The sequence below is a fragment of the Rhipicephalus sanguineus genome, chromosome 5 (assembly GCF_013339695.2).
Source record: "Rhipicephalus sanguineus isolate Rsan-2018 chromosome 5, BIME_Rsan_1.4, whole genome shotgun sequence".
Lineage (NCBI taxonomy): Eukaryota > Metazoa > Arthropoda > Arachnida > Ixodida > Ixodidae > Rhipicephalus > Rhipicephalus sanguineus.
The window spans coordinates 177,976,744-178,037,818 of NC_051180.1; the positions used below are offsets into that span (position 1 = coordinate 177,976,744).

Sequence of the window (61,075 nt, forward strand, 5' to 3'; positions counted from 1 at the left end):
TAGAAATATATAGAAAATATATAGAAGGATCGAAAAAAACGGAGGGAGGGGGAGGGGCACAAGGCCTATGTTTTACACTTTTGCCTTGATGCACAACAAAAAGTGTGCAACTTAAAAGAAAACAGATTATATATTTGAAATCAACGTAAAGATTTCTACAAATGGTTACAAGTTTCGATGTTGTAGGGTGAATAATAAAAAAAGTAGCTTCGAGTAGCATCTCCATTAACACCAGTAACACGAAGGCACACGTGGAGCCGAATAAATGCGAAAAAAGAATTACCCGTATTCAACGGGTGAGCGTGGAAAACACGGCTTTTTGTTTGCTGAGTGTGTTTTTGTTCCGATAGCGTTTTATAGTGCCTTTAGTAAGATGGCGGAGTAAGGTGGCTTCACGTTCGAGACGTAATTTTCGCTCCATAATTCTCTATAAAGCCTTCGGCGTGATTTCGTTCTTTATTATCATTATCATCATTATTATACCACTGGCGCCTAGTCGCGAGCACTAGAGCGCGTGAAGTTGTGCGCATGCCGTACGTGAGCACGCGCCACGCCTTCGTCGTTCATCGAACGTCGGGTTCGGCCAGGCGTGTCCAGCTGTCGGGGCACTTGAGGACCCGCAACTGGTCGAGCTGACCGAAGACCGGGCGCGCCTCTCCGACGCCGGGCCACGCCTGAACACGTGGCGCTGGACACGAGAGTAGCGTCTTCCACACTGCGAATCGCACTACCGGATCCTCAGATCCATTCTCAACTTTGTCAAGGTGCTCCAGCCATGTAAGAGGTAAGCATCGTCTACGTTTACACTGCCGCGAATATTCTGTATCGCGCAATAACCTTTCATAAATCGAGCGCGCTTTGCGTTCTGCTACAGCGTAGAATGATTAAATATCAGTGACGGGAGCAGCAAAATCTTGAGACGCGGAGTCCTTGTTAGCTAGCTTACCAATTACGTGCATCAGGCGTTATCCGTGTTTTAAAGCGAGGGTGTCCGGCAGAAAGCAGCCGGCAGAAGGCAGCTTAGTGCAGCGAGTGGAGCCAACGCGACCTAAAAAAATTCTAGGGGGCCCTAGTTGAGCCTGGTAGAGAAAGGGTAGCGACGTGGAGAGGGTGAAGCTGGGTATAGAGAAGGAGTGCAAAGGCGAAGCTATGGTGGGCGCGGAACAGGCGGTGTGCAGAGGAAAGAGCAGGTGTGCGGGCGGAACGGCTGTGCCGGTAGCAGTAGTTGATCAATAGTATCGCGCTTTCGAGGCTCCGAGTCGGCGAAGTCGAGCGTCCCAGAGGTTCCAACCGCGTCTTTGCGTCCGACGTCAACTGTAATTACTTGTCCTGCTTCGAACGCGGAAAGCGTTGGAATTGCGTGTGCCCTCCTTCTCCAAGCCAGCAAAGTTTTCAAGCGTTCCAGAGGTTCCAAAGGCGTCTTTGCCTTCGACGTGAAATGGGATTAATTGTCCTACTTCGGACGCAGAAAGCGTTAGAAATGCGCAGCTGCTTACCCAAGCCTCGCATTCGTTCTGGAACTTCTGCCTCGCATTCCAGTCGAATTATAACAAAGAGGGAACTCCAACGTACACATAATCTAAAAAAAAGGTTATGCGCAGCTTCAACTAACTTAACTTCGCCAAAGCTCATTAAACAGTGCATAACTGTGCATCAATTCAAAAGATAGTGAAGAGACGGTCAGAGAAATCGACATAGCTAAGCAATGAAGGCAGATAGTTAAACTAAGAAGGTGTTGTAGCTAAGCAGTATAATAGCCAAGCAATAGTAGAGAGATACCAAGAGGGAATGAGGCACAGCTAAATCAGATAGCCGAGCTAAAATTTGATGCCACCAGCTCCGCTGTTCAGCCTTCGCGACAGTTGAAGTTGCGATTAACTTTGTTCTACGATTGACCTGTAAATAAAATACCAGTAAAGACGCTAAAATTGTCAATTAGATTTTTTAATATATTTGACTTTATTTAATTTTTGAAATAAAGCAACGCAATAATGCTTTTGTCTGACAGGAGCAATCCATATATATAGAAGTCAGTCCTTTTAGGCAACATTAAGGAGCAGGCTAAAGCCTATGCACTGAGTCACCTTGACAATCTCAGTCAATAGTAAAAAAATATTAATTCTTTTAGGGGGGAGGGGTTGCTGGGGGAGAATGAAGCCGCATAACACCCATACACAATGGCTAAGCCCTTGGTGCTTTCGAGAGATATATACAGCGCCAGCTCGCATAAGAAGAGCAGTTTCGGCTTGTGCTTGTCACATTTCCATTGACATCATGGCATCGGCACTCGCTCATGCATGCTACCGTCTTCGGTCGTCTTCTCTTCTTGTGTAAGCGTCCGTCAGCTGGTTTTTTTTTTCGTTTCTTCATCATATATACCACTGGGGTGAGCTGCGTCTTGTCTGAAAGAGCTACATAATGGAAATAAAGGTATATCTAACGCAGAAAATATGAACACAATTGTGGGACTACATTCGTAAGCAGTAGGATACGCTCGATTTGGGTCTGCAGCATTCGCTTCATTGCCAAGAAAAGTTGTCCGCTAGAATAGACACCAAAATCGCACGGTAGGCTGACATGAAACTGAACACAGCATGAACTATGCGTGCTTTCAGGGAATGCTGAAAGCAGACGACTTAAAGTAACCTTTATTTGGACTCTAGAAAGGAACCGTTGGTCCTTTTTCCGGACTCATCACTTTAACCGTCAGCGAAAACGTCAAAATGCTGCGAAAGGTGTAAGGTTGGAGTTTACGGCGAATATGACGGCATCCACGTGTTGCATGATTCATGCAACACATGATGCGACGGGATCAGCAACGAAATGGTTTTCTACCGCCACTTGATCGCATCCATGAGGACGGTCATGGCCCGACGCTGACAGCCACGCTGATAGCCGTGGCTGGGAGGATCTCTACCAAAGTTCGTAGGCATAACATGACTGTATGGCGAACATAAATGACAGGCAATGACATGAAAACCATAACATGAATGTCATGAACGACATGTTTTACATGCAATGGTATTGGTCCTAACTTGATATTACCAAAATTGGTATAGCATCACAAGAGTGTATGACAAACATAAGTGACAGGTCCTATCGCACAAGTCATGACACGCATGTCGTGTACAGCATGATGATATGGTGTCGGCGCGCTCGCGGACGCTTAATTGCATGGATATATACCAAAATTGGCACGACGACACATTTCTCTATGGCGAACATAAATGACGGGTGGTAACATGAAAATCACGACATGCATGTCATGCACGCCATGACATAACACATGCCCCGCTCATGGTGCGCTTGCCGCCGTTTCGATATCGTGACATGTCCCCAAATTTTGTATTGCATGACGTGACTGTACTAAGAAAACAAATAACAAGTGGTAACACGAAACTCATGATATGAATGTCATGTACATCATGATTTACATGCCACGCTCATGGTGCGCCAGCGGCCGTTTCGCTAGCTTCATATACACCAAAGTTGGTATTGCGTGACGTGACTGTACGACGAACATAAATGAGGTGGTAACAAGGAAATCATGACACGCATTTCATGTACAGCATGATTTACATGCCTCGCTCATGGTGCGCTTGTGGCCGTTTCGCTATCTTATATACACCAAAATTGGTATTGCGTGACGTGACTGCACGACGAACATAAAGAACAGGTGGTAACATGATAATCATGACATGTATGTCGTGTGGGGCATGACTCACATGCCACGCTTATGGTGCGCTCTCGGCCGTTTCGCTAGCCTGACATACACCAATATTGGTATTGCGCGACACGACTGTATGATGAACACTAATGGCAGGTGGTGACATTACAATCATGACATGCATTTCATTTAAAGCATGGTTTACATGCCACGCCCATGGTGCGCTCGCGGCCGTTTCCCTAGCTAGGTATTCACCAAAACTGGTATTGCGCGACGTGACTGAATGACGAACAATGACAGGCCCGAACACGCGACATAACATGCATGTCATGCACGGCATGATTTACATGACACTGTCTTGGTGCGCTTCCGGCCGTTTTGTTAACTGGATACACACCAAAATTGGTATGGCATGACATGAGCGCGTCGCGAACATAAATAACAGGTCGTGCATTGTAATACTAGAATATATGTTTCATTATATAAAAGATTGTACATGCATGCATGACAAACCTGGGATAAATAGTGAACTAGATTTCATGACACGAGGGTAGCGATGCGTGCTTGTTGGTCTGTCATGGTACTTGAATGTGGGCGCAAAAAGACAAGGACGAAGGGAAGAAGACACACACACTGGCGCCAGCGTGTGTGTCTTCTTCCCTTCGTCCTTGACTTTTTGCGCCCACATCCAAGATTCATGACACGAATGACTTCATTTTTCTCAAAGAGAAACAAGGCGATGTATGCAGCCCTCTGCTAGCTGCTTCGCATTACATGCATTGCCACAGTGCGTGGGATCTGTCGGATTTTTCTTTCCTGTACATGAACATAACTGAAAACAAATTTCCACTGTATTTCTAGCCTGAGATTTCATTCTGTCTATGCAAACACATGACCGGCTTCATAATAAATAGATATTTAACTACAAAGTAATTGGAAGTGGTTACTCTAACACACATAAATTAACGTATTACGACATTATTTTTGTTGCAATACAATATCGAGTGCTTTGATATAACGCTGTGCCGATTTGACGCATTTGCAGGCAGTTCTTCATAAGTGGAGTCTGAAAAGGTTAATGTGCTTTTGCTGTCACTTAATCGCTCAGTTGTGCCGTAGCACAGACATTTTTTTACCTCTTGGCGGGAGTTTTTTAAGGCGTCATCTGAAGCTTTCGGTGTCTCAACTTCTTCAGGAAAGGGTAGACGTCAAAATCGGCGATGAAAACTGTGAAAGACTCTTGCTTAGAGGCACAAAACCTCCGAGTGGCGACGAAAACAAGCATCGCGTGACGGCTACATCACCCGGAGTGCCAAAGCGATGACGTTTGCAAACAGATGTGCCGTGTGCTGCATTTCACACATGCGCATCCGTTCTGCGGCAGCAGTCCCACTGAAACGCGCGGCTGCGTCTTCCGGAAGCGATACCACGTCGTCGTCGCTATCGGCGTTGGGCGAATCTGACGATGAGCGTTCTCATGGACGCGAGCAAGTGAAGGTGGAAAACAATTTTCTTTTTGATCTCTGGACATCGGACGCTGAAATGTTTTGGTACTGCATGCGGTCGCGGTGGTTCGGCAGTTACATTGCCTTAAAAACGTAACGTAATTAGCCGAAACACTGTCATGCGTTTTGCAGCTCTCCTCTGACGTTTTGCTGATGGTTATCGCGACTAGTCTAAAAAAAAGAGCCACGCTTCGTTCCTAGTTGTGAAAATGAAAATAAAATAGCCCTAAGTCGCCTCTTTTCTCTCAACATTCGTCACGGCATTTCTTGCAAGCTCGCGAAGTTCATGCTGCAGCCAGTTTACGCGTAACGTTGCCGTCTCATTTTGGCGTCTACACTCCTTTAGTCTAAGCATGTTCCTTGATCAGAATCACGTCGTTGCTGGGCTTTTGAAACCGAAGTTTTTTCATAAACCTCTACGGGTTGCTTACCGTGATGGCAAACTAAAACTTATGGCCTCTACCTCACTCGTTGTGTTTGGGTCAACAGAAAGGGGTTCTTAGGACAATACTAAAGTTGCAAAACATCCAAAAGTATGGTTCCTGCACTACGAAACTTCATGCACAATGGCGGCGCGTTCCGTCACTGATACAACTGTTGCGTGCAGTGTAGCGTTTCGCTTTGTTGGCGAACGCAGAGGCGCGACGGGCGCGAAGGAAAGTGTCGCGCCTTCCTTCGCGCGCGTCGCGTCTGCCCTCTAGTACGGACATGCCCAAACCAAGTACAAAGACGCAAAATGCTACACTGCACGCAACTATTGTAGGGAGGGTGGACGCATCGCCATTGTGCATCAATTCTGGCAGTGCAGGAAAGCTTTGTAGTTTTTGCAACTCGTCCATTTTTAAATATTATTCAGACACCGAAGTAGGCGTTCAACCGTGATATAGTATCTTAAAACGGGATTAATTATGATATCCTGTTCGCTTAACAAACAAGTTCGTAAGGAATTACGTTCTCAAAGTACCTTTCGGTCTGCGAACAATATGCCCACTTAGCAAGACTTGTGTTTGGGCAAGTTGGTTCATACTTGATGCGGAACAAACGAGCGCTATGGAACGGGGACAGAGACAAGAGGCGCCTGTCCTGTGTGACTCTTGTCTATGTCCCCGTTCCATAGCGTTCCGCATCAGGTATGCCCACTTTTAACCGCTAGTGGATGACATGTTGCTATCATACTTTTTTAGGTTACACATTCGGGCCTTAAGGGCCCCTAAACAAATCCGAATGCACTAAGAACGAGCGCCTTATTCTCTCCTGCCGTTTTCGTTTTTTCGGCACAATTCGTGACGCCAGGAGCGCAAATGTTAGGTCATGAGGAAAAAATCCGGCATATTACACGCACTACAGGGATCGACGTAATGCGTAGCAGCCAGCAGACAGCTGCATACATCGCCTTGCTTCTCTTTGAGGAAAATAAAGCAATTCATGTCATGACATTTAGTTCACTATATATTCCCATGTTTGTCATGCGTGAATGCACGTGCAATCATTTACATAATGAAACGTATATTCTGGTAAATACAATTCATAACCTGTCATTTATGTTCGTCATGCACTCATGCCCTGCCATATCAATTTTGGCGTATATCCAGTTAGCAAAACGGCCGGAAGCGCACCAATGCAGCGTCATGTAAATTATGCCGTACATGAGATGCATGTTATGATTTGCGTGTTAGGACCTGCCATTAATGTTCGTCATACGGCCACGTCACGCAACACCACGTTTGGTGTAAATCAAGCTAGGGTAACGGCTGCGAGCGCACCATGAGCGCGGCATCTAAATCATGCTTTACATGAAATGCATGTCATGATTGTGATGTCGACACCTGCCATTAGTGTTCATCATGCAGTCGCGTCGCGCAATATCATTAATCGTGTACGTCAAGCTAGCAAAACAGCCGCGAGCCGATCATGAGCGTGGCATCTATATCTAGCCCTACATGACATGAATGTCATGATTTTCATGCCACCAACTGTCATTTATGTTCGTCGTACGCGTTCACGTCACGAAATACCAATTTCGTGGTATACGAAGCTAGAGAAACGGCCGCAAGCGCATCATGAGCTTGGCATGTAAATCATGCTGTACACGAAATGCATGTCGTGATTCTCATGCTAACACCGTTTAATTATGTTCGTCATGCAGTCACGTCACGTAATGCCAGTTTTGGTCTACATCAAGCTGGGGAACCGGCCGCGAGCGCACGATGAGCGTGGCATGCAAATCATGCCCGACACGGCATGCATAGCATGATTGTCATGTTAACAACTGTCATTTATGTTCGCCATGCAGTCACGTCACGCAGTGCCAGTTTTGGTCTATATCTAGCTAGTGAAACGAACGCGAGTGCACCATTAGTCGTTTACAACATAACAATAAATGTAAGCTCAGCCCGCTGGCGTCGCTGTGCCATCGACAGAAAATTGGCATACATGCCCTATGCAATCCCATTTGCCTACTTTCGCGAAGTCAAGCACTTCTATCGTATTTCATGTACGTAATTTTTTCATACGGACAAATGTTCCTGTCGCAGGTTTTCGGTTGAAAACTTGAGAACTTCCTGCCCAATTTCAGCAAAGGTTCCGACATAACGGCTCAGGGAAGCGTAATATTTTATATAAGGACGACGAACTTTTCGGGGCGAAATCCAAATATAATCCGTGTACTTATATAGAGGATGTCACAGCTAATTCTGACCAGAATTTTAAAATATGTAGATGCATTCTATACGGTAGCGACCGAATGTGTGTTGCTTACTATAGCATGAAGTGGCTGAGAGAACAAATACAGAGAGAGAGAGAGAAAGAAAGAAAAGAAAGAGAGGGAAGAAGAGAGATAGAAGCAGAGAGAAAGAAATGGATATAGAAAGACCGAAATAAATAAAGACAGCAGATAGAAAAAAAAAACTAGGAGAAAGAGACAGGCAGAGAGGAAAAAATAAAAATAAACAAAAACAAGGAAGGCCAGCCATCTCCGCTGTTCCTTTAGGCCTGGCTCAACTTGTGCGAAGCTGCCTTCATTTTTTTTTCTTAATTACGCGGGCATATGTGGTGAACAGAAATACACTAATACTTCAGCGATATAAAGTTGGAAACTGTCTAGTCGGACATTTTGCTCAGTGATCTAAAACTTACTCATTGAAATCTTGTGTCCGGATTGGTTGCTTTTGAAGTTAATAAATTTTTGCTTAAGCAGAATACAAAAATTAGTGTGACTCACTCCATGTTGTATTCAGTAACATGCTTTCTGTCGCGACCTTATGGAGTGCGTCTGCGTATTTTTAAACTATGGCTAGAATTAACTGGGGCACTCTGTATGTAAGTACAAGGGTGTTCTTTGCATTTCACCCCCATCGAAAGGCGGCCGCTGTGGCCGCGAATCGAACCTGTGCCCTCGAGTTCAGCAACGCGGGACCTATGCCTGCTACCTCACCCTACCACAACGGGTTGATACTATCCTGATAAAAAGGGAAAAAATGTCCAAAGCGTTCGCATGAATTACAAAAGGTATCACGCTATATAAATATTTCTTTCACAACTTACAGGCCGGCAGAAGTCGCTTCAGTTTCTCGCCATTCATCGCCTAAAACGCCACAGTTTTCCGCGTCATGTTTCTCCGCATGTCACTTGCCGAGAAGTCTTCGCTAATGCAGTCCCACATGGATGCTTTCACTGCGCGAGGAACTGCTTTTTGCAAGGTTTTCTGCGACCGGTTGCGTAGGCGTAAACTATAGACAGCAGTTACGCCTCTATACCTGGTCAATGCGCTCACAGAGTGGTTTTTCACACTTTGTGAAGTGCCAGGAACGATTTATTAATTGTTGGCGTTTAACGTCCCAAAACCACGATATGATTAGGAGAGACGTCGTAGTGGAGGGTTCCGTATATTTTGACCTCCTGGGCTTCTTTAACGTGCACCTGAATCTAAAACACGGACATCAATCATTCTTGCCGCCAGTCGAGCGCCATAATCACCAGACCACCGTGGCGGCCGTTAGGGACGACTTTGACTTCCACTTCTTCGAATCGGTACCACGTCACAAATATTTCTAGCGGTGCCACGGCCTAGAAAAGGGATCCTTTCAGGACGTCACACCCAAATAAGCGCTATAGTAAACTTCGGCGATGTGCATACCACGACGAATGATTGTCAACACATTTCGTTGCCGAGACTTGCAGCACCATACACTTGGACTTTCTGGCATTGCGTAGTCAGTTTTGTTTCACTTTGTGAACATCTAGTGCAGACGCTGTGCACTTCTGGCTATTTACCGTTGTTCGCAGCGCTTGGGCGATGGCTTCATCTGGGCGCGATTGGCTCGGCAACCTTCCTCTTCAAACAATGGCCGCGTCGAGTTCTAGCCGGAGCGCGACCCGGCGTGCCGAAATGCCGACTGACCTGGCCGTGTACTCCGTGGAGAACTTCGAGCCCAGGCCTCCACAAGAGCTCGTGTGCACCGTGTGTCGCGGTGTGTACCGTGAGCCTGTGGAGTGCCCCTGCCGCCATGTCTTCTGCTCCATCTGCATCCACGGCTGGCTGGCTTACAGTGCGAGTCCTGGTTCGGGAAGCTGCCCCTTGTGTCGCAGAGAGATGACCGTGTCCCAAGTGGTGCCTGTGGTTCCTTTAGTCAACAACATGATCGCCCACCTGACCGTGCGCTGTCCGAACAGAGAGGCAGGCTGCATCGCAAAGGTGCGCCACTGCATTTAAATTATCTACTCATTTGCGAGTACGTGGGTACCGCATACAGCGATCCAGCCAATTTATCAGTATTAATGTAAAAGGGACACTTTTTTTTTTAAAAACCAGAACTTAGGGACACGTTATTTGCAAACTAAGCAATCCTCCCTTGCAATAAGGGCACAACATACGGATTAGTGCATCATTCTTTGGCGTCTTTCTCTTCCTGCTTTGTTTCACAGCAAGAATACGGGTATTTATACGCGCGCGGCCATTAACGAGATTCCTAATAACTTCGCTCTTGCATCACCAATGGCAAGCCATGGTGCGTTTGTAGAATAATTGCTTAGTCAATTTTAGCATTCAAGTGGCGGTGCTGCTATCGACAGCGCAGGAATTTGGTACCAAGACTTCTTGATTTACGTTCACATTATTCAGGAAAGCCTCATGTAGAGGCCGCGCCTTCTGCGTTAATATAATTAAGAGGATACAAAAGACGAAGTGCTGCCGACTGGTTAGCAGGCCAGCATATTATTTATGTTTGTAGTAGTATTGTAAATGCTTCATGGAAGTCGTTGTACACGGACTCCCTTATTACGATACGTAGCTTAAGTGGAACACTGTGATATGTGGCGCGCTTCGTTTGAAAAAGCAGAATTTTTTTTATTATCTGGGGTTTAACGTCCCAAAACCACGATATGATTATGAGAGACGCCGTAGTGGAGGGCTCCGGAAATTTCGACCACCTGGGGTTACTGCCCTTTACTTAAAGGGTTATTAACGTGCACCTAAAGCTAAATACACGGGTCTCAAACATTTTCACCTCCATCGAAAATGCAGCCGCCGCGGCCGGGATTCGATCCCGGAAAAAGCAGAAGAATGAAGCTGTTGAGGTGTCGGCAATAGTGGAAGCAGAATACAGAAAAATTGTATAAGCTTGCACATTATAGAAGCATTGCGTCTAAAGCATATCAGTGTGGTAATTCGAAAGAAAAAATTCACACTGATTACGATACTGCCCAATGCGATTCTGAGTGCAGCTTCTTGTTGAGGCAAACCCAACTGTGTTTGAAGTTTTGGCATCCGCAAGGTATCGACTACGCCATAAATAACAACTTTTGTGAAGTAGGACAGGACTCATTGCGCCATTATTCGTATTTCTGCGGATAAGCGAGGTACCCACTGCACATCTCTAGGGTATGTGGTCGTTGTTGATGCTCAATGTGGCTGATGACGATGAATAATTATGGCTGAACATTTTGCAGTGGGTGGGAAGCATTAAAACGCACATTCGTTGCGCAATTAGCATTGTGTGATGACTGGTTGTTACTTTACACTTCTGCCACGCTATATTACAAAGGTTAAGGCGATTCCTTGCCCGACATGGCGCCTGTATAGGGTCCTTTTGCAAATGAGTTTCACGCGCCAGCGTGGATTTGTGGTAGAATACTCGACTGCCCCACGGAGGGCCCGGGTTCAAATCCCATTCGATCGTGGGTATTTTTTGCTCATTTATTTTTTCAAGTCCATCTGTTACAGTTTCATGTCTATTGGTTACACCACCGACGGCAACGGCGATGGCGTTGCCGCTCAACGCAGAAAAGGGCGCCTAAGGGCTGCGCTCTAAAAAAACGCCAGGCCTGCGCGGAAAGCGCAGCACAGTCACGGCGAAAGCTCGAAGAGCGGCATTTCTAGAGGTCGTTATAAAATCTCTTGTGGCTACTAATACAACTACACTAGCAACGTACCCACTACGCCACAAACGATCATTTTCGTGAAGTTGGAAGCACCCACCACAACATTACTCGTCATTCTGCGGAGAAGTGAGGTGGCATCTGTAAATCATTATGTGCAGTTTCTTGATGCGACGACTGATGACGATGAAGAATTATGACTGAGCTTTTTGTAATGGGTTGGAAGCTTTAAATGACCCAGTAGTTACGTACTTCGCATTGTGTGACGCCCGTTCGTTATGTCATTCTCCCACCACGCTTTTTAACACACGCTAACTTGAGAAAGAGATAGAGAGAGGGAATTTAGACCCTGAGGAAAAGGATCATGGTAGCCTTATGGGCTTCCTTGGCAACTAATAGAAGTGCACTTGCGCGCAACCCACTACGCTATAAATCATAATTTTTGTGAAGGAAGGAAGCCGTCACTACGCAATTTTTCGTCATTCTGCGCAGAACCGTGGTACCCGCTAACCACCTCTAAGGCCTTATGTGCACTTTGTTGATGCTGTGGCTGATGATGATGAAGAATTATGGCAGAGCCCTTTGTAATGGGTATGAAGCATTCAACAACTCACTCGTTGCGCAATTCGCATTGTGTGACGCCTGGTTACAGAATTCGCATTGTGTGACACTTGGTTGTTATTTTACTCTTCTACCACACGACATTACATATGTTAATGTGGTTCCTTCCCGGCATGAAGAGTGTATAGGGTCTTTTTGCAAGGCAGTTTCAAGCACCGGCATGGCTCAGAGGTTCAATACTGGGCCCCAACGTAGAGGGCCCAGGTTCGAACCTCGTTCCATCCTGGAATTTTTTTTATTTCGTTTTTTTTTCTTATTTCGAGCGATAGTAGTTACGGACACCGGCGGCGGCGGCGGCGGCGGCGGTGGCGGCGGCGGACAACTACGGCGCCAAAAACGGCCGGTGAAATGATCTCATAACAGCTTTCGCTGTAAAACAATTAGTAATCAGCTTCATCATGATAACCAAAGCGACAACGCTAGGCAATTTATAGTACACGGGAGCTTGTTCAGCGCTATGTCGAAGGTATTCGGTACAACGGCTACGCATTTTTATCTACGGTTATTCTTTTCCTTTAACATATTTAACGCCATTGTTGCCACCGAGCGCAACAGACTCGATAGCCTGCGGACCTCAGCTTGGTTACTTCCTCATGTCCGCTTGGTCACTTCCTCATGGAAACCAAGCTGCATGGAATGCGCGCAGCTCTTTAAAATATTAGTGAGACGAAAAGAAACACTACCTTTATTCACAAGATTCAAGGGGAAGTAGCGCCGTCTTTTTTTTAACTCGGTGTGTAATTACGTGACCATCCCCATTTAACGCGTACCACTAGGTCGAGAAGCCGGATCGAGTAATTGTTGCAGTTCGTAAGTGAACCTCAGCTCCTCAGAGCACGATGCCAAATAAAATTTATCCAGCAAGAGGACATTTATTTCCAATAGTGTGTAAAGCACTCAAAATCAGCAGGCTCCAAAACATGGACAACCCTTTCACCCCATAGCCTGCTGTTCAAAATACTACAAAATAATGAAAGGCAAGAAATTATAGATCCCTCATCGAGCCTAAATGTTAAGACGACTGCGTCATCCGCTGCGTTGAACGGAAAGCAGAGAAACGGTCCGTAGTTTGAAGCGGCTGTAAAATAATTCACTGTTTAGTCTTAAAGGAGTCCAGACCACTGCTCTCCACTAGAAAAGCTGGACAGCGCATCCCGCTACCAGAGCAGCGAGCTTGTGAAGCCACCGGAAGCTCCCCCGCTTATCCCAGAAGCGGCCGTCTGCTGCGCTTTTCTGTGCGCGCAAGCCTGCTTTTGTGACCGTATTCCTTCGCGTCTGTAAGGCGAAGGCCATAGATGCCTAATCAAGCACAAAAATTGACCGGCGGCGTCGGCGGGTAAATTTTTACAGTAGCGTTGTTCAGGTCGAGTTTGGCCGAGTGTCCTAGATAGAAAAATATCATCATCAAACGGCACTCGCCATCTTCGTCCTAATCTACATTAACAACCCTGCTGTAAAGATACCACGTGGTTACGTCACCAATGACGTCATGATGACGTCACAGATCGCATAAACTTGTGACGAATGACCTATCATGACGTCATGACACGATATCGTCGCTTCGCACTGCCTCCGTGATCGGAGGGACGATCACAGGGGTAGTGCATAACCAGGTGAGGTGCAGAAAGCTTGCAATGCCTCCGATCCTGGAGGCAGTGCAAAACCACGGTAGGTGCAGAAACATTTTAAAGGGGACGTGGGAGGATCGTTACATCGACTGACAAGAAAAAGATGAAGATGGCTTTCGCCCTCCAGTTTGAGTTTTGAATGTGAATTTTCTTGTGGTCGCACAGAGCAAGGCAAGGGAGTATGCGGCAGCCACAGATGCAAAGGAATTTTGGCTAAATGCAGTTTTTAATAAGAAAATATATTGACATAAGTCTGATGCCTTTCTCGAAGTGCGCCTTTCTGTCACAGTCACTTACACTTGACGTGGCGGTTTTGCGCTCTGATTACGTTTCAACGCAGTAGTGTTTCGCAGAAATTTCGGTGCCGGCGTCGTTGGCTGTGAGCGAAGAATCAGCGTTGTTCGTGACCGAAAAACACGAGAAAGAAGCAAATAAAACAAATAATAGGTACCTTTGGTTCCAATGAGAATCGAACCCATGCTTCCTGCGGGACAAGCAGGTGTTCGACCACAAAGCGACGACATTGCTTGAAACAGCTCCGAAAAACACATATTTGAATGTCTTGTAGTGGGACGAGTCTGCCTAATGCATGTAATATTGCGTAGCGCTAGCGTAGAGTCCCGCCAGGTGTCAAAACATGTGAATTGCGAAACGAGTGGGTATTTTAAGGCCCACCCATTACAAATGGCTGAAATATTTATTCATTATCACCGGCAAATGCATCAACCAAGTGAGCAGCTGCGTAGGTGTTCGCGTGTTGCCTTACGGACGTGTAGGGGGCCCTTCGCTTATTCGCAAAAACAAGAATTATGGCGTAGTCGGCCTTTAAAAACTGCACTTGCAGTAGGCATTCTAGGGTAGTTTGAAACGGCCAATGTTATGCGCACAGACGTTCGTTTCCTTGCGCCACGGTTCAGGCATCCACCGAGAACTAATTCTAGGCCAGCAGTTGAGAAGGGGATGCGCACGAGGACCGTTTACGCTATCGCATTTTACTCTTGAAGACGAAGCTCAAGCGTCCGCCAACTATTTTTTTGTTTGCAATATGCGCAGTCATCGAATGTTTACGACGCCTAGATTTGTCTATCGCTTTGTATTTCGCTAGTGGTGCACTTTGTGCCATTTCATTATTGCCTACGGTGGAAAGGTTTCAGAAATGCCACCTTGTCTGTGTCCAAGCGCACATGCCTGTGTGAAGTAAATGAAACATAAAAAGTTAGATGCATTGCGAGAACATAAGAGCAATAGAAAAAAACACGTAGACAAAGAAACAAAAGGACAGGCAGAACAGGAGGACGACGACAGAACTCTTATTCAAAACCGATGACTATGGTTTCCTCAGTCGCACGGGAGGCGACGACGTTTAGTCGGCCAGGAGCCCCCTGCTCCTTGGCGGCTGCCTCTGCGCGCCCCGTGGTTCATACCTGCTCGTCAGAGTCGGATCTGAGCAGTGCGGCCTGCCACTGCTGCGTGGTGGTAATTTGCAAGCCCTTTGGGCTACCATGCATACGTGTACTGGGACATCGCCAAAGTATGTGAAAGGGGTCGGTCCGGGGGGGGGGGGGCTCGGCACAGCTTGCACTGAAGTGTAAATGTGGTGGGATAGATGTAAAAGTACAGAAGTGGTGTTGGAAAGGAGCCCATCTGGAGTTTCCTCCGCACGAGCTCCTGCCGTTTAGATAGAGATACGTGCCCGGCCAATCTATAATGTTGCTTAATTTCGTCATACTTCACCATACGGTCGCGTGTCGACCGCCTAATCTCCTCTATCGTATTGTCCCTTCCGACCGGGGTTGGGCCATAAGCTCGGGAAGCGAAAGCTCGAGCCTGATAGTGGGCGGCCTCATTACCAGGGAGTAAGTCGGGAACTGGTGTCCAAATAATTTGGACAGTGCGATGATTAGTATTCTGATTCAGAATTTCATTAACCCGTTATTGTAATTACTAATAGCGGATTTAGGATCACTGATTATGTATAATTCCGCAGCGTTGGCTATGGCCAAGGCAACGGCCGCCTCTTCTGCCTCCTCTGGATTAGTTGTTTTGATCGATCCTTCCGATACGACTTGCCCTGCAAAGTTCAGCACGGTGACCGAAAAAACCAGGCGTCCGTGGATCTCGGCCGCGTCAACATAACGTACGCCGTTTTTTATTGGTTTGAAAGCGGGTGTGCTATTGCTTGCCTCGTTCCATCCGCCTTTCAGTGTGATAGGCCGGGTTAATAATCCGAGGTATTGGGAGAATTCTGAGATGTGCTCTCTGAACAGTGGATATATTGGTTTTCGGAAATAAGGTAACGGATGCCGACTTCTGCAAGAGTATAGACCTTATGGAAAATTGCTCCCGTCTGTCGGAGGTTTGACGAAGCTACCGATTCAGCACCATGTTGAAAGCTTGTGTCTGAATCCTGTTGCTGTCGCTGCTATGACTTCTTGATTGCATCTCCTTTGGGGCATAAAAATCGGGGCATAAAAATGTCAGACGATTGTGTAAGGACTTGCACAAGTTACCGGCATTTCCTAGTTATTACGTTGACAGTTATTTCATGTAAAGAATTGCCTCACAGCGAGAAGAAGGTACAAGTTTGCCACCCAGCCACAAGTAGGCCTGCCACCGTTGAAAACGAAGTTTTGCTCTATAGGCTATAAATCTTGTCTACCTGTTTTCAGTGTAATAAAGTGTTGTTAGCTATCTGAATACCATGCTTGTAGTGTAGGATGGTTGGAAGGAGATTTTAGCGCGCTACACGGCTAGGGACAGCGATGACTGCATAAAAATGCTGTTGACCAATTTGAAAGCGTATTTCATAAGGAACAGCCTACTTCAACCAGATGTATTGTGAATTTAATTTTAAATAGAGCCTTGTCCTCTTATTATGCTTCAAGCAAAAAATATTTCGCTGCTGTAGTCACCGAAGTATGTTATGTAGAAAATTACTGCATGATTAAAATGTAAAAAATTCGGCAGATCCACGTACCGTGGGAGTAGATGTTATGCGAAGCATGCGGCGGGTAGGTGACTGTGGCGTAACTTTTTTTACTGAGCGACACGTTACAAAATGACGCTAAAGATTTGTATAAATTTTATACGCACACATATATATGTTGAAGAGACGGATATGTGTTATATAACCAGTTGTTTACGGTTGGGTAACGCTGCCAATGGCAACGTGGGTATTACCAACACCAGAAGCGGTAAGCTGATATGTAGTGCTTATACGTGTCTCGAGAACGCACGCACGTTTCACGAACCCGTCTGCATTTGTGCAAGAAGTTCTTGACAGTTCTTGAACAAGGGCATCATCACCGTGATCAGTGAGCACCAGCAGCTGGTCATGACTTGTTAGAGGATCCGGTCTTGATCATGGTGACGAGGGGTCCATGTGTATTGAAGTATGTGGTATAGTAGAGCTGTTGGAATTCGTGGATGCCCTGGCAATTTCACTGTAGAAACAGCGCTAAAAGACGGGACGAACGAGGAAAGGACACAAACAACGGCGCTGACTAACAACCAAATGTGTTTTATTCTTCCAGTCTGCATTTATATACTCCGCCACAATCTCAACAAAGCAAAAGGCAAAGAAACATAGAAAAAGATGATTAGCCTGCGCAGAGGCCAAAAAATCTTCAAACAGACAGAAACGTTAACTCCTTCGGAAGGAGGGAGATCGAGGGGAGGCTGACACATGCCTCTCCGCCATTATAGATATGATACGCTTCAGAAATGACACGCGCCCGTTCATCATGGTACTTCGACAGGAAAATGGAATCTTTAAAAGATGGCTGGCAACCACATTCATTACAGTGAAGCGACAATTGACTATCTCTGGCTTGTTTACGGACGTTGTTTTGCATGCTCGCGCATGCGGTCATTAGCGCACCGCCCCGTTTGGCCGACATAGTAACGGCCGCAAGAAAGAGGTATCTTATACACAACACTATCACAACATTCAACATACTTCTGGCGATGCTTTTTGCTGCATCTTTTCGTCTTGGTCTCTCGATTTACTTGCTGACACAGGCTACCAAGCTTATTTTTGGCAGAAAACAACAGTCTAACGCCTGCCCTGCTGACCACTTTCTTCAGATTATGTGCCACCTTGTGCACATAAGGAATAACCACTACTTTCTTCAGCGGGTGTGTCACTGATTGAACAGCAGGTGAGCACTTGCTTTTAAAACCAGACACGAGGCTTTCTGCGATACTGGTCAAAAGCGTTCCTGGAAAACCTGCAAGCTTCAGGCGTGCTACTTGAGAACAAAAGCTCGCTTCGACTTGGTGGTCACAGGACCTCTCAAGCGCCGCCTTCATGCAAGCCCTTGCAATACCGCGCTTGACAATTTTTGAATGCGCAGAGGAAAAGGGAAGAAGGCTCTTTGAGACCTAGGCGCATAACACCAACATACATGGCTGTTTGAGAACGAAAGTTCCAAGTCCAAGAAGCGTAGCCTATTGTCTGAGGGATGCTCAGTTGTCAATTCAAATGGACTTAATTCCGCGAGGAACACGTCAAAAATTTTCGCAGCAGGCTGCACGTCATGAGAGTTAGTGCTATAAAAAATTAAAAAGTCGTCCACGTATCGCATCACCTTTACCGTGCTAGTCTGTCTGAGCTTGCTCTCGAGGTTACGGTCATAGCTGGCTAGTAGAATGTCACTGAGAACAGGGGCGATGCATGAGCCTATGCAGACTCCTTTCCGTTGAATAAAAGCTTATCGTCGAAGCTGATGAAGGTCGATTGCATGTAAAACTTTAAAAACTCTAAAAACTTGTCTACAGTGATTCCACACGCGTTCTGAAACTTAACAACACCGTATCTGTCAATGCAATTACCAACTTCAGCACACACATCATTCTGAGGTAACGAATAATATAAGTCCTTGACATCGACCGAAAAAGCACAAGCACCCACTGGACAGTCATCCCGGAGAAAGGCAGAAACGGTACCTGGTGTCCGTATGAGGAAAGGGTCGTCGATGTCAAGGAGGCACAAAAACCTTTGCAGGAACACACCAACTTCTCGTTGCCACGTTCCGCGCTCAGAAACGATCGCCCGGAACGGGCAAAGTTCCTTGTGAGTCTTGGCGCTGAAGAAGGCTGAAAGGCTGGTTCCTTTGCACGCCTTCACGGATGATGCCAATTTTGCAAGTCCTGCTTTTTCGCATAGCTGAACAGCCCTTGTTTTCACCTTCGTAAGAACTACTCCTTTCACTTCGTTGAAGTTGCCGTCAATGGCCGCGTCAGCTTTTTCTTTGTACAGACCACGAGGCACCACCACGAATCCTCCTTCTTTGTCAGACAGGAGCAGCTTCAGGTCGGCGTCTCGAAGGACAGCAACCGCTGAGCGGAGCTTTACAGTGTTGCCTTTTTTAACCTTCTGAGGCAGGCAGTCAACTCCTTCCCTAATACACCGGTCAACTTCATCTGTCCTTGCTTTACCAGCAGCTGTTCTGACGAGGCCGAGTAGCTCCGTCTTGTCCAAAGCAGGATGCTCACAAAATTTGGGTCCGAGCTTGAGAAGGTCAGCCACGTTCTTCGGGATTGAGGCATCTCCGAGTACCATCACATCTTTACCTTGCTCTGGATACTGATGTCTGCTCCTTGGCAGTCGAGCGACTAAGTTGCCCCAAAGAAAGTCGGCCGTCTGAGACGCCAGTCGCAGGTCTTCCAGAAACCTCTTCTGGGCACTGGGTAAAGGCAGTTCATTGCGGTTCACAACCTGCAAGCAGTCCGAGTAGAAGCGAACCTGTCGGTATGCCTCTGACCGCAAGATGCGGCACATCCTTTTGACGTGGCCTTCCGAAGGCATCAGAGCCCCGAAAAGACGGGAAACTTCCGGCGGCAGGTAGGAATGCTTGAGCGAGTAGGTGTAGAGACGAGCTCTACAAGTTGCAGTGGCAAGCAGATTGATGCAAACAACAGAAGAACGCAAACACAAGAAAGGCGTGAACGAAGAAAAAGAGCCCGATGTAGAAGAAATGAACTGCAATAAGGTACGCATTTGGGCTGGTTGGTTCATGATTAACTGTAGAAACAGCGCTAAAAGACGGGACGAACGAGGAAAGGACACAAACAACGGCGCTGACTAACAACCAAATGTGTTTTATTCTTCCAGTCTGCATTTATATACTCCGCCACAATCTCAACAAAGCAAAAGGCAAAGAAACATAGAAAAAGATGATTAGCCTGCGCAGAGGCCAAAAAATCTTCAAACAGACAGAAACGTTAACTCCTCCGGAAGGAGGGAGATCGAGGGGAGGCTGACACATGCCTCTCCGCCATTATAGATATGATACGCTTCAGAAATGACACGCGCCCGTTCATCATGGTACTTCGACAGGAAAATGGAATCTTTAAAAGATGGCTGGCAACCACATTCATTACAGTGAAGCGACAATTGACTATCTCTGGCTTGTTTACGGACGTTGTTTGCATGCTCGCGCATGCGGTCATTAGCGCACCGCCCCGTTTGGCCGACATAGTAACGGCCGCAAGAAAGAGGTATCTTATACACAACACTATCACAACATTCAACATACTTCTGGCGATGCTTTTTGCTGCATCTTTTCGTCTTGGTCTCTCGATTTACTTGCTGACACAGGCTACCAAGCTTATTTTTGGCAGAAAACAACAGTCTAACGCCTGCCCTGCTGACCACTTTCTTCAGATTATGTGCCACCTTGTGCACATAAGGAATAACCACTACTTTCTTCGTTACTATGTCGGCCAAACGGGGCGGTGCGCTAATGACCGCATGCGCGAGCATGCAAACAACGTCCGTAAACAAGCCAGAGATAGTCAATTGTCGCTTCACTGTAATGAATGTGGTTGCCAGCCATCTTTTAAAGATTCCATTTTCCTGTCGAAGTACCATGATGAACGGGCGCGTGTCATTTCTGAAGCGTATCATATCTATAATGGCGGAGAGGCATGTGTCAGCCTCCCCTCGATCTCCCTCCTTCCGAAGGAGTTAACGTTTCTGTCTGTTTGAAGATTTTTTGGCCTCTGCGCAGGCTAATCATCTTTTTCTATGTTTCTTTGCCTTTTGCTTTGTTGAGATTGTGGCGGAGTATATAAATGCAGACTGGAAGAATAAAACACATTTGGTTGTTAGTCAGCGCCGTTGTTTGTGTCCTTTCCTCGTTCGTCCCGTCTTTTAGCGCTGTTTCTACAGTTAATCATGAACCAACCAGCCCAAATGCGTACCTTACTGGCAATTTCGTCGACAAATTGTCTGTCGACAGAGGCGCCGACATGTTGGAACCTGAAGCCACCCTTCGGGTTGGTGTGGTATAGGCCGTCGAGACTGGTAGGCCTTGATAGTGCTACGTAGGCCAACATCAGTGGATGGTGTTTGTCGTATTCGTAGACTACCTGGGCGTATGTGGCCTACGTAGCCTAGTCTACAAAGCGGCTGTCAATCAATCTGGCATCATCCTAGGTCAGCATGAGGCCATCACACAGCCTCGTAAGAAATGAAGAGGGCACTGCGTCGTTCTGGTGAATGAAGTGCACTTCACGATGCGGTGATGTGGATATCATATGTAACTTTCGTTAATGTATTCCTCCTGGGTCGAGCAATGCTTCATTATAGCTTGCTGAATCATAGGAATACAAACGTAATGTTTATTAGACTGCAATAAATGCGGAGCCAACACTGGAACCACACACGCTAATCTGATATGACGCCTGTATCCTAGGATTACACATCGTAGGACTATCATGTAGTGTTTATTGCTTTCTTGTAAAATTAGATAGCCAGCACCAGAATTACAATTGACGCTGCACCCTTATTACGCCTGCGTAGGCTGTCTTTCCAAACCAGTTATTGACCTGGCGTGGCTCAGTGGGTAGAATACCTAATTTGCCACGCAGAATGCTTGGGTTCGATTCTCTGCTGGGATACCTAATTTTCATTCTTTTCCATTCGTTGAGTCAACGATGCCCGACGTTGGTTTCCTTAATGCTCTAGCATTTAAGTTACCATGTCTGTCCTCGGCCGTTAGTGGGTAGATATAAACTGTCAATCACCTGTGGCGCATACCCGTAACACCGCGGGCCATGTGAAACGGGTGTATGTGCTCACACGTGTTCAAGTGGAAAGGTTTGGACGACGTACCTCGACAGAGGATTTTAAAGTTCTTCATGTCATGACCCGGCAGTCCATATTCGTCCAAAGCCTCTGGCCATCCATGCCAAATCTTTGGGGTGACACCACGGTTAAAGGAAGGCGATCATGAGAGCACCCAGACGTAGGCGGCTAGATAGATAGAATAGATCGATAGATACGTAGATAGAAACGCCTCAAATACCAGAGGTTCGCTAAGAAATGCTTCGCATTTAAAAAATACACTTATGCACGTGAAAAGGGAAAATGAAAAGTGTTAGTGCTCCGAGAAATAGGTGCCGGGTAGCTGGCATTTTACTGAATATCCACCGACATGTGCTCGTAAATATACACGATACGCCAAGAATATTCGCCTTCATCATCGTACGCTTTCGGGGCCTACGGGCGCCTTACCATTTCAACCCGTTTCCGCAAGGCAGTTTTGCGTCGCCGAATGAACGCTTGCGAAACAACCTCACGCGCGTAACCACCGTAGCGCACCAACGGTCGAGTGTAACACAATTGCCGGAACAGCATTTTTGTCAATTTCACACGAAAGGTGCTACACACACAGCATCTGTTAACATTTCATAGCAGGGGTGAATACATGATTTTTTCGAAGGGGGATCAACTTCTGGGAGTGCCTGACATGTGCTTTTTTTGGGGTATAAAAAAACGAGTAAGGGTGTGGGGGGGGGGGGGGGGAGGTTGAGGCCATCTGGGCCGCCCTTTTGAATTTCGAAGTGATAGCACATGAAATGCTTGAAAAATACGCATACTGAATCAGTACGCGCGCAAAGCATCCCACCAAATGCTACCTTGATAAACTCCACAATCGAAAATTAACCACAAACGACACGCTGCAGCACAATCGGTCCGTTCGCTAAGAATCAATGACGCACTCGGCCTACCTGTCTAACATGCAACTGTTATCGCAATGTAATAAAGTAATGGCCGGTGTGAACAGCAGCGCAGGCATGCGCGAGTAGCCGCGATGTATCTTTGAAGCTCGTACATAAAGCTGCGGTTTGTATGTGCGTGCAAGCACACGGCGCGATAACGGTCTGGCTCCGGCATGACACGAAAGAATGTTCTCTGATGAGTTTCCTCAACCTGGGCAACACGACACATGAAAATATGTCGGCATTGCCGTTCCTATCAGCCGCCACATGTTGATACGTGCGCTCCGTGTGGGCACATGCGGAGCGCGCTTAGCCTTCAAAATGGCGGAAACGCGCATGGCGGCCGCTAGACGGCAGCAGATTTTGCATAAGGTCTATAGCGACCGGCTGGAGTTCGCGATAACTTATTGTACTGCTCGGCGAGGTGGGCCTCCACCATCTCCTCTAAAGTATTGTTGAGTCCCAGGGCGAAAACTATCGATGGAGATGCGTATCGGTAGGCCGAGAGCTAACCGATTCAAGAAATATTAATCGTTAAGAGTCGCGTTATTTGTTGCACCGAGCTAAAAGGCATTTCCGTTTTAGGGGCCGTTGAGAATCACAGCGCATGAAAATTGTTCACGGGGAGGGCGCTCTCCATGAATTACAAATCCATTCCAACTAGCCCAGTTCTCTGCTTTATTGCAAGGAAGCAGCAATCTTTTAGCGCGAAATTAATATACTGCTTACATTTTATTTCTCTAAAGCTGATAGCAGCTAAATAGTTAGGTTTACATGGATCTGCATAATTAGGAGCTATCAGGTTGCAGTTACTCACAGCTGCACCGTCACATTAATGAAGATCAGTGGCACTGACAATGCGTGTTATCAAAGATTCAAAGTGCGTTGTGCTTATAGGGTAAGGGCCATCACAAGTACAGTCTACAGTAAACTAAACAAGAAAGAAGCTCAGGGTAAAATGGCGGCTTGAATTGATGAGATACCACTGCAATACCTACAAGGCTATACTTCATATAGGATGCAATTACGCGTTTCACACGAAGCATGAAGTGGTTGGACTCAGCAGCTGACTGAAGCATATGGTTATGCAGCTTTGGATAGAGCTCTTGAGCTCTCTTGAAAGCCCTGTCATAGCTGACGCTATTAAGAAAGCAGCGACATTCTCCTTCTCTGGGAGCCCAGGGTGCCACTAAGCTTTTCTTGCTGCCAGATTACTTTCTCTGCTGTCTGAAAGGTGTATATCGTACAAGATGGTGGCGTCTGTAGATCGCCGCGGTTTTACCACGGACTTCTGCTTGACACTGAGGCGACCTGCGACCTGCAGACCAAGATGTGACCGTGAATGAGCGCTTTCCTAAAAGTTGTTCATCTTGTGAAAAAGCAGAACAATTTCAGCTGCATTACCATTCACGAAAATGAGTTTATATTCTTGAAAATATCAAGCAGGACAAAATGTCTAAAAATGCGATAACTGCAGTGATGAAAGAAAAGTCACTGTTACTTAAGACCATGCCGTTGTCCTTTTCCTGTGAACTTTAAAAGCGTTGTGGCCGCCACATTTAATCTGAAGAACTCTAAGCTCCATCCAAGGTCCATTGGCAGCTAGTCTCACTTCTTTGGCAAAAGAAGGATATAAGACGAGTCCAGTCTAGTTTGTATTGGCTCAAATTTACTCCCGTGCTTACAAAAACAAAAAGGAAGGAATCGAGACGACATTGCGAAGCACTCGCAATCAAATGGCGTTTTACTCATGGAACAAACGCTTTTATTCAGACGCTAAAATGTATCTTGCATATGGATTTCGTCATTACTCCAAAGAGCACTGTATGAGTTAATGGAATGACTAAAACGGTTATGATGCAGTCAAGATAAGGCTTTAACGACATTGTCGCTGCGAAGGCTAAGATTTGTGGCTTGATGAATTTTCGATCGATCACTTGCACACGCTGTCGGCATGTGCTGCTACGTGTTCTAATCAGGCTTCAAAGAGCTAAAATTGAGAGGGAAATAATCTTGCTGTAACGTAAACATTATTGTACTCGCGCATAGTTAAAATGTAAGAGCTAGCATGCATAGAAGATTGGCTAACACAATGTCAAGGCACTGATGGTGCATTAGTATGTGAAATATTATCATGAAAGCTTAGTCATATCTTTGATTTCCCGTCAGTAAGCGTGTTTGTTTCAACAGATGTCTCTGTGGCGAAACACAGTAGACCTACAAGCCACAAACAGCGGCACTCATGACGACAACGATGGATGGGGCTTTCTTGCCTTTCAATCATGATTTTTTTCTAGCAATTAAGAGTTAAGGTAGCATGCCAACATAACGCGAACACATTATTACATTTGTAAATATGGGAATAAATACTTCACGCAGTGATTCACCATTTATCGGCACACATTTACCCTTGTGTCGATAGTGGGGTATGGTTACGCCTTCCGTCTAAGTAAAATGACTGTAGCAATTAAGGGTCGCACAGATATTCTTGAGTTCCATATTTTTTTTACTATACATGCTATGCATTACCGAATAAACGTTTTACGACTCATTGCAGTGCATTACGAGAGCTATGGCATCGACGTGAAGTTGTAACAGCTTAATCACTCTAGGTTCGTGCACTTGCACTCTATGTTCCTGACACCATGAATAAAAAATAGTGAGACAAATAAAGAAATACTCTGATACTTTACAGATGACCTTGGAGTCGGTGAATCACCACCTCGAGACGTGCGAGTTTAACAGGGCTCTGTGCCCCGACTGTGGAGCTCAGATGCGCGCTTCAGAGCTGTCGTCGCACCAGCTTGAGCAGTGCTCCAAGCGGCTGGTGCGTTGCACCCGTGGCTGCTGCTTCAGCCTGTTGGCTGAGCGACAGCGAGACCACAACTGCATCTACGAGATGCGCAACTACATCAGCTCGCTGGAGCAGACGCGGGACATGCTTCGCCACCAGCTGGACCACACACTGCAGTGCCTGTCTCGCCTGCAACGCCAGATCAGAGAACTGGCCGTCAGGGTGGAGGCGTGCGCTGTGCGCGTACGTGAACTGGGCGCCGCTCCATCTGCACAGAGGGCACATATGCGCACCGAGGGTCCGCCGAAGGTAATTATTTCACTCAGTCAATTCCTTCTTACGTTTTCATGGCAACGCTAGAGTCGTCTGCTAGGTGAATCGGTTGAAGGCCATTGGATGCGTGGTGGCTTGGCAATGGAGTGAAAGAAAATAGTGAAGTTTAAATGAGCATGAAAAATTGCCAGAAAGTGGCAATTATTGCGTCAGTAGAAACGTTCCAGTAGTATGCGCGAACTGTAAGCACGAAGGCAAGAATGGCAAATAAAATAAGGAGTGTGGAAGCACGCAAGTTAAGAAATCTTCAAGGAAGGAAAACATTGCCATTCATCCCTTTGTATCACAGTTCTACTCTAGGAACCCAGATGGAATTCTGACCGAAGGCATTTTTTATATTAGGAGAAAAACTTTACTTCTTGATTGCTCGGATAGTAGAGCGGCCGCGCCGAAAAGCAGTTGCTTCAGCGCTTTACCCCGAACGAGGACTATTTCTCTCTGTCATTAGAACGGTAGCTGGAACAGGGACACATGCTGAAACAAGAGCGTGCACACACACGCGCACACGCACACACATGCTCATGCGCACACGCGCACACGCAGGTTTCTTGGTATTCACAGCGAAGCAACTAATGGCATGAAACCCATTCAGGGCAGCTGCCTGAGAAGCGTGTAAAGATCGGGGACTATGATGGCAAACTTGCACTGCCTCTCAGAATTTCCATGACACGTTCAGGATTGACTGCCTCACGTACATCGAGGCATACTTTGGGTGGAGTGTGGGATAAAACTCTTTTTAAAACGGTATTCAGGAAAGCGCATGAATATTTTTCCCGTACGGGATCGCGGCTGGAATATGTTGAGGGGTCCGCGTGCTATGTCACAAAGCTTTCTTTCTTATTCTGGGCTTTGACTTGCCGAGACGACGATACGATTACGAGACACGCCGTAGTGTGGGACTGCGAGTTACTGTTGACCACCTGAGAATACGCAGTTTAACTGCATTTCGCCCTCGTCGAAACAGGCCGTCGTGCCGCGAATGAAACCCGCGTCTTCGACTTTGGCATTGCGACACCTTACCTGTTGAGCTATTACGGTGGATGTTTCACAGAGCTGAAGCAACGGTTGTCTCCATTGGCGTATGCGAAATGCTGCCATTATATTAGACAATAGGAGCGGGCTTCACGTCGTGCGTCACAGGGTCGTGTATTTTTCATAAATGTGACGCATCGGAATTTGTCTTAGGCCTGCATGCGTTGCAGGCTCGGCAAACTACTTCGATTAGTAAGCTTTCAAAATTGAAACGCCAAAGAAAATATTTACGCGGTTCTGCATTTGTGATATGGTTTACTTCGGTCATAACAGCGATAATGACTGATAGGCACTAGCGAATCGGCGAGCACTAGGTCTGTATGTTCACCTAAACTGAAATGCCCGTAAGCTTGCACGTTAATAACCTCTGTTTCTCAAAGTAAATCCGGCTTACTCAGATACGGCGTGCCTCACAATGATCGCGTGGTTGTGGCCCATAAAATGAGCGATTTATTTTAGCGTATACGATTTCTTTAGCGTTGATCGCTAGGGGTCTTTGCGGTGTAGTCTAAACTCGAAGATTCCACTTGTGACACGCATGCATATCCGTTTCATTAAACGTAAAATTTTCGGTTCATATTTTAACAGGCCGATAAAACGAGCCCAAATAAGCAAATGAATGCATGTTGCAGTGAGCAGTCTCATCGAAGCAAACTGGAACGCATCTGTTTATATACTTGATATTCCTTACAGGCCCGTAGAACATTGTGTAATGAGGGCCTCAGTCATAAGTGTGTATGCGATCAAAATAAACAAGGACAAAACAAAGGACAACACAAGGTGCACAAAATAAGAAAAAAAATCTAACATACTGCATAATGTATATAACATATTACATAATTCATGATACATAATGCATACATAATCCATAATCTATACACATCAAGCTATGCTAAGTGACGACTCACATAAATGTGCACTTGGTGATGTAGCGTATCAGGGTTGGACAATGAAGCGAGGTTGTCTGACAGGTATTTCCATAATCTAATGGCGTGCAAGTGCTGATCAATATATAGAGTGTTAGGATATATTGCGTAAAATACAAATGACCTTGTAACCTTTTCGAAATGCGCGATGAGACATCGAGGCGTAAGGAACATGATTTACTGAAGTGTGGGAAGTAATACAGTAATATTTGGGAAGTAATATTTGGAAAGTAATACAAGTAGATCAATGTCACGGTGCCTACCTAATGGGTGTGTTGAGTTCGAATGAATGTTGAAGGCTGAATGTTTGATGAATGTAGGCTGACTGTATGCTGAACTGAATGAATTTCGTATATCACGTGCTTCCAACAGCACACGAATCTTTCGAATGAATTAAAACTGCTCCATTGGCACCGTCCACTGACCAGACGGAGCTGCGTTGCTCGCTGTGGGCCGTTTCAAGTTGGCTGACATTGGCCGCAAGGGGCAGGCAGAAAACAGGTGCTCGCACGCACCCCCCCTTCTGGCCCGGTCACAGTATGCACACTCATGCAGAGGCGGAGAGGCGCGCATCGCGTTTGATTTTGTCGCTCGGCCGTCTCAACGTTGCTTTTTTTATCCGCTAGGCTATGTGTTTTGGCGCTACAGTCACACGTGAAAACTCGACTGCACGGTGCATTAATAGTAGAAGAGTTAGGTAACATCGCAAGGAACGGGACACGAAGTGCTTCGTCTGTCTGTAGTATAATTGTACCATTCCCTTACCTTGTATTCAATTTTAGATGCGAAGTAGCTTTTGCTCGGGGCTGTGTCCGACCTTCCATTGGCGACCGTCCGCTCGGGAACCATGTGTGAGAGAGTGGTTCGTGAAAGAAATGAAAAGGGGCGCTATTTTCTGCCTCCCGTCGTGGGGGCACGGCTCAGCGCCCTTAGGAATGGGGAAGTGGAAGTAAAGATGATAGAAGAAAGGAAGATAGAAGGAGTGATTAGCGTGGCAAGAGTGTCTTGTCAACGAAGGCGGGAGCACGAAGCCAAAGGGCTTGTCTATAAGGTGGCGAGGTCCGCAGAAGCCGCAAACACGAGGAAGGCTCGCAGGGCTTGTAAACCATGTGTGCTGGCACGCGGTAGCGCGTTCTGGCCTGTGTAAGGGGCTAGGTAAGACGCTGTGGCCTCTCCCCTTTAGTCTGTCTCAGCAATCATGTGATGGCGTCGGGGAACGAAATTCTGCAGGTGCGCGATGAACCAACGCGTTGTATCCTAGTCAGAATGCGCTGGCACGCGTTAGCGCGTACGCGCGATGAACGCACGTGCTCCCGCCTGGCGTGGCGATGAACCCGCGTGGCGTGCTCCAACAAGAGTTCGGGACGAGTGACAGCAACAGCAACTACAGTGAATTCATGGTGTGCTCCACTTGCAAGGACGCGTTAACATCGGGCAAGGTGCCAGTGATGAACGGAACTTTAAGTCGAGCTATGCGCTGCTTCGCATCCCCACATGGTTCCCTTTAGTGAGAGATGGTGTAATTTTTTTCTAATGTGCACCAACCAGTCCAAGTTAACACCTTATTGCTCTGACGTAGTCGTACCTGCATGGGTGTCGCGTAATTGTCTTAGCTGTTGTAGGTATCGGCTGTTATCGCATGTTGCAGAATTGTACTCTTTCAGGATAAGTGAAAATGATAAAACTCGAATTCTTGCATTAGAAAGGTAGGGTTTGTGGTAGCAAAGTCTGCTAAATTACGTCAGCGTATTGAACTTGTAAAATTTGAACGTTTAAGGTAAATACATGCTTAAAGTTGTCATCTTCCGTTCATTCGTGATTATAGAATAATTCCAGGATACTAATGTGACCTTTAATTTTTCTCTCAGGCTACTATATAGTGATACGTTTTGGTAGGTGTTAGATCTCACATGATATCCCGCATTAGGGCTCCTAGCACGCTTGCAATAATTAATCTTCATTGAGCACTTTAGCGTTATCTGTAGCAACTGCTTAATATATTTCAGCGAGGTGCTGCACGAAATATTTGACAACGGCGGGGATCTCGACTGAGTGTTTTTTATTTCAAGTGTATCTTGTCCGCGCTCTTTCTCGCATTCCCGAAATTCATGAAAAACTCGAACCAACCTGCTGCACAAAAGTGATGTGTACGTGTGTTCTCGCGTTTTGGTCTTCGACAAACGCTCCGTCCAACGTCAAAACGACGAGCTTAACGCTCACTAACGAGCGCCAGGCTTGAAGTTGTTTGAGGATCGCATGTGAAGTCATATTAGCAATATTGAAATAGTCCGAGGAAAAGCGGGCATGTTTTTTTTTTAAATCTGTGATATCTCCACGACTTGTCTAAGTAATCAAGTATATTAGCATGCAGGCGCTGATATTTTGCGAGAAAATGTAAGACAAATTTCTTTCATTACTGACAACCATAGGTTGGCTAAAAACATGAAGCTAACTCAGAGTCGCTCAATAAATGTGTTTCACTTAGGACTCACTCAGACTCAGACACACGAAACTCTTGCTCAACCGGGCTCACTCGGCCTCGAGCTCACCAAACTTTTTTTCGAAAAAACTCACTCGGACACAGACTCGCGAATATTTTCCTCAAGCGGACTCATTCGCACTCAAACTCACGAATATTACCGTCAACCAGTCTCGCTCGGACTCAGACTCACCAAAATGTTGCTTAGCCGGACTCACTCGGACTCAGACTCACGAAAATATAACTCAGCCAAGCTCACTCGGGCTCCGACTCACGAAAGCATAAATCAGCCGGACTCAGACTCACCAAAATGTTTCTCAAGCGTACTCACTCGGACTCATCAAAATCACCAAACTTTCTTAGCCAGACGCACACGGACTGAAAATCAGCAACGTTCGGTTTGGCCGGGCTCATACATTAAATATCAAAGGAGCGCCAAAAAAAATCGTATCTAGAGTAACACATGTGAAGGGCTTACAAGCGCAAGACAACATTGAAAAATATATAACTTTTAACATAAAAAAAAGTTATTTCCCGCGCATCTCAATGTCTACATGAAAGAGAAAGTCAACATTACACGACGCGATTTTCGCAATATTGAGAATGCTTCCTTTGAGGATAAGATTGGGTCCACGGACATTCAAAGACAATTAGGTATTCATTCGCCTTACCTTGTGCATGCGCAATGGCACACGCGCCGTTTTATTTTTTCAGTGGGCGAGTGCGTGCGTGCTTTTTTGGCAGAACGAAATAAATGAACTCCTTTCTTACGATTTGCCGTTCGAATGCCTCATCACGCTCCTACTTGTGAACGAAGAAAGGCTCGCATTACGTTATGACGCTTTTCTAAAAACGCGCACGAGACCACCAATGGTCCTGCAGTCCATTGACCGCCCATTGACGAGGCAAAAAAGAAAGCGATATGAGGTGACTTCTTTGCCGAATCGAGCTCACCTTCCTTGAGATTTGTGGAAACATGGCCTTATAGGCTGTATGGTTGCCTCTCTGTTTCGAATAATACCCGCCACGACGGTCTAGTGGTTATGATGCTCGACCGCTGACCCGAAGGCCACGGGATCGAGTGCCAGCGACGTTTTAGATGACGGCAAAAATGCTTGAGACCGGTGTACTTAGACTCAGGTGCACGTTAAAAACTTCAGATGGTCAAAATTTCCGGAGCCTTCCACTACGGCATGTCTCATAATCACATCATAATTTTGGGACTTTAAACCCCAACAATTATATTACTATTTCGAATAATAGAAATGCTATGTTTGCTTTTAGTCGATTTCGCGAAGTGATTGCGTATAATAATTGTTCGTATTTTACGTCCCAAAGCCAAGATATGGTTGTGAGAAACGCAGTAGTGCAGGGCTCCGGAAATTTTGACCACCTTGGGTTCTTAGCGTGACTTGAATCTAAGCACACCGGTTGTGACAGCGGATGTTTCTCGCAAGACATTCCTCGAAGCCGGCTAAGAACCAGTCTTCGCGGTTAGTATCAGCTTTATCTCTCGAATAATGGTGGAGAGTAGTATGACTATCGCGGTTAACACGAACGCAAGGCAAAAAGGAACGCTCATAGGTGCGAGCCGATTAGAGTCGACCGGCACGTCCAAAGTTATTGTCGAAGCTTGGTACAGACCACGTGAAATGAGGCGGAAATTTGCTACTTTCAAAAACCCCAAGTGCTGAAATTCAAGCGAAATGCGAGAATACAGGGTTGAAAGGTGGGGGCGCGGGCGCGGCTTCAACCTGATCTCAGTAGCCGCCAGAAAGGGCGGGGATATTCAATTTTAAGACAAAAATTACAGGATAAGATGCTGAACTGAAAAGTGAAAGTTTACTGCGAACCAGGAGCAATAAATATGTATAGCTAACACTGTATCATAAGGAATCTTATTTTTCCTTACTCTTACATGTATAACTGCATTGTTATATCATACTAGCTATTAATGCATATTAACTTCCTTATTCTTTGTATTGACTTTTTATTTCGATGTAACCGTTGATCTCTTATGTATTCTCAAATGTACCACTCCCCTTTGTGATGCCTTCGGGCCTTCAGGGCACTGATAAACAAATAAAAAATTGAGGACTTTATCGGGGAAATGGGGGCAAGCGAAGCTTGGCGTGCTCGTGCATAACGTGCAGCTTTTCTTTCCAGAATAACAGGTGGGTGGGCAAGTTGGTTAGGGCTCATACTAATTATAGTGATCCATGAGAGAGAAGCAAAATGCGCTAATTTCTGTCTCCTATGAGTGGACACGGCTGAGCACCTGATAATGATGGAAAGGCAGCGCTAGAACGAATACAAAAGGAACGGGACGAAGACAGGACATGCTCTTGTCTTTCTTTCTTGCTTCAAAGACTAAATTCTTGAAAGATGCGGGGGGGGGGGGATGAGATCATTGTTCGAATCTCCTACTTATGTGAAACCGCTCCCTATCCTCATAACCCCACTTCCACACTTCTCATGTCAAGTTCAACGCTTGTGCGCCCCCCCCCCCCCCCACACACACACTCACACAGAGCCGAAACATCTATATTATTATTACAATGCGCACCCTAGCCGGAGACTGTATATTATTTATAGCCGTAGGTGAGCAAAATAAATGGAACTCACTTAGACTTGGGCAAATTGGGCAAATCCCACTACTCGCCACTGGTCCAATAAAGGCAACAATTAGCACAAGAAATGGCTATCATCACGGGTATGAGCCACATAATTTGGAAAGAAGCAGAGAAGGCGATAAAAATGCAAATATCAAGGCAGAAATAAAGAGCAAGAGAAAAAGAGAGAGAGAGAGAGAAGGGGAAGAAAGAGGAATAAAGATAAAACGAGCAAGAAAGAGAGAAAAATAGAAAGGAAGAAATAGACACACATAAAAAATACAGATACAAGGTACAAAGAGAAAGAGAAACAAAGAAAGAAAATATAATGAGAAACGATAATATCTGGGAATAACAGAGAGCTGAACTAGTTGGTAAGTATTCATTCTAAAAGGACAGAGCGTGCAAGCACGGACACAAGAAAAAGTCAGGATACCACAAACGGCTTTTGCGGTGTCCTGACTTTTCTTGTGTCCGTGTTTGCACGCCCTGTCTTTTTAGAATGAATAATATCTGGCGTTTAACGTCCCAAAACCACGATATGATTATGAGGGGGTGCCGTAGTGGAGGGCTCTGGAAATTTCGACCACTAGGGGTTCTTTAACGTTCACCTAAATCTAAGTACACGGGCCTCAAACATTTTCGCCTCCATCGAAAATGGAGCCGCCGCGGCCGGGATTCGATCCCGCGACCTTCGGGTGAGCAGTCGAGCGCCATACCCACTAGAGCACCGTGGCGGGACTAATCAGATTCAAAGAGGCCCACCCACCTGCGCTCTTCCTTCAGGCTTGACACAGCTAGTGCGAAGCTGTCATACTAGGGAACGGGCAAGGCAACGGCGGATAGCGATGGAAGCCCTACGCCAACGACGACGCGCCCGCAGATCTATGAGAGGTGCGAACGCTCGGTTCTGGAGTTTGGACATCCGTGTCGTGACTGACCTAGCTAAAGTCTAGCAACAACCTAGAAGCCACCAGATTAGACTTCCGAATCGTCCCGTTTCGTTGTTCCAATCCTTGCGCGACTTAATGCAAGCTTCGCCATGTTTTTCGCTTTGGGCTCACTCCGACCCAGACTGACAAATTTCAGCTGAAGCGGACTCACTCGGACTCCGACTAACGAACCTTTTCGTCAACCTGACTCACTAGTACTCATGCTTCCCAAAACTCTCCTCGAACTGACTCACTCGGGCTCAAACTAGGGAATATTTTCGTCAACCGGACTCACTAAGACACACTCACCAAAATTTTCCTCAATCGGACTCAATCGGACTAAGACTCGGCAAAGTATAACTGCCGGACTCACTCGTACTCAGACTCGCGGCTCAATCTGAGTCTGAGTCTCAGTGAGTCTACTCATGAGTGAGTTTGCCTACCAATGATCACAACTAACAAAATATTTTACCGTTAGCGCTTTGTTTTCATAGTACGAGTCCTTAGCTAGCTTTTACCGTATGTCTTGTTTCTAATTATAAAATAAGAATACCTGACGCCGTATCAACTTGACATTTCACGATAGGACTGTTCTCTGTGCCGTATGCAGCATATTGATTGGCGACCTACATTTGGGATCATATCATATTTGAAGATTCTCTTCGTTATTACTTTGTTGTTGAGCTGATTACTGCATGTAGAATTAGCGTGTTTATGTTACCGTACTACACGCTGAGCGTTGCTTGATGCCAGAGTGTTCGCGTAAATTATAAATTTATAAACAAATAAGCATTTGTGGGTTTACAGAAATGCAGCTGTGTTAGCCGTCACCTTCAGGAGGAGGAGGACAAAAGTTGTGTTGGAAAACCAACGATTTTTTTTCCTTTGATTGCGGGAGGCGACGATGTTTAGTCGGCCAGAAGCCCTTGCTCTTTGACGGCTGCCTCTGCCCGCCCTGTGATCCAGACCTGCTCGACTGGGACGGAACTGAGCAGTATGGCCTGCCACTGCTGCGTGGTGGTAATTTGCAAGCCCTTTCGGCTACCATGCATACGTGTACTGGGACATTCCCAAAGTATGTGAAAAAGGTCTGTCCCGGGGGGCTCGGCACAGCTTGCACTGAAGTGTAATTGTGGTGGAATAGATTTAAAAGGACAGAATTGGTGTTGGATAGGAGCCCGTCTGGAGTTGCCTCCACACGAGCTCCTGCCGTTTAGATAGAGATTCGTGCCCGGTGAAATAGTGAAGTCTGGCCGATCTATATTACTACGTAATTTCATGACACGTCAGGAATTTCATGTAATTTGCCGCTTTCTTCGCAGACTTCTCGCCTCGTGACGTACCGATCGCACCTCACAAAGGAAAGCCGATTGCCTTGGCGAGAAATCTACGGGAACTGCAGCAGTATTCGATCCACTGATACACCGTCCCATCTACTCCGCCTGCAGATTCCTGTGCCTGATCCAGTGGCTCCCTCCTGGGACTTGTCCACTGATCCTGACGCATCTCTCTCCGGGCTGAACCAGGAGGAACTGGTAGGCTTGCAGCGTTGCAATCAAATCTTATAGCGTCACAAGGGGCACGCCTAATCCCTTTTTTTCGGCGAGTGGGATATATTAGGTACAAAATCGTACGAGAAACTCACATGTCCAACAGATATTGCCTTCACGATATAGACAGTGTCCCGTCAAACAGGGGTCAAGCTGACTTAAGTCACGGAGCCGTATACGACAATGGGACCAACAGTGTTTTCTTTGGCTGCACCTCACCCGAACTAGCGTATTTTGCCTTCGGTGTAGTTGTTACCTAATACGTGAAACTGCACTATACAAAGCACCAATTACTTACGTAATTGTGTAAGCTCAGGCATGATTGCATATTCGCTTGCAGCTTACTACGTGTTCTTTGCTTATTTTTTCTTGGGTTTCAAATTTGTGGCCCGAAACTCGTATAGTTACCGAACTGACCGCATGCAGTGTGCCATGCGCGCGTGACAGCTGATCTCTGAAAATTGCTTTAATAAAGGAACCCTACGTAGGAACTCAGTTGGCTACAGCGAAAAAATTGATAAGCCGCTATCAGTGCTGGGCACCCGGCTCGAGTGACGTAAAAAGCACTTAAATATCTTATTGAGATCACTGCTATCACTCGTGCATGATGGTCAGGCGAGAGATAAGTTCGACCATTATACACGTCTCGCGCCGCAACAATGAAGCACTTGTTAGATAGAAAAGTTCAAGAGAACAATTTGTCTTATTTTGACATAAGAAGAATCTAACCTGAGCTCTAATGAATACGCAATGACTAACTTGGCTAACTTATTTACGCTAACGAATTTTGAGAATTCTAAAATAGAATTGGTTTGTAAAAAAAAAAACGCTGCTAGTTTCTACAGCCTACATGAAGCACGGCTTAGCGCTTTCGTGAACGAGGGAAAGAAATAAAAGGAGATGCAGGCTGATGCGCTACAATCCTGAACCGCAACATATGTCCTCGGACAGTACAGCCGATTTGATGTTGCAAAAAATTATACAAACGTAGGCTAGACATATTCAAGAAGAAGTCGCTAAAATCTTCCACTGATACGTTTTGTTGAATATATACTAAGGAAATTCGAATTCTGCCGTCGTTATAGTTGCACCACCCACATAACCTATCCACCCAGAGAAGCCATGTTTTTTAATGTTCATGAGCGCCTTCCTAGGATCTGTCCTGTTGTGACGTTTTATGTCCAAGAATCATACGTGATTCAAGCTGATAATCACTCGCTCAGTAAACCTCCGCCTTAATCCCTCTTGGTGGGCCGGGATTTGGGTGGGAACCTAACATTAACTTGTATAAAGGTTTGCCGCAGCTGACTGTTCATATCTCTCGAAGAAATACTATTTTCTTTGCGAAACAGTATCATTTAAAGCTTTATTTAATGAAGTGATGACTGCGCCCAATTTTTGTGAAATCAAGAAATCGAGAAATGTATGTTTTGGTCCTTAGAAATCTAAAGTTGTAACGTAGCGACGCCGGAAAGCTACTGCGGCATTTTATTTGCCACTAGCACACTCCTGAGCATGTGAAAATTCCGCGAGGGCAGCCTTGACATGGAGCTTCCCATGTCCGAACCAAACAGGCGGCGTAGGCGGTCGCGTGAACTGCTATGACAAGCTGCCGATATGTACAGATTGGGAGAACCAATGCACTAGTGCGCAAGAAGGTAGTGCAAGAAAGTTGCAAGGAGACGACCAGTTCCATCTTTCGCGTAAACCAATAAATTATAAAAGCAACCTCTATGTTCCTGTGGGAGCTAGCATCTACAATGACGTAAACCCCCACCTGTTACAATGACATAAACCATCACCGCCCCTAGCGCCTTTTGATACGTAAAAGAGCTACCGACCGTTGAGTGCATTTTTCCGTGCGTGGGCGCGGCATGCACCTTCGTCAATATAGCGGCAATGAGATTTAACGCGATAGCGTTAGAGCGCACGGCCGAAGAAAAATGTGTTTGTGTCAAAATTAGAAAGAAATCGCTGCATTCTTTACTTTTCGTCCCCGAAAAACACATCGTTAAATCGGGTTTAGTGCCATGGTAGGTTCTTTAATTTGAGTTGAATGCATTGAACCCTGTGGGCACCGGCCGGGGAGTGGAAATTTCTTCGTTATATCGAACAATCGTAAAATCGGGCTGCGTTAGATCGAGCTCAAATTTTGTTTTAAAATCTTTGAGGTTGTTATCTCAAACACTGCTGATATGTACAGCCGACCAAATATCACCTAGCGTGCGCAAGCGGAGATTTTCCTGTGCGTCGGCGGCATATGACGGAGCGAAGTTGCAAACAGGGCGAACTTAAGCGCATGCCCTCAAAGTGCGCCGAGCTGGGCCCATTGTCTGCTAGGCTGTTCCTTCTTGAGATCGCCCTCCGATTAGCCCACTTATGACGAACAGGCAACGTAAGTATTCGAATGGTTTTGCTCGTATTTGAAGTTCCGGAGATGAGCTACAGCAAGCAATCATGGAAATAACATTTACAAATACACATCTCTTTCCTCCTTTTCTTTCTCTCACTTTCTTTGTTTCTCTTTCTGATATATATGTGCCCTCACTCATAACAGAAGCTGAACATGGTTCAGACAAGTGCGCTAGAGGGTGACGTCCTAGGGAAGAAAGAGGCTAGCAGACAATGGGCCCAGTTGAGCGCGCTTCGTGGGTACGCGCTTACACTCCCACTGTCTGCAGCATGATTCCGTCATATGTCGCTGACGCCTAGAAAACTCGCCGCTCGCGTACGCTAGTTAAACACTTCGGTGAGTTCTTCCAGGAGCTCCAACATAAAGCATGCACCAAACATCAATTATTGACCTATTCATTTTGTGCTACAAAGCTTTAAACGTGCAGAAATACGTAAAAAGTATCATTGGTGTGATGGAGGCTTTTGAGCAAGAAAATGCTCAAATGGACGTTATTGCTCACAGCCTCACGAAAAAGACCATTCTACTTACGACTTTCTCCAGTCACTGTGCATCAAGAGACAGAGAAGTCATATTGTCACTTGTTCCGATGTTCTTTAACCGATATTTGCAGGCAGAACAGTGCGCGTCAGCATTCAAGCTGTTTCCAAACGACGGTCGCACCGCCAGTCTCTTTCACGACACTGACGGTTCGTGTTGCCAGTCGAGTTTCAAGACTTGCGTGTCAACAGAAACCAACGGCATCGACGGAGGAGCATTCGTTCCACCCACTGTGCCCTTTTCCACCGGCAACTCTGCTTTTCGCCCTACAGTTCCACAACCATATCGATTCACATTCGGTGCGGGGATGACATCGGAGCCTTCGGGTATACAGAGCGTGCCACCTTTCGTATGCCACCAACTCTGCAGTCCACCTCTACGCGTCTGAGCGTGCCGACCGTCTCCGAGATGCTAGCCGCTTCTACTCCGCTCGCAGCGACGTCATCTGCCGCATTGAACGAGACAACTGGAGGAACACATGGCTCACCTTCCGTAGTGGACCTGGCCACTGAACGCACACCGGAGCTCCACTTCGACCAGCAGTCTCCGGCTCCGATGCCAATGAAAACTGGTATTCGCCTCCTGCTGCCTGGTACTCGGTGCACGCGGATATTGCCTCCAGCTTCCGTGCCCCACTGATTCCCGAATTCTTATCAGAGAGAAACGTCGATGACACTGACATGGAGTACGGGCAGCTGGGCGATGGTGGCGGCTACTTGTCCAGCATGATGCGACGTCTGTGGGTCAGCGGAAGGCACCGCGATGGCAGCAGCTCGCCGCCAGCAGAGTGAAGCTCGTGGGCGTGAGCGGCGATCGACCAGAAAAACGGGGGTTTCAGTTGTTTTTTTTTTGTTTGTCTTCTTTGAAAATAAAATTATTCCGAAAACAAGAACGGTTATTTTCTCTAAATGCTTCATTTTTTGAGTAAACACTCGTGGCGTTGTGCAGTTATATATCTTTGCGACAGTGCGTGGTCACGCGGCGAATCTATTAGATTGATTGACGTTACCTGTTACTTCAATTTCAAAATTTAGTGCTGCCGTCATGACGAAAAACATGCGGAGGCGAGCCAGATAGCCTACTGGTCAACGTGTAGCGCCGTGCCCATAGAGTTAAACCGAAAAATAGAGGCCCAGCCCACAGCTATCACTGTCCCACCCAGAGAAAATTCGCATAACTATCCCACCCAATTGCATTTGCTTATTTCGGTGACGACATGCACTGGTTTTTGATAGAAAACTTGAGCTTGCTGAACGCCTAGTTATAGAGAAAAAGCATGTTTGAATTGAATGCGGATATATCCACCCGCGTGTAAGTTTTTGCACTAGCCTAAAGCGTTTGGCTGTAGTGAAAACAGCGGAACGGTAAACAGGTCCGCGATAGAATTAAGAAAAGTAGGAAGAAAGGATAAAAGTAAAAAGTGGGAAACATGTCATTCTGTCATAAGGAGCAGAGAGTTAAGCTGTATATGGTTTCTATTTTTTTATAAGATCGACTTGATTGGAGCAATGAAAGCATTAGGCCGATTTAAATCTAAGAAAAGAAAAAAGCTTTTTCAGCTCGGTGGCGCACAGGTCACCGCCCCGTTATAAAGGAAGCCCCCATAGAATCCATCCATCCATCGATCAATCCCTTGTCCGTTGATAAAGGTCTTTCATTGCCGGCTGGCAGTGAGATGTATGACGTTTGCGAAAAATTTGCTAGAGCAAATGCGTACCTTAACTACGAATGACACGTATGTGGTGCCAGGACTGGGCAAATGTACTATGAGAGTGTATCGCGATACAATAGATACTCGGACAAGAAGTATTTCAGATACAGATACAAGATACTAGCGTCATTAGTGCATCCGATACGATACGATCTAATTGTATCTTAATGTACTCCTGTGTATTTGCAAGGTATTAAATATCTATAAAATGTAGCAGCTAGCGCCTATGCCCAAAAATGTTTGATTGAAAATTTTTTGACAGCCACCAACTTTGTTTCATTTGAATCAAGTGTCTGTCAGTACTTCAGAAGTTTTGTATTTCTTGCGCAAAGTGTATTAATTTCTTTCTGATACAACTTATTCGGGTTGCTTCAGCTGCTTAAGGTAATCCTTTAAGCACGGCGCTATCAACGGATTTTGCTTGTCGCTTTAGTATTGGATAGAAGTCGCTGCTGGGTCATTCCACGTAAGATCGAACAAACGATGGCTGGTCGACATCTCAAATTTATTTCAAAATTTTATATATTATTGCCTGATGACTGGAAAGAAGAGATCCGCAATTTGTTTTGCCGCCAAAAATTTTTTCGAACCACAGGAAATCAATAATGACGAGGAGGTGGAGTGGAGCGCTCATCCGCTCTGCTGTTTTGGCCAACTTTCGTTATGAATTGCACAAAATATATTAGAGTTAGGTAGCTGAAATTTATTTACCTAAATATATGCATGTTTTTGCTTCTGCTCAGGTATTTTTACTTTTTATGTGTAGTGTAGGTGTTTTTATAAAAAACCTCAAAAATGGCCCAATCGGCAAAATTTTCTTTACTTTGAAGGTCTTTATCTCAAAAAAGCCTTGTAGCAGAGGTACAAAAATTCCGCATTACGTTCTTCGCATACGTATCTACCAAACTGCCGAATCTTGTATTTATATAACTTTTCAGTAAAGAGATATGATCGGGCTAATTTCAAGAAAACACCGAACAATGAAAACTTCTGACGACGATTAAAAAAAACCCCATTTTTTAAATTTCTTAAACTTTGTCCACTTATTCTCCACATCAGCTTTCACAATCATTAAAAACATGTTGCATAATGTCGTTGCACTAATAGTTACGGCCCCTCCAATGAGACCCTTAGGCGAGGATGGGCAATTCCGACTTCTTGCCCAGCAAGTGTATAAAATGCAGGCAGGATTGAATTTCTTTTTATTAAAAGGTCAGCAGGTACCTAAAAAGGTGTCGCCTGCACTGACGACGTTAATTTTGAAAATATTTGGTCACTGCAGCGGCCACGAGCGCGGGGCTACCGATCAGGCGCGCGCGCACCCGAGATGCTCGTTGTAAGAGACGGCGCAGTGAGAGCTCGTTCTCGCGTCCTCAGACCGATTGAGTTCGAAACAGCAACACCTCTCGGGGGACTTGAACGCACGTGCACTGAAGCTTCGCTATTCTATCCGCCATCTGTTCGCATCTCAGCTAGGCGTTGATAACACGGCGGAGATGGAAGCAAGATGGAAACTCTATAAGGGAGCTATGAGCGCTCGCTTCACGCACGCTGCTGCCACAGAAACTGCGCTGCGCCAGTTGTGATCAGTGGAAAGCATGAACGTGGCGCTCCAGTGGCAAAGAAAAATATGGATTGTCAAAGGAAAGAAAAGCAAAACTATCGGTAACCGGATGCGCTTGTCTATATTAGATGTCGGCAGCAGACGGCGTGAACTGGCCGCGCGTTCGGTGCGCTGTTCCCACTTCATTCGGCGCGGATAGTTCTTGTGCTTTGCTCTTACTCTACTCCTCCTGTGCGTCTCATGACGAGAAAGTATAGCTCTGAATGAGTCTATTGTGGAGACTACCTTTTGAAGCACAGAAGCTTAATGGAGTACTGACACGAATTTAAAAAAATTTCGGATTGTTGCTCTAAACAAAAATACTGGTGTCGAGAAACCTAAACGACAATTGTGGTGCCTGGGAATGCATCCTATATATTTTAATTAGCGCCACCTTAAAAAGACACTTTCGGTTTCGATATCGAGGGGGTGCCTTCTCAGTGTCGTTTCATAGCAGTGTGACGTCACGGAGATACAGAAATTCGCGACGTACTAGCTAGAAATCCGTCATCTGCTCGTGGTGCAACAGACAACGATGAGTGAATTGTCGTCCAGTGACCCTGACAGTGATTTCTACGATTTAGGCTGCATGCAGGACGCAGAGCTCGCGAACTCGGAGGAACTGTCTTGACTTGTCGGGATAATGTCCTTGCAGTGGACCTGGCTTGCAGATGCTCAGCGACGAAACTTCAAAGTCAAATTAAAATATTTTATACGTGTTCTCTGACTCCAGTGTGTGGACAGCGTGGACACTGCATACCAACGAAGCAAAAAATGTCCCTTTTGCGATGTCTCAAAATCGTGTCAGTACTACTTTAATTATTGCAAAGAAGCCAAAATTTGGCAGAGTTACCGACCAAGACATAAATGCTTTGAAGGAACGTTTAACGCCCGAAAGATCAGTGACTGTCAGTGAGACGGACTACTTGTGCTACGCGTGCTTTTGCTACCAATGCAATGAAAGATCTTCACGGAACGCACAGTTTAACAATGACATTCTTATGCCCCCTGAAAAAGAAATCGACGCAATTAACCAGATCACTGCGACTACCGGTGCACGTGCGTTCAAGTCACCCGAGAGGTGTTGCTGTTTCGAACTCAATCGGTCTGAGGACGCGAAAACGAGCTCTCACTGCGCCGTCTCTTACAACGAGCATCTCGGGTGCGCGCGCGCCTGATCGGTAGCCCCGCGCTCGTGGCCGCTGCAGTGACCAAATATTTTCAAAATTAACGTCTTCAGTGCCGGCGACACCTTTTTAGGTACCTGCTGGCCTTTTAACAAAACGAATTCAATCCTGCCTGCATTTTATACACTTGCTGGGCAAGAAGTCGGAATTGCCCATCCTTGCCTAAGGGTCTCATTGGAGGGGCCGTAACTATTAGTGCAACGACATTATGCAACATGTTTTTAATGATTGTGAAAGCTGATGTGGAGGAGAATAAGTGGACGAAGTTTAAGAAATTTAAAAAATTGGGTTTTTTTTTAATTGTCGTCAGAAGTTTTCATTGTTCGGTGTTTTCTTGAACTTAGCCCGATCATATCTCTTTACTGAAAAGTTATATAAATACGAGATTCGGCAGTTTGGTAGATACGCATGCGAAGAACGTAATGCGGAATTTTTGTACCTCTGCTACAAGGATTTTTTGAGATAAAGACCTTGAAAGTGAAGAAAATTTTGTCGATTGGGCCATTTTTGAGGTTTTTTATAAAAACATCTACACTACACATAAAAACTAAAAATACCTGAGGAGAAGCAAAAATATGCATATATTTAGGTAAATAAATTTCAGCTGCCTAACTTTAATATATTTTGTGCAATTCATAACGAAAGTTGGCCAAAACAGCAGAGCGGATGAGCGCTCCACTCCACCTCTTCGTCATTATTGATTTCCTGTGGTTCGAAAAAATTTTTGGCGGCAAAACAAATTGCGGATCTCTTCTTTCCACTCATCAGGCAATAATATATAAGATTTTGAAATAAATTTGAGAGGTCGACCATCCATCTTTTGTTCGATCTTACGTGGAATCACCCTGCTTTGCCTGCCGACCAGCTTGCGTGTTGTCATCTAATTACAAGAAATTCACTGAGAAGACTTCTCACGATGGCGCAAATAATGGTGTGGAGTTTTAGGGGCGAAGCTCCTTATGTCGTGGGTCTGTCCATCCTCCGTTTGTTCGTTTGTTTGTAGCAGCCACCTCTAGTTCGTGAGAAGCGCGCTTTCTGGTATGCAGTAGAAGAAGAAGAAGAAGACGTTGACGAGCGAGACTCTCGTGCGTGTTCGCCTGTGTGGCGTTCTTTCTTCTTCACTACGTCTCGTGTTTTCAACGACGCCCTAAGACAACATTTCAGAAGTAACGCGCCAAGAGGGAGCTCTTGGCGCGCTATTTCTTTCGCTGGAAGACAAGGCTACAGAGACCCACCCACGAGATAGCCGTTAACTTTGCAGTGGTCGAATGTCTTGGCAAAAGATTGCCGTTCTCTTATGTTTTCTTTACTTGTTGTTGCCTTCTGTAGTTTCCTGCCTGCCATGTAAGCCTAGCTGGTTTTATATCAAGCTTGTAGACGATGTGGAACGGGACCCCATACTTACTGCGGTGGACGTTCTCTATCTTACCGAGACGTGGAACGCCAAAAGGCCGTATATCAAACCATACGTTCCAGTCGTGTGCCTCGATGATGCAGAGGGTCCAGCAGGCGGTGTGGCCGTATACGTCAAACAAACAGAAAAGGCACAAGATCTGAAACTACTACCAACGACACAGAGCCACAACAGTGAATATGCTGCCATTGATTCTGATGGATGCATCATCATGACCATGTACCTTGCACCCAATTTGTCGAGTGGGAATATCAAGACATTCATTGACACGGCATCGTGTAATTATGACAAGTACAAGAATAGACCATTTGTGTTAGTTGGTGACCTGAATGTCGATATTAGCTAAAAGAACAATGAGTGGTTAATACAACATATGGCAGCCAAATATACTCTCACGTGCACGTCCTTTGATCACATGAAACCAACGACCATCCGAGGGACGCGTATCGACCTGGTATTTTCAAATTTCCAATTGCAACCCGTACAGGAACCGCTATCCCTTCATTTCACGGACCATAAAGCCGTGATAACGAAGGGACAACGCAAGCCAAGCATCATCTAATTAAGAAAAGTAAAAGTTTGATGTTTGTAATATACACACAGTGTTTCTCACTCTTTATATGACGATTGATGGGGCGTTACAGAGAAGATTCACTGTTTACCGATCATATCATCCGGAGCTTCGCCCCACTCATCATCATTCACCACGTGGATATGCTGTGATTTTTAAATGCGAAGCATTTCTTAGCGAACTTCTGCGACTTTGAGCGTATCTATCTATCTATCTATCTATCTAGCCGCCTACGACTTTGTGCTCTCCTGGTCGCTTGGTTAATCGAATGCACACCAAAACTGGTATGGCGTAACATGACTGTATGACGAACATAAATGACAAGTCACAACATGAAAATCAAGACACCCATGTCATGTACAGCATGATTTACATGACACGCTCATGGTGCGCTGGCGGCCGTTTCGCTAGCTTGATATACACCAAAATTGGTATCTTGCGACGTGACTGTGTGACGGACATAAATGACACAAGTTAACATGAAAATCATGACACGCATGTCATGTACAGCGTGACTTACCTGCCACGCTCATGGGGCGCTGGCGGCCGTTTCGCTAGCTTTATATACACCAAAATTGGTATCTTGCGACGTGACTGTGTGACAAACATAAATGACAAGTCATAACATGAAAATCATGACACGCATGTCATGTACAGCATGACTTACGTACCACGCTCATGGGGCGCTGGCGGCCATTTCGCTAGCTTTATATACACCAAAATTGGTATCTTGCGACGTGACTGTGGGACGAACATAAATGACAAGTCATAACATGAAAATCATGACACGCGTGTCATGTACAGCATGACTTACGTGCCACGCTCATGGTGCGCTGGCGGCCGTTTCGCTAGCTTTATGTACACCAAAATTGGTATCTTGCGACGTGACTGTGTGACGAACATAGCACGAGTTAACATGAAAATCATGACACGCATGTCATTACAGCATGACTTACGTGCCCCGCTCATGGTGCGTTGGCGGCCGTTTTTTTAGCATAGGCTGTGCGTGTTCTTTACTTGATCCCGTTTATTTGCGGTAAGAAGTATATCGGACAAGCGGGCAGATGCCTGAACCAGCGTTTGAAGGGGCATTATTATCATGTAAACACAGCCGTTCAAGGTCATCTCGGCATTCACTGTAGAGATTGCGGTTATGAACCGGGCTTGGACAATCGCATCGTTGTCGCGAAACATCGTGAGCAGCTTACACGTGAGAGCATAGAAGCTAATAAAATGCAACAGCTGGATCACCTCTGTATGAGCATGCCATCTGTTCCCCTCACCAAAAAGCAAATTGCTTAACTGGCTGCGACGCCATAGGTTGTGCGATTGCGCTGATGTATACTGTCGTCACGTTGATGTTGATATCTTGAGGATAAATTTCTAGCGTTTTCGCTAATAAAATTTAGTTGAAGTCAGCGCTTGTGTTGTGTCCTCTCTTCTGTCCTTGTTCTTTTTACGCTCTGCAAATATGTCGATGCTGAATCACCAACCAGCCCACGTTACCTTTATATCCCGATAACAATTATGTAGACACTCGAGGTACATTTCTGCCATTGTCGTTGTGTTCTGTATAAATTCCAAATCAATAACCCGCGCCTCGTATGTTTTATGTGCGAGTGAAAGCATATGCGGGCTGCCGATGGTCGCAGCTCAAGCAGAGATGCGACGCGCTGGCCGTCTCCATCGCGCGAAGGCGCACAAAGAGATGACGGAGGGCAGCCTGCCGGTCGCTCGGGCAGGAATTGAGAACTTGAGCAGACTTGCGTGGGCAAGTGCATGGCGCGCGTGCCATCTAGTCAGAGATGAGGAAATGGCTCATGCCATTATGCACGCTGCGCTCTCACTAATTACTTCGCGTTTAAGTGATAGACAGCAGGAAGCTTGCCTTGGCAGCTGCAGCCGCCATCTTTCCTTAGGCCAGCGTTTTGCAGAGCGATGCAAGATTGGATCCAAAGGAAGTTAGCTGCTAGCCTTTCTTCGTATTCCAATTCATTGCAATACAAAGATATACGTTCCAATTCATTGGTTTGCCATTTTCATGAAACTGTGAATTATTTTTATTTTTTCTTTCAACTGCTCAGAGGCACCTCAACGGCAGCGTTTTCTGCCTACGTCGGAAAAGTGTTGCCGGACCTCTTTACATCTGAACTCTCAAACTAAAATTGACACCATCTACTGCTAAAGAGAACCAGTGTGGATGCGAAGAAGTGGGGAGCCAGTGTCAGCACTGACGTTGACACTGACGTTGACACTGGCGCTGACGCTTGCGCTTTTGCTGGCGCTAACTCTGAGACTGGCGGCGGCGTTGTCGCTGGCGCTCATCGCGGCGTTGCGCAGGAGAGAATGAGGCGCGCGCGCTCCGTCTTTCATACCGTCTTCATAGCGTGCCGCCCCTAGCGGATTATGCAGCTGTCGCACCACCTGTCGTGCGCGCTGCTCCGTAGAGTAGATGATTCCTAGAAGAGAGAGAGGGGAGAGCGTAGGAGAGGAGAGAGAGGGGGAGGGGACGCGCATGCATAGTGTGGGGTGGACTCCGCGGGATGCGGGAGGGAGGGGCGGACAAAGCCCTCGCTATCAGCTGCTTCGCATCTAAAAGGCATCGAGACACCGAGTTGCATCTGTCCACACGCTAGTCGCACCTTTCCTAACCTGAGACGTATGCGTGTGCCGCCGCCCGTTTCCTATGTTTTTAGGGGCCAAGCTCCTTAAGGCGGCACCCGTTCGTCCCTCGTAGTAGTAGTCGTAGTAGTAGTGCGTAACAAGTCTTACGCTTTGACCTCCAAGGTGGTGCCGGTGGGAGATTTTTCCTGTGCGTTGTTGAACAATAAAAAACTTGCAGCGTGCGCGTTAACTAAAAGCCGAATTCTTCTGTCTCTCATTCCCCATTAGCAGCCATTGGCATGTTCCAATAGGAAACGTTAGTAGAAGTAGAAGTGTAAGTGTTAGCTAAAAGCCGACTTCTTCTGTCTCTCATTCCCATTAGCAGCCATTGTTTACCTCCAAGGTAGTGCCTGGTGAGATTTCTCCTGTGCGTGATTAAACAATAAAAATTTTGTTCAAAACGCCGTTGATTGATGAAATAAACCTACGAAAGACGCCAGATGTTTTGTAAAAGCAAAACGAAAGAACGCCAGATGTTTCTAAAGCAAAGCGAAAAGACGCCAGCTGCTTAACGAAAGACGCCACATGTTTTCTAAAGCAATGGTTTTCTAAACAATGAAAATTCACAGCGTACATGTAAAATAAAGTGAGCTGCAAGTCGTCATAACTCATCGAACCTTTAGTATAAACGCGCCCGATCTCACGTCGGTGATGATGTACTGGGCAAAATTCACGGAAGATTCACGGTTTACCGATGAACCTCCGCAGCTTCGCCCACTCATCATCATTCACTCCGTGGATATGCTGTGATTTTTTTTTCTTCATTAATATTATTACTATTGTAGCGAAGCCTTTATTGAGTAATGGGTTGCGCTCACTATAGCCTTCTAGTGGGTCGTCGCCTTTGGCTCTTCGCGCTCGCGCTCTTGAGTCCGTGTTTGTGCCTTGACTGTCGCCATTGCATATCGTCGCCGACTAACGTCCAATAAACGCCTCAACAAATTGGTGGAGAGTGCTGTGCTCCTATTCGATGCCCCTGGAGCTGAGATCCCGTACCCTACCAACTACCATGCCTCAAGACGCTGCTCAGCAAACGTCTCCTTCCACAACGACCGCATGCCCCGGTGTCCCCCGCATCCGCGACCCTCCTATCTTCACCGGCTCGGATGGGACCGATGTTGAGGACTGGCTTGCGATGTACGAGCGTGTGAGCGTACCAAACAAATGGGACGAGGCAGGCAAACTCAGCAACCTGGTTTTCTACCTCGCGGGTGTGGCGGGCCTGTGGTACAACAACAACACCACCGAGTTCCCCACGTGGTCTGCTTTCAAGACCGCCATCATCGATGTGTTTGGCCGCCCTGCCGTTCGTAAACTGCAAGCCGAACAACGTTTACGTGAACGAGCTCAGCAGACCGGTGAGTCCTTTACGAGCTACATTGAAGACGTCCTGGACTTTTGCAAGAAGGCTGACGCGGCCATGCCTGAGTCTGACAAGATCCGCCACGTTCTGAAAGGCATCGACGACGATGCCTTCACTATGCTGCTCGCCAAGAACCCTCGTACTGTGGCCGAGGTGATTACGCTCTGCCAAAGCTACGAGGAGCTGCGCCGGCAGCGACTGCTGACCCGTCGACCTCCATCACGCGACGCCGATCTCGCAGGCTTGTCGGCCATCTCTGATCAGTCCGCCTTGCTCGCCGAGATCAAGTCATTCGTGCGCGAGGAAATTGCCCGCCAGTTCTCCCTACTGGCCTTCCCTCGCCCGCAGCATGTTGAACAGCCGTCGACCACGCTGCTGGCTCCCTTACGCCGCGCTATTCAGCAGAAAATCGCGGAGGTCATGCCGGAATACCACCAGCCCCCTCCGGCACCTGCGCCGCTCAGTTACGCGCAGGTTGTAGCCAGGCCACCCCAAGCGATTCCTGTGGCTGCCCCACTTACTTACGCCGAAGCCGTCGCCAGACCTCAAGCCTTCGAAGCGAGTGGGCCGGCTGCGTTTGCCGACGCCATACCTAGGCCACCGATGCAGCCCATCATGCAGTCGTATCAGCAGACGCCTCGGAGGAAGAACAGACGCCTCGGAGGAAGAATTCTCGGAGGAAGAACAGCGGGAATCGAAGAAACTCGAACGCGCATAGAAGGGCGAATGGGCGCGAAAATGACGGGCAGCTGCGAGCTGCGGCAGAAGGTGCAGCAGCGGCAGCCGTTGGCTTCGCTACCTTCTATGTTCACAGTTGTGGATACGCTCTGAATGTTTTTTTGTCTTTTTTTACAGCTGGTTTATACTACGCAGAATGCTTTTATAGGAAGGCAGACTGAATAAAAGCGAGTATCATACTAAAGCGTTCAATATTTCAGAGGTTATTCGCTCGTCGAAGTTACTATATCACTGTGTGCAACAAATAAAAGTGTGCTGCACGGCTGTGTGTTTACTTCGGAGGAATCTCCGGGACAACATTAACGAGCAAGGGAATAACCATACTTTCAGTCTGGAATTTTAGGAATACTGGAGCAATCCTGCCCACTGCGCGCTAATGTTTTAGCTCCAAGGTTTCATAAACATTTTCGGTAGAAGACGATTTCCAAGAAGCCAGTCATTACGCAAGTCAGGGATTCTTTACGCTGGAAATTTAGCGTTGTTTCAACTTCTGAGAAACTCGACGAGAGACTCCCGGACAAATCCAAACTGCATCCACTTTAGCACGACCGCTCGGCACTCGGTCGCGTTGCAGCGCGAGTCATTTATTGCACACTATCCAGCGCACAACAGTGTCGAAAAGAAGGGAAAAGGAAAACGAAAGAAACATGCCCACTGATAAATTGTGTCCAACTTGGTAATGTCGCTTTCTACGGCGCCAGATGGTACTGCCACCGTGCGCGCGAATATCGCAAAGCGCTGAAAGAGGCGCCGTCGGTATCAGCGCGTGACATGATCCGCGGCAAAATGAGATTCCACGAACGCCTCTGCCTAGCAATGCAACTGCGCAGGTATTTGTGGTAGTGACAAGAAGCGGCCTAGAACGCAAACATCGGATGTCGGAAAGCAAGAAAGAAACGTCGGGACTTCGCCTCCGCACGAAGTGCCCGACATTCTTGAACTGCAAGAGCACACGCAAAGCGCAATGTTGCTTGTATATGCTCCCAACAGAAAGAACGCGTGCTCCTGGGGCACCTTTTTGCTACACGGCAAGATGACTCTTCTAACAACACTGCAAAGGTATTTGAAGCTCTCCGCTCACTGGTTTATTCTGTTTATTTTCAACAAACACGAGAGGAATTGTCGCCAAGAAAAACTGGCGGTTTTTTATTCTGGGCTCTCGAAATGCTCGCGGGGCCTGAGAAGGCTTTTCACGGGCTCGTTTTCTGGCGGCGTCCACTGCATAAAGACCAGTGGGAGTGTTTTGTTTTTGTCTGTTTCGTTTTTTTTTTCTGCAAGCCACCGTTCGCAGCTCTTCCGTTCTTTTGCGCGGAAAAACCGAGGCACAGACTCTGCGCGAAGGAGTTCGGTGTTGCTTGCCTTATTTCTTTTGCTTTCGGAAAGCGGGCGCACACGGCACGACGCTCTCCCTGTAAATTGCTACGGCTTATGCGGCAGCGGCAGTATTTCTGCTCGTGCCAGCCTTTCTGGACGAATTCTTATCCGGCAACAGCTGTCGGCCCAAACCACGTCTCAGAGCGCACTGGACGCGTTGACTTGATTATTTTCTTTTCAGTCCCTTTCCAGGGCATGAACGCGGTAAGGTGAGTAGCATACGGAAGAACAAAACGCAACAAAAAATTCCACCATGTTAACTCATGCGGTTAAGGAAGCAAGCTTTCATTAGTGCGCTTTTAGGCGGGCCTATAGCGCTCGCAGTTGAAAGACTTTCGTATTGTCTTCTTTCTTTCTTTTTTGTACGAAGGAGTTGAAACAGATAGTGGTATATAATTTTCCGTGTTTTGTTTATCTCAGAGCATTCCTTGAAATAAATTCCTATCACTAAGTACATGCCTTCACTACTGCAATATTATACACCGCAGTGCCTCATTTTCAGGAGAACGAACCGCTCCCATCTCTAGCACATTATACCACAAATACAGATGACAAATCTATATATCCTTGAACTTGCCTGACTGAAACTCAAACTCAACCAATAATTATTATTTACTGCATGCTGTAACAGAGCCTAAATGAATACTTTGGCACAGGAATATTGTAGCGATGCTTTTGTGTCGGGTTTTTGCACGATGTTCTTTGTGCGGAATTTTCAAGTCGTGAGTATTGCGATTAGATATTCCCAATATATGCTGCCCTTGCATTTGCGACACTCTAAGATAATTTTCACAACGCAGATCGTATAACGCTGTAACATTTATTGAGAGGGCGAGGCACCGTCTCAAAGCAAACTTGCTGTTGTATACCTTTGTGAACTCATGCAGAACCACGCGAAGAACTGAATAATGGATGAGACAGACGCATTAATTATGTATGATGAGCACTTAGCCTTCCCTAAATGTATGCCATAAAATACGGGAAAATAGAAGCAGCAAGAATGCTTTAGCATATTCACAGAAAACAAGTTATATGCATGCCTGGCCATACTTTACCTGGTTTTTATGACGCCTGCCATTCTATTTTTTTTTAATCGTCCTGTTTATTGCTTCAGCACGTGGTGATGCGGTCGCGTAATAAGTGTAATAAGTTCTGGTCTGGTAGAGAGCGTTATATTTTGCTTTACCTATTATTAACGTGAAAAACGTGTTAGCTCAAGTTAAGGTACATGGTGGACGATTGGGCGAGTTGGTGATTCATGATCGACGTATGTAACTGCGCGGTAGTTACATAGGCACAGGACGAACGTGCAAGAATTCACATAAATGAGCTTACATTGAAGCTGTTTCTGCTATGATATATCAGTTATCATATGGAACAGGCGCAGAAAGGCCATCAACTAATAGAAAAGATCATATTAACAAAATACTTCTTAATGCGGACCAAATATTCGCAGGAAAAATACTAGTCAACTTATATTGTTCCCCAGCGCAGTGACGAGTCATTACATAGATGAAGTTGGAATGCCTCTTTCGGAACACTTTTATTTTAAAGTAGCAAAACTACACCAAAATCTATTTTGTGGAACTAACAACGATACAGTTTTCCTTTTTTTAGACTAGAAGATCATAAGATATCTTCGTGAGAGCAGCCTTGTCATCCTAGTAAAGATTATAGCAGAAACCGTCAAAGATGTTATAGCAGAAACCGTCAAAGACGCCATTGAGCGAGTCCAGAAAAAATTCCTAAGCATTTACAACCATCGTTTCGCTAGAAATGACTCTGGATCTCGTTCTAACGCTGCTGGATTATTATCATTGCCATCACTTTGCTGCCGACGAAATTGCGCTGATCTGTTATTTCTTTACAAGCTTGTGCATGGTATCATATCCTGCCCTGTACTGCTCAACTGTCTTAATTTCCGAATTCCACGTAAGCTGACCAGAGAGAATAGACCTTTTCATGTAACCGCCTGCCTCTGTGAACATTCGACCATTGGCAGGATATTTTGGGACGTTAAACCCCAGATATTATTATTATTATTGGCAGGATACAACGTCTTTACAATGCTTACTTTTTGGAGCTCGATGTTTTTCACAGCTCCCAGTCGTTGTTCTGCTCCGAGCTTTGCACTGTACTTACATAGCCTTGTACACTGTTGATGTATTTTTTTCTGCCTGCGCATAGTTGTATATGTGTAATTTTGTAACGTTTTTTTATCCCTGATATTTTATTATGAATGTTTCCTTTGTTTTTTTGGTTTTTTTTTTCGTGCGCCAGTACAAAGACCTTACGGTTGTTCCTGGGCATATTAAATAAACGTTTGATTGATTGATTATTATTATTATTATTATTATTATTATTATTATTATTATTATTATTATTATTATTATTATTATTATTATTATTATTATTATTATTATTATTATTATTATTATTATTATTATATGGTGTCTTACGTCTCAAAACCACGATATGATTATGAGAGACGCCGCATTGGAGGGCTCCGGAAGCTTCGACCACCTGGGGTTCTCAAAAGTGCGCTTAAATCTAAGTACACGCCCCTCAAGCAATTTCGCTTCCACCGAAAAAGCGGCCGCCGCAGCCAGGAGTCGCGACGTTCGGATCAGCAGTCGAGCACCGTAACCACGTGACCACCAGGAAGCCCGAACTGTGAGCGTGTCTAATGTATCAGACGTCAGAACATAACACCGAAAAAAAAGGATAACTTTAAGGGCTCGTTTCTCTTTGTTAAGCACAAAGAAAAACATATATATCCCATAAAGTGGACCGAGGATGACCGCCGCTGAATAGCTCAGTTGGTAGAGCATCGGGCGTATTATTCGGAGGTCGCTGGTTCGGTCCCTACCGTCGGTAAGTTACCTTTTCGTCCACGTTACTTTCTTCACATTTACATCACAATTACTACAAATAACATCCCCTATACCTTCCTTGGCTTTTTTATCTGTTAGTTCTCATTAGAACACACTGTATTTCGCGAATGTCCTCCTTTCGCGTAACAGCAGCAGACGGGGGCCTCTATAGGCTGGCTGACGTGGGAGTGCAAGGGTTAGCTGAAAGCTGCATTTCTCCAGGGTCTGTGAGACTATTTTTATAATCCGCGAGCGCGCTTCTTTGCGCGGCATATGCTCCGAACTAACGGCGACACATGTTGCGCGTCAGGCGGACACGAGGTCGTAGTTGCGTGTGCTGGGGTTTGTCTTTTATGCGTGTTTATGCCAAGAGAGCTGCTGGAGTCAACATTTTCCGCGTCATAGCGCAAACAAACTGCGTTTGAACACGCTGCTTGCAGACGCTACTAGACTAACTTCTATGACCTGGGCTAAATCGCAGGAAAGCTAGCTTTATAATCATGAAGAGGGTATATATACGCGATAAGGCAGACATTTGGGCTACTATAGTATAATAAAAAATATTATTAGCTTGTTGACCCCTTTGTCTTAGTATATATATATATATATATATATATATATATATATATATATATATATATATATATATATATATATATATATATTATATATATTTACGGATCGTTTATTTCTGTCACCATCATCATACTTCATTACTATTTTCCCCCGTTGCCTTTTCCCCAGCGCGGTGTAGGAGGCCCGGGCTTACTAGCTCAGGACTCTCTCCCTGACTTCTAATATATTTTCTATATTTTATTCATCGGTAAACAATACTCTTTTTATTAGCTCAGTAGTAAAATAAAACGGCAGTAAGAACCAGTCAGGAAATAAACAACGCATATTTCAATCTGGCACCTCTTGGGCCACTGTATGTGGCCAATGTGGCACCTCTTGGGCAGTTAAACAAGAAAAAAACAACAAATAAAACCTGAAAGTTACACAATAATTACACCATTTCCCGCTAAATGGGACCACGAGGCGATGCGAAGCCGGAGCACTTGCACGCTCGCGTTCCGTTGGCGTTCTTTGGGCATGCTACCGACCTCGCGTCGTGGAACGCGAAGAGGAACGCTACGCGCGTCTTGTCTTCCCTCTAGCCTGGCCGTTAATTCACACAGGGCGAGCGGTGAACGCAGTCGGCAGGCGTGCGAGAGGGGGGCAGCGTAGGAGAGGAGAAAGAGGGGGAGGGGACGCGCATGCACTGGTGCTCATCGCTGCGTTGCGCAGGAGAGAATTTCGGCATATCTAGCCCGCGTTTCAGAGGAAGAGTGGAGAGGGGGAAAGGAGAGAGGGGATGTGGAGAGGGGGAGAGGGTGAGTGGGGAGGGTATGCGCATGCGCAGTAAGGGTGGTCACGCCGCACACCATCACCACCACCATTGGATTGAACTCCGCCATAAGATACTTCGCATCTAATAATAATGTGGGGTTTTACGTCCTAAAACCGCGAAATGATTATGAGGGATGCCGAAATGGAGGGCTCCGGAAATTTTGACAATCTGGTGTTGTTTAACGTGCACTACATTGTACAGTACACGGGCCTCTAGCAGGGGCGTAGCCAGAAATTTTTTTGGAAGGGGGGTGGGGTAGGGGAGGGGGCCACCACCTTGATCTGAAGTAGGGGTCGGGCCCGGTAGGCAGATGTGATCGAGTGTCACTTTGAGCGCTGTATGCTATGGCAAAAAAATTTCGGAGGGGGCACGGGTCCGGTGTACAAGTATGCGCTAATGTACAAATATGTGCTTTAGCGAAAAAGAGTAGGTGCGCTCGACATCTGCGTCTCGGCATCGCTCGACTCGCCCTCATGCACACCGGCCAAGGGGCGGTGTTGTGCGTGGGGGGGGGGGGGTGTTGCCGTAAACGATTAATGGAAGAGTTTAATCGAATAATTCGATTAACTGAAAGGCGGAAATCGATTACGATTAATCGATTAACGGTGCTCCTTTAATCGATTAATCGTTCATCGATTTTACCATCCCTATAGGCTTCCCAAGCAACGCTTAGCGGCGCTGCTGCTCTTGACAGGCAGCGCCATCTCTGGCAGAAAAAGAGAAACTGGGGTTTAAGCAGCGCGCGTTTTCCCTTCTCTCCACCGCGTTGCTGCTCGCTTCTGTGCACGTGCAGAGCTCTCGCGGTGCACTTGCGGCGCCTCACAATGTACCGCTTGCAGTGCGGCTTCAAAACGATTTTCAAGCTTGACTGGCACTTCCGAAAAGCGAACTTGATAAAATGAGAAAGGCTCGTCAATCACGTCAACGGTGAAGAGCAGACGATCGACGACAACGACGCCCGACTCAAAGCGAAATGCATTTCCCAAGTCGCGATTACACCGTGTAGGACGTATACCTCGAGGTAAGTCTCATTCTGTCATGTTAAAGATGAATAATGGTCCACATGCACTCCGAAATGAAGCCGTACACGCTGTCGATGTTCTGCGGCGTGGACTACGAATCATATGATTGTTGTTTTGATATGGCATGCTTACAGTAGCAGCCATGTACTTTCGTGAACAAAAGTTTGCGGCGTGCGAAAAAAAAAGATTATACGGCCATGGCACTGCTTCCTGAGAAGGTTAGAGTCAAGTTCCCCGTGCCGCTGGAGAATCGCCCGTCGATTAAGACGCGAGGCAGCTAGCTGAGCTTTAACCACAGCAAGATGAACTGTTCGCCTCGTTTTTTCTGCTCTCGCGTCATGCTTGCAGTCTCTTTTTATGATATCGACTTGACAGGCGTATAAAACCTGTTGCGTGAACGCGGCTAGAAAATCGCACAAAGTCAGAAGGTGGTTACTTCAAGGTTGCAATTGCAAAGCATGTATGAAGTGCCAGTTATATTTAGCGGCTTAAATATATACCACCCTAATAAAGTGACAAAAACAAAGCAAACCTGCAGAACGATGTCAAATCTTGCTGAAAATGCACAGACGTTCGTTCCGGCGTGATAAAGCAGCCTTCCCGACGCGTGAAATGCAGGCGCCGAACTTCTGACAATGTGCCGAGTTCAGTTGAATTCAACCAACCGCGCAACGCTAACGGTATAACGCGAATGTGAACGTTCAACAATGACGGGTAGGTCTCACGAACACGGGGAATCAGAACACAAAGTTGCTTCACCTACAACCGTAACTGTACTTTCACAATACGAGAAGAAGGCGAGTAATCATTACTGTAGTCACTGCCTGCATGCGCCACGTTACTTACCAATTCAGGTAGTCGAAACGAACGAAAGCGATGAACTCAGACAGCCAAAATAGAAGGCGAGACAGCGCTGTCAGCTATCCACGCTTGCCGCCTTTATTTCTCGTGCGACACGCCCGGGAACCGATACAGTTTAACACGTGAATCGTGTGCCTTGGTGTTGTCTGCACTGTTGTGGCTGGCCGCTAAACCGCAATACTTCGGACCACGCTTGCGCTTCCGCGGGGTCGCTTCTGCCATCGCTGAAATGCGCAGCTTCGCACAGCAAGCCTCTCGTTCAACGTACCCAGCTGACGGTCCCCCAGTTATCCGCACCGAGAGAAGAACGCGTGCGCACGTGCGCTACCGCTACCGTGAAAGGGGCTGAGTCGGCCGCGCTAAGGTTGAGAGCTTTCCGACAGAGCCGCAGCACGGCTGGCGCGGCGCTGTCGTCGTGCCGCGAACTTGAGCTTGGGTTCCCTATACTACACGAACCACGGACACAAACGGCTGCAAACCATATCAGAATCTCTGCACGCCCAAAGTCACCGAAAAGCAGTGTTTTTTGCAGCCATTTTAGGCGAATGCAGGGGTGCTATGCAGGATGGCCCGAGTTTGGCGAAACTCGGGATCTTTCCGAGCTCTGGCAACACCCCCTTTTGAACGAGCTAATAGTACGAGAAGGTGAAATCCATTCCTCAGCGCGCGCTCCGTTCCATTGGTTACGAAGGCACGCGGCGTCATGTCAAGGGCGGTCGAGAAGGTTGGGTGGTGTCGTTAAACTTTCATTTGTTTGTCGTTCCACTGAGTGCAGAAGTGCACCAATGCAAGAAAAGTGGCAGAAAGCTCTACTAACTATTCTTTTTATGTGTGCGCGGGCCGTTTGAATTCATTTTCAAGCGTTTTATGTCTGCACTAAGTATCCTTTAGAATAATCAGCGTCGTGGCCTCTGAGATTAGTTACGACCGAGCGCCTTATTACACGGCGGCTAGAGCTAATCGCCGAGGCCACGTGTAAAATCACCACGATCGGCCTGTACGTACATTCTAGCGCGTTGCTCGGCCGGCGCGCACCCTCGTCGTTCTCTTCTTCATCGTCTGCTCGCTCCCAGAGCACGTGCGCCCGGCTGATTAGCTAATTGGCTGGGCGGTATACCTAGCTAAATCAGGGCGTGCTATGGCGAAGCTGAATAGGCCAAATCAGGCGAAGGCCGAGCCAACTAAGCCACGTCTTACTATGACCATGCTAATGAAGTCGTGTAAAGCTAGGAACAAAGTAATTAAGATCATGCTAACTAACACGACGCTAATTAGGTGCATGTAATTAAAACCAAGATAATCAAGACCTTACCGAGATCGTGTTAATTAGGGTCGTACTAATTAGGATTATGCTAATTATATCTGTACTATTCAAGACCTTTCGAATTAAACCTCAGTAATTAATGCCGTGGTATGTAAGACACTATAAATTAATGTTATCTAAAACGATGGTAATTAGAAGCGTGTTAATTAGAATCGTGCTTATAGCGACAGAGAAGAGGCCGACACCCGTGTTGCCCTGGTTCAACACTTCTTCCTTCTTTATTCCGTGCTCTCGAGCAGCCCCGCCTTACGCCCGCTTCTTCGCGCGTCTTGTGCGTGGCATGGCGTTTCGCGCCAACGTTTTGCCGCGGTAAACTCAACATCCTCCCGGGGCCGCGCTGTGCTCGCTTGCCTCCAAAGGGTACAACCGTTGAGCGGCGCGACGTACTTGCTGACCGTTTGGGAATGTAATTTTGAAGTACCTCTCGATTCCGTCCCGGCCTGGAAACGCCTCGACCACTCTGCCGAGCTTCCATTGCAGCGCTGGCACGTTGTCGTCCTTAACAATCACCAAGTCACCAACGCGCAGCTGGGATGAAGACGACGGCGGGCAGTGATGAGGGGAGCGCAGGAGAAGCAGATATTCCTTCTTCCACCGTTTCCACAATCGGTGCAGAAGCTCGTCTCTGTATTTCACCCGCCTTCGCAAGTCAGACGCGGTAGAACTAGGCAAACAGCCGTTGGTCTTTGCTGGTAGCCCCACGACACGCTTGCCAATTAAGAAGTGCGATGGCGTCAGCGCCTCTGCATCCTCCGTGTCCTCGCAGAGTTGCGTCAGAGGGCGACAGTTGACTATCGCTTCTACCTCAGCCAACACAGTGAGCAGTTCTTCGTAACTGAGGCTGCTTCGTCCCAGGCAGCGTTTGAGCGCATCCTTAATTGTCCTAATGACGCGCTCCCAGAAACCTCCCCACTACGGAGCTCGTTCGGCAATGAACTTCCACTTGATTCGGTGGGCACTTGCGTGGTCTTGGACGCTCTCGCTGAGCAGCGATCGCAGTTGTTCGGAACAGCTGAGGAACGTCCTGGCGTTATCCGAGTAAACTGTAGATGGAATGCCACGCCTGGAGGTAAACCGACGAAAGGCAAGGATGAATGCGCGTGCTGTCATGTCCGAGGTTAATTCTAGGTGCACCGCCCGTGTCACCGCACAGGAGAAGACGGCAATATAAAGCTTCGCAGACTGTCGAGTAGACCGATAATAAAGAGGGCCGCAAAAGTCGACTCCCACGACGTCGAACGGTGACGTCTCCATTATGCGGTCTTTCGGTAGTGGTGCCACTGGGACTGACGCTGGATGCAAACGTAGGCGGCGACATGCCAAGCACGACTGAAGCACTTTCTTAACGGTTCGTCTTCCCTTTAAAATCCAAAATCTTGATCGGAGGTCCAGAAGCGTGACGAGAACTCCGGCGTGTAGAAGACGGACATGTGTAGCGGATATCAAGAGACGTGTAAACACGTGGTCACTTGGTAATAGGATGGGTTTTTTAAGTTCCTCTGGCCTCTGGCCCTGAGGCGGGCGACGATGTCCGGGTGCTTCGTCTTCCATGTTTCGAGGTGGTGCTGTAGGGTTGCTGACAACAAGAACGGGCTGGAAGATGCTCCGAAAGGAACCCGGGTCATGCGCCACTCGATGATTGTTGGGACGGGATGCTCATGTGTCGGTAATTGGTCGATCCACAAGAAGCGAAGAGCATCTCTGTCTTCCGATCGGATCCATATCTGGAGGAAGGCCTTTCGGATGTCCGCGGTGAGAACAAATTTGCTGCTCCTAAACTGCAAGAGTAGCTGCAAGAGTTCAGGACCAAGCTTGATGCCTTTATCGAGCATGTCGTTCAAAGACGGTTCACCGTCTTCATGCGATGAGGCATCGAACACGACGCGGACCTTTGTAGTCACGGCCTCACGTCGGACTACCGCATGGTGAGGCAGGTAGTAGACGGTCTGTCCAAGGGGTGCCGATGGCACTACTCTTTCCGCATGGCCTTCTTTGAAGTACTCGCTGATGGTGGCATGGTACTCCTTCAGAACTTCGGGATGATGCTCGAACCGCTGAAGCTGACGCTTGAGCCTGGTTTCAGCCACACTTCGGTTGGTACAAGACGTGATACCTGGCGTCTTGATCATGAGCGGCACGACGTAGCGTCCTGCGCTCTTGTGTATTGCGCTACGAAAGTGGACGAGCGCTGGGTGCTGGCTGACGTCGTCTTCTTAGCCGTCATTTATACCGATGGCGTCCAAGCGCCACATCTCTGATACGTCTACAGGTCGGACTTCAGTGCGCCAGTCGTCGAAACAAGCCAGGAATAAGGCAGTTGCACTGATGTTACGCGGTGTCGAAGGATGGTAGACGTTAGCGCACATTCCTTATATGACCCAGACAAATATGGTCTCAACTGCACAGAGATTGTCGGTGAAGCGCTCGACGCGTCCGGTCACTACCCTCCAGTAGTGGTCTGAACCGATCAAAACGCTTATCGTAGAGTCTTGAGGTTGGTGCCCTTGAACTTCGTCAGCCAAGGTCAGATTGCGGTCACGCATCATATTGATGACGTTTGGCTC

At 46.6% G+C, this 61,075-nt stretch overlaps 2 protein-coding genes across 2 annotated transcripts; one reads left to right on the top strand and one right to left on the bottom strand.

Annotated features, from left to right (window-relative positions):
• The first annotated feature begins 9,509 nt into the window (after nt 1–9,509).
• On the top strand, nt 9,510–39,207 carry LOC119395120 (TNF receptor-associated factor 6). Its single transcript, XM_049416094.1, has 5 exons — nt 9,510–9,865; nt 25,501–25,908; nt 35,362–35,448; nt 38,786–39,008; nt 39,074–39,207. Exons 1-5 carry the CDS (start codon nt 9,515–9,517, stop codon nt 39,205–39,207), a joined length of 1,203 nt encoding a protein of 400 aa, XP_049272051.1. The 5' UTR covers nt 9,510–9,514.
• A 20,746-nt stretch (nt 39,208–59,953) lies between these two features.
• LOC119395121 (uncharacterized) lies at nt 59,954–60,640 on the bottom strand. The gene has a single exon (XM_037662409.1). It carries the CDS (start codon nt 60,638–60,640, stop codon nt 59,954–59,956), a length of 687 nt encoding a protein of 228 aa, XP_037518337.1.
• Nucleotides 60,641–61,075: the final 435 nt, after the last annotated feature.

Coding starts and splice junctions, on each gene's coding strand:
- LOC119395120 (XM_049416094.1), top strand. CDS start 9,515: ATGGCCGCGTCGAGTTCTAGCCGGAGCGCGACCCGGCGTGCCGAAATG. Junction 9,866..25,500: donor AGGCAGGCTGCATCGCAAAG/GTGCGCCACTGC, acceptor GATACTTTACAG/ATGACCTTGGAGTCGGTGAA. Junction 39,009..39,073: donor TATTCGCCTCCTGCTGCCTG/GTACTCGGTGCA, acceptor AATTCTTATCAG/AGAGAAACGTCGATGACACT.
- LOC119395121 (XM_037662409.1), bottom strand. CDS start 60,640: ATGATCAAGACGCCAGGTATCACGTCTTGTACCAACCGAAGTGTGGCT.